Raw genomic sequence first — 72,089 nt, 5'->3', positions numbered from 1 at the left:
CCAAAATAATAGCATGAAAAATTTGACAAAGCAATGATGTCAAATGGATTTAAAATTAATGAATGTGACAAATGTGTTTATATTAAAAACACAAACAAAGGTTATGTAATAATATGTCTTTATGTGGATGATATGCTCATCATAGGTAATAATAATGACATGATTAAAACTACTAAGAAACTGTTGAATAAACATTTTGACATGAAAGACATAGGGATTGCTGATGTAATTCTTGGTATGAAAATTACCAAAACATCAGAAGGTTATGCTTTGTCACAATTTCATTCCATTGAGAAAATACTTGACAAATTCAGCAAAGATGATAATTATCTTACTAGAACACCTGTAGATGTTAATTTGTTTCTTTCTAAGAATGCACAGGAAAATATTTCTTAATTAGAGTATGCCCAAATTATTGAAAGCTTAATGTACTTGATAAACTGCACTCGCTCAGATATAGCTTATATAGTAAGTAAATTAAGTAGTTATGCGAGCAACCCAGGAGTAGAACAATAGAAAGTAATTATAAGGGTTCTAAGATACCTTAGATTTACTCATAACATTGGGCTTAACTGTACTAGATATCCAGTAGTACTTGAAGGATATTGTGATGCAAATTGAATATCGGATACTAGAGACTCAAAATCCACCAGTAGGTATGCCTTTACTCTTGGTGGGGCGACTATATCTTGGAAATCTTCCAAACAGACTTGCATAGCTAGGTCTACTATGGAATCAGAATTTATAGCTTTAGATAAAGCTGGAGAAGACGCAAAATGGCTTTGTCACTTCTTTAAAGATATTCCAATATAGCCAAAACCGATGCCTGCTATATGCATATATTGTGATAGTCAATCAGCAATAGGTAAAACACAGAGTCATATGTATAACGGTAAGTCACAACGCATTCGTCGTCGACATAACACCGTGAGACAACTACTCTTTAATGGAATTATTTCCATTGAATATGTGAAGTCTAAAAGACAACATAACGGATTCACTAACCAACGGGTTAGCAAGAGAGTTAGTTGAGAATTCATCGAGGAGAATGAGACTTAAGCCTATTATGAGTTACCAACCCAACCTAGTTGATTGGAAATCCCAAGATCTAGGTTCAAAGGGACAACCGAGTTGTGTATGACTCATAAAGATCACTGGAAAGTCAAACTCCTACCTATTTCTATGATATAATAGTGATGTCTACAGCGTTTTAGGTTTAAGTAAATACTTTTAATGATTCTTATATCTAGGAATACTTAGTGGAGTATGGCAGGATATTCTTCATAAGAATCACCTATATGAGTGTGAACGGGGCCGATTCTATGAGATTTGTGAAGGGCTACAATTCTCTAGAACACTCATGAAAGACCAGGTTGTTTAGGGCCAAAATGAACACAATAGTGAGAACTAAACTGTGTCTGGTAATACACTATGTGAGTTCTATTGTCTTGGTTTACACAAATGGCTAAACAGTTTAAGACATCATGTTTACTTATTAGCTAGTAAATCCGATAGTGTCTCGCAGAGGAAGGTTCAAAACCAAAAGCTACCTATCCTTTGCAGGAATATTTATAATTTTTGTACTCTCTGTAATTAGATCATGTTGTTACATTTTCTCTTCGTCAAAATTCCATTCATGTGGGGGATTGTTGGAAAATTATGGTTTTTATAGGCTTATTGTGGGGAAACTTTGAACCCAAAATTGAGTGGGTCCCACATGTCTTTTGGGATGGGTCCAAAAAAGTAACGTGTTCCTTACCGCGTGGCAAGTTACACGGTGAAGACGGCTCGTCAAAACTATTTATGAGTGAATGAGAAGTTAACATCATTTTCGGGTTCGTGAAATGGATAATTAAAGAATTAAATGTGGGTTTCCTTATAAGGCATGTCCTACATTGGAAACTTAAAAGAACTTATGTGTGTATGTAAGTTCTAGGTGGTAACACTTGGGTTGGGCCCCAAGAGGCATCCCAAGTTTGTAGAAGGGAGGAGTTATGGACAAAGTGAACCTTGGCTCAAACCACCACACGCGCGCCGCCGCTCGTCCGGCTGGCCGAGTCGAGCCGTGCGGGGCGTGAGTGTTGTGGGTCGGGTCGGTTCTAACTTTAATTTTAGATAAAAATTTATTTTTAATTTTTCCAAAAAAGATTTTTACAGGAAAATTAATTTTTCTGAGTGAAATTAATTCAAATTTTGTGCCAAATTTGCATTTAAATTTTCTGTCCAAATTTATGCCTTCTCCAGTCCAAAATTTCCAACAGGTTAACTGTTTGAAACTGCTCTAAACTGCTAGCAGTTACATATATTTACAATTGCAGCAGTTATCTGTTAAAAACAGTTTGTATCTGTTCAAATTTTGAATTGCACTTGTTCATTCCTTTTATATTTGTTCAGATAGTTCTGAACAATTACCATTTGTCCTATAAATAGAAGACTTTCCAGCAGGTTTTTCACAATCACAAACATCCAGAAAAATCTAAAATTCTCTTGGTTCCCTCACTGTTTTGCTCATTTGCATAAATTCTTTTCATACTAGTTTTTAGGAAAAAATTAAGAGAGTATAGAACACAGGTTTAATTCGCCGTACAAATTGTTTAGAGTGCTACTACAATTTGTGAAGATCATTGCATTCTGGGAGATAGACGCCTTTTATCCATAAGCACCGTAGTGGGGCGAATCTGTCTTAAGGATAGAGTGTCACACACTCGACTTGATATTTTAAATATTTATTCATTTCGGTAAAATAAAATTCTGTAAGTAATTTATTTTTATTTGTTTGATTTGTTTTAAGTTATTTATTTTATACAGAAAATTGTTCCAACAATGACTTTGCCCAAAAAAAATGTGTGTGTGAGAGAGAGAGAGAGAGAGAGAGAGAATGGAAATTCTCCTTTTTTTTTTTTTTTGTGTGTGTGTGTGTGTATTCTATAATTCTGCTGATCAATTTTCAGCTGGATAGTAGCATAAAATTGGATTGAAAGACTGAGGCTAGTATGTCTTGGAAAATTATTCAGTAGTTTAGAAGTAACCATTATAGCATGTACATCATGAGACCGCACGAAAGAGATGGATGGAGTTAATTTTATCTCTTAATCAATCAAGGTTAAGCCACGAGTGATTCATTCTTGAATAAAGGAGTGGGATTCAATTAAATTACTCTCAAATGAAATAATTGTATATTTGATTCAAACTTTCTAATTCAGTGATTCATTCTTGGATAAAGGAGTGGGATTCAATTAAATTACTCTCAAATGAAATAATTGTATATTTGATTCAAACTTTCTAATTCAATGATTATTTTATCCCATGAGTAGAGGGGACAACTTATTTGAGATGACAGTTTTGTTCTAAAATTTACGAAATCTTCTTTTAAGTAACTTTTCTCTAGATAGTAATTTTTGAATAATTTATTCTGCCTAATTTAACCCGAATAAAAAATTACTTTATTAATTTAAGAACATCTTAAGTCAACATGTTGAATTGGTGTTTGTGACGCCCATTGGGATCATGACGTCTTGTCCTAGGTTACAGATCGTTTAAGTTCTCTGACAAGTGGTGACAGATCGTTTGATCTCATTGTTCATATTAAAAAACATGTATATGTTCACGACATTCATGCATGGTTTCATGGATTGATGTCTTATTTAGAATTTTGAAATACAGTTATACTATAATGATATGATAATAACTTTTTTTTAGGTAAATTACGCTTTGCTCTCTTAATATTTGATCATTTTCTCATTTTAATCTCTATAATTTATTTTTTCTCACATATTTCAAATTTTTCTTACTTTACTCATAAAGTTAATTTTTATTCAAAATTAAACATAAAATGCCATAATAACTGTCACGTAACATAAAAAATATATTATTATATTAGAATTTAAATTTATGTCAGAAATGTGAGTTATATGTAATAAAATATTTATGTCACGTGAGCGTCAATGTGTCGTTTTCTATTTAATTTTGAACATAAATTAGCTTTAAAAGTAAAGTGAGAAAAACTTTAAACATGAGGAGGAAAGTGAGAAAAAACAAATTTTAAGAATCAAAGTGAAAAAAAAGCCAAATGTAAAGGGCCAAAGTGTAATTTACCCTTGTTTTTTTTCATAGAAATCACATTGATAGACTTCTGTTTTTAACACGATGATGAAAAATTCAAGACTGCCATATTATTTTGCATAAAAATTATGTATAAAATTTCTATATAAAAAATTATGTATAATTTTTGTTTGCAGAAAGTATATGTTGAGTTATTTTTAAACAGGTGATGTGTTTCTCCATGTGCACATTTTTTAACAAGAGACAAAAATAAATAAAAGAAAAAATAATCAATAAAATTTTCCCTAGCATCTTAAAAAAAAAAAAAAACCAAGAAACAAAAAATGAATAAATAAAAAGAGACTTCGTAAGTAGAAATCCCTAGTTTGAGTCATTTTCATCCTCTGCGAGGTCCTAAATTTGAGTCGTTTTGTTTGGGACCATTCCTCTCACATGTAATTTGTGGATAGAATTAAACATAATGACTTATTTTGAAATGATATTTTGCATTGGATTCGTCTACTAAAGATCTTTGTGCTATAATTTTATTATGATAATCTGTAGTCTAGGACTAAAATTGAATAAAAATGATGTTACTTTATGATGTATGGTTTAGAAAAAATGCAATATTTTATTTCAAAATCAAATCTTTTCATTATATATTTTACTGATGTCTCACAGCAAAATCACAGTAGAAAAACCATTATAGAAATACTCACCGGGTTTTTTTTTTTTTTTTGCAATACAAATCTCATCCCAAGAAACGATGTCTCACTTTTTTCCAAGACAAGATCATATTGCACATGTAAGATAAAAGAGCGTTTGAGATAGTTACCGTGGATCACAAATTCTAAATTTGTTGGTTGTCATTCTTCATAGAAGGCTTCTTAACGACTTTGCATGTAATTTATCAACAAACTCAATTTTAGGACAAATTACGTTATAAAGAATGTCTTTAAATACACCTCAAGCCTTCAAAATTATTATTTTTTTATTTCTATGTTAACAATAAGAATCAATTTCATTCTTAATTTACTCTAAAATCATATTAATCCGATCCATAAACATCCTCCGCCATGTAACCTAGTTCCATAGAGTTTGGATGACAAATGGGGTATTGAAAGACCTTAGAACATCTCCAATGGAGCTGTTATATCACTTGTCAAAGCTAAAAAATGACGGGAATGGCAAAAAGTTGTCTCCAACGGTCCACTATTTCACTTCTCAAAGATGGCAGATGCCATATGTGTTCTCAAATTTGATAAGTGAAATAGCAAATGCCAAGCTTGCTAGATCAGCAAAAATCAACAGGAATTTGGCACCAAATTCAGTTGAAAACAACAGAATTAATTCAGTAGGGAACCCATTTTTCAAAATCAAACCCAGTTTTCAGAATCAAGCAAATTTCAGAATGAAATTGACAAACCCAGATTCGGTTTCTCAATTATTATTATTATTTTTAATTCATTTATCAGCAAATCTGTCAATCCAAATCAGATGGTATGCATTTACAATAAACTACATGAAATCAGATAATCCAGCATCACAATAAAATGATCGGAAGTCTAAAAATTTGCAGAATGAAGATTGAGAGGGAAACAGATATCAAAACATATATATATATATATACATATATAGGGAGATACCAGATTTGATGGATGAATAAAAAAAATTGATGAAGACAGATATCAAAAATTGATGGATGAACAAAAATTGATCAAAAATAATAATTAAGAAAATTTGAAAAAAAAAATACCAGATTTAAATCTTTTGAAGATCCGGTTTGAATCCATCGGCAGCTTTGAGTTTCAAAAATCACGATCACCTCAGATCCACATCAACAACCAAAAAAATAAAGCAAAAATCAACACATGAAGACTGAGAGGGAGACAGATCAAAACATATATATATATATATATATATATGTATAAGGATGGAGATCGTGATATCTTTCCGATTTATCATTCTTAAAATTACAAAATCAACTCATCCTAATATCTTTCCGATTTATTTTGTCCCCGACATGACACGGGAGAAGGGTGAAGTACTATAAATTCACCGCTTTTCCATCCCATTGCCATCTCGTAACTTTTGATAAGACACACCGGTCTTTTTTGACAAGTAAGTTAAAAGTCAATTTATTAACTTTTTAACTTTTTTGAATCATATTATTTTTGTACTTTTTGTACGTTTCTTTAAAAATATCAAAAAAAAAAAATCAAAAAAATTAACTTGTAACCTACTTCTCAAAATAGGCTGCCTTCCTTTTTTTTTTTTTTTCTTCATTTTTAATAAAGTGGCCAAAAATCTCATCACATTGCATATTTAATCATAAATCAATCAAATTGAATTACAGGCAACAAATTCTAGTGCTTTAAGATAGGCGGCCCTGATGATCTATTATAATCACACAGTAGGTCACGTGTATGATCTAATTTGATTATACCAATTTGTTTGATTCTGATTTTAAAAAATAATTTTTAGAAAATTTTATTTTTTTATTTTTTATATTTTAATGTTTTCAATAATTTTCTAAATATTTTAAATAATTTTTTTTTTAATTTTTAGACACACATAACATAAATATACTTAAAAAGTATACTATTAGTGAAAAAAATCTTTAAAAATACACTAAATACCAAAAAAATATGAAAATTCAGTACATTTTTCATATTTTTTTGTGTATTTATTAATTTTTTAAAATATTTTTTCACAAATATTTTATTATTTAGATACATCTAAATAAGTTGCTTCTAAGAAAGTAAAAAAAAAAAATTGCTTAAAATTAAAAAATTATTCACTAAAAATAAAAAAATACACAAAAATAAAAAAATTAAATTTTAAAAAATTAAAATCAAACTAACTGATTAATTTTTTTTTATATCTCTAACTGGATCAGCCATTACCACCTTCAGTATTGTCACTTTACAACCACTTGCAGCTGCCCTCACCTGCCTTATCACAAGGACAACAAAAAGCACCATTAGTTTTAAAGTTACAATTAAATACAACATATTTTCTTATAATTAAAAAAAAAATCATAAAAAAAAAACAATAAATAAAACATATCAAAAAAAATCAAGAAGTAATATGTCATGTGATCAAAACAACAAAAACAATCGTACAATCAAAGGAACGATGAAGTAGGGGAGCATGGGTCCCATAGTTGCCTTTAACCTAACAAAAGGGAAAAATGCTTGGGAACACTAATTAGTGCTCCCACTAATTAGGTGGCAGTGGGTCCTGTCATTAATGATGTGATGTTTTGGTCTTGGAGTTGTGTTTTTTTTTTTTTTTTTTTATTTTTTTAATGCATTAGTGCTATTAGTGGTGATGTTTTTAGTGGGATGAATCATTGTTGAACACAAGGAGACTTTTAGCCAAGCCTGCAAGCCACCACCAGCTAAATTGCTATTATTGCACATTAAACGGCTTTGACATAATACTTGGTCACCTTTAATATTCTAGGACCCACACCAAGATTAGTCAGAAAAAAGATCTTTAATTATATTATAAAAAATAATAATAATAAATGTTACAATATCACTCGGGCTTCTCTCCTGAGAGGGTGAATTGTGATCTGGAGTTGGGCCGAGGTAACGACCGAGCAAGTTGAGGGCCCAACGGTGCATGGGTCTGAGATGATCGATTTTTTGCCCAAAGTGGGCTGCCAGAACTTGGGCCGGGTAGAGTACGGGCTGAGTGTCACCCCGGACCGGACAGAAACTGCTCGGTAAGGCAGTGCTCGGTCGGACTAGGATGCTCGGTCCGAGGATGGCCAAAGCCGGATTGGCCGAGTGACCGGCGCCCAGGAAGGCGTGGACAACCGAGGAAGTTGAGTGGCCGGTGCCCGGAAAGGCGTGGTCAGCCGAGGAGACTGTATGACCGGCAAGAAGGCCGATCAAAGTAAGTATCCGGGCTAGGCTCGGCCGGGATACCGCTTAGCCCGGTCCTCCGTGTGTTTATCCAGTTAGGCGCTTGAAGTATGAAGCATGGTATGACCGAGGTAGGCCGAGCTCCAGCTGTGATGACAGGCAGTTGAGATTAGGTGATGAATGGCATGGTTTATGCTGACAGATGGGATAGCAGAGCCACGTGTCAGGAGATGACAGGGAGTGGATATGGGGCTCAGTAGGTATATAAGCATGTTTGCGCCCCCCATACGCGAGACACGAATATATCTGTAAGGACTTCTTACACTAAAACACTCTCTCCCTTCTCTCTATCCATCCTAAGGTGTGTGCTAACTTGACCGTCGGAGGGTTTTTCCGGCCACACACCGCCGGGTAGCTCACCGTTACTTGCTCGCAGGTGATCGGACATCGACGGAGCTCGGAAGAAAGGAATACGGGCTTGCCGGAATATTTGCTCCCCGTACAATTGGCGCCGTCTGTGGGAAATTTTCAGACAAAACCTTGTCTTCCAGGCTCGTCTGATCGCCGTCCATGGCGAACAACGACGAGTTTCCGTTGTCCGCCATCGACGGAGCCACCCCGGAGTATACCCGAAGGAGAGAGGGACCTCCTGCCGTCCATCCAATGGCTGACTTGGGGACGCCCACTGGAGGACAGTCAGGAGACGCGCGGGATAAGCGCGGAAGGAGTCATGGTCATTCACGGAGTCCAGACGGTCATCGACGGAGGAGAGACTCGCACGCCAGGCGACTGGAAAACAAGTTAAGGGACCAAGACGCTGTCATCAGGCGGATGGCGGCGGAGATGGAGGATCTTAAGCGGCATGTCAAAGGGAAAGGTGTAGCTGGAGTGGGAGACCACAGTGAGCGCACCCCATCCCGCCGGTCAGGCGATCAGAGTCAGCGACGTACTCAGTCCATTTCCATCACCAGGAGTTACCAAGTTGGTGATTCCGACGTGCATGCAGAAAAGTCTAGCGCGCAAGACAACACCTACAAACCCTCACGTCCGGCGACGACGTCGAGGTACTCTTATTCTGCTCAGTCAGAGGACCTACGGGCAGTGTTAAGGGAGCGGGCTCGCCGGCGCGAAGCCCAGAGAATACCAGCTTTCCAGCGGCTCTCCTACGGGGTTCACGCCAGCGAGGAGGTCGGAATGCCTCCACCCCGCCAAGCAGTGCCAATATTTGAAGATACAGACCTGGCCAGGCTGAGTGCCACCCCTTTTTCCCTGGAAATAGAAACAACGCCGCTTCCGGCAGGCTTCCACCAGCCTAAGTTCACGCTCTGCGACGGCAAAACCGATCCTTATATGCATGTGAGCCACTTCCGACAGGTCATGGCCGGACATAGGCGAAATGACGGACTTATGTGCCTAATCTTCCCGTCCAGTTTAGGTGAGCTGGGCTTAAAGTGGTTTGAGAGGTTGCCGGAAGGGAGCATACAACGGTGGCATCAGTTGGCCGAAGCGTTTGTTACGCGCTTCAAAACCAACACAAAAACACCAAAGGAAGTCGATCACTTGCTGAGTGTCAAGATGGAACCGTGCGACACACTGAAGGCATACAATTCAAGGTATTGGGAAACCTTCAACGAGATCCTGGATTGCCCGGTCAACCTTGCAATCACGCAATATAAGCGTGGTCTCCCGGTCGGACATAGACTGCGGGACTCGCTTACCATGCACCAACCGACCTCCATGGGCCAGCTCATGCAGCGCATCAATGAGCACATCCGAGTAGAGGATGATGCGTCAGCTTCCACCGTGAAGGCCACTCCGGTCGGATCAGACAAGAAGACAGCAGGCAAAGTGCACGCAGTTGGGCAAGAGTCCAGCCGCTAAAATGACCGAGCAGAGGAATCAGACCGAGGTTCAAATCGTAAAAACCGGGGTAGAGGACGTCGGAATGACCGGGATGATTACCCCCGAGATGACGTTGAGGACGCAAACAGAAGAATGACGGCGAGGACTGGCATAACCACGGTCTTCAAGATTCCAATCTATCGCATACTTAGTGAAATCCGAGACGAGGAGTATGTCCGGTTTCCTGCTAAGTTGGGCGATGGACAAAAGGGCTACAATCCGCGGTATCGTTGTACGTTTCACCGGGAGAGGGGCCACCGGACTGAGGATTGTTTGCCTTTGCGACAACACTTGGAAGAACTGGTTGCGGCCGGGCATTTGGACCTTTACATTGATGGCGGCGTGAAACCGAATCAGGCTCCGGTCGATCCCAGGGGACAGGATGACCGAGATGCACCACCACAAGGAGTTATTAATGTCATCCACGGCATCGTGGAACCGGAGCGTGTTTGCGAACTCCGGGGCATGATCAAGAAGGCAGAGCATATGAGGGAAGTTTTGTCAGTACAACCTGCCATCAAAAGGGGGAAGACAGAAGAGAAAGACGTGATTAGTTTCACCTCAAGGGATTTAGAGCGTATCCAGACACCGCACAACGATGCTCTTGTAGTGACACTACGCGTCAAAGAATTTGATGTTAGACGGATCTTGATCGATCAGGGAAGCTCGGTCGAGATCATGTATTATGATGCGTTTAAACAGCTCAAACTCCGTGAGACAGACTTGGCTCCGGCCACTTCGCCACTGGTTGGATTTAACTCGCAGCCGGAGTGGCCATTAGGAAAGATTATCCTGCCGGTCAAAGTGGGATCCGTGGTCAAGCAAGTGGAGTTTTGGGTGCTACAAGTGCCTTCAACGTACAACCTTATCCTTGGAAGAGGATGGCTTCACGCCATGCAAGCCGTAGCATCGACCTACCACCAGGTGATGAGATTCCCCTCGGCTATGGGGGCAATCGAGGAGATTTGGGGTGATCAGGTCATGTCCAAGCAATGCTTCGTGGCGGTCAACGGGAGCCGGGCTGCCAAAGGATTCGTTCAAATGATCGAGGGACTGGAGGACCGGAGTGTCTTGGATGATGTTGGCACCAAAGCCGAAGACAAGGCTGTTGAAGAATTGGTTGAGGTGCAGATTGATGCCGAGCAGCCGGACAGATTCTTCTTGCTCGGTTCAAGTCTCTCGGCCATGGAGAGAACCGAGATGATTGAGTTTTTGATGGCGAATATCGAAGTCTTTGCATGGTCGCCCTACGACATGCCTGGCCTTGACCCAAGCTTTATCTGCCATCACCTCAATGTCTTCCCTGGAGCAAAGCCAGTCATCCAGCGAACAAGGAGATCGGCGCTGCATCACGCCGAGGTAGTAGCAGAGGAGGTAAAGAACTTGCTTGAGGCACGAGCAATACAGGAAGTGCACTACCCTCGGTGGATTTCCAACACGGTAGTGGTGCCTAAGAAGAATGGAAAGTGGCGAGTTTGTGTCGACTACAAGACAGTCAACCGAGCTTATCCAAAAGACAGCTTCCCTTTGCCGCGCATTGACCAGCTAGTGGATTTGACGGCTGGACACAATCGGCTCAGTTTCTTGGATGCGTACCGCGGCTATCACCTGATTGCCATGCATGGGCCTGACCAAGAGATCACCTCTTTCACGACTCCAAGGGGACTCTTCTGCTATCGAGTTATGCCCTTTGGTTTGAAAAACGCCGGGGCAACCTTTCAGAGGATGGTGACCAAAATGTTTGCTCCTTTGCTCGGCCGGACAATGGAGGCTTACATCGATGACATGGTGGTAAAGAGCCGACATGAGGCAAACCATTTGTCCGACTTAGCCGAGATGTTCGCCATTCTGAAGAAACACAAGCTGCGCTTGAACGCCTCGAAGTGTGCCTTTGGCGTGGGATCCGGGAAATTTTTGGGATTCTTAGTCACGAACCGAGGCATCGAAGAAGACCCTACTCAGATCAGAGCCGTACAAGAATTGAAGCAGCCCAGCTCGGCTAAGGACGTGCAGCATCTGGCCGGGATGGCCGCCGCGCTTAATCGATTTATAAGCCGGTCATCAGATTGCTGCCGCCCTTTCTTTCAAGCATTGAAGTCAAAGTTCTCATGGGATGACGAGTGTGACCGAGCTTTGGCCGAGCTCAAGGATTATTTGTCTTCTCCGCCGCTGTTGGTTACACCAGAGCCAGGTGAGGAACTCTACCTTTACCTTGCCGTCTCTCAGCACGCAGTAAGTGCGGTGTTAGTCCGGGCTGAAGGAATCAAGCACCTCCCAATTTTTTACGTAAGTAAGACCTTGCTGCCGGCTGAGACGAGGTACTTGCCGCTGGAAAAGCTTGCGTTGGCACTGATGATGGCTTCGAGGAAATTGGCACATTATTTTCACGCCCATACCATCGTCGTACTGACCGAGTTTCCCCTCAAGGCCTTGTTTGATCGCGCAGACTTTTCAGGCCGAATTTTAAAATGGGCAGTCGAGTTGGGACAGTTCGATGTGAAGTTCCAGCCGCGCACCGCAATCAAAGCCCAAACCTTGGCCGATTTTGTTGCCGAGTTCTCACCCGGCACTCATCCGGTATGCCCGGTCGACATTGCCGAGGCAGATGATGAGACGCACGCAATGCCAACCGAGGAACAACCAGTTGAAGAAGGTAGCACCGCGGAGTTAGCGCGCACCATCAAAGTTCCCTCAGTTTGCACGGTCATACCACCCGGTGATGCGATGACGAAGTTGTGTATCACCAATTCATCCACTCTGTCCGGTACCGCATCACCGAGGGGGGACGAAATTGAACCACACCGCTCAAAACTTGATGATTCGCCTACAGACTTGGGCATTCCGAACCAACTTGCTGAGTCCGGTGCCGAATCATCAAGGGGGGAAGGCATGGTTCCACATAGCTCAGAACCTGTGGCCGGCTTCACACCGCAACCTGATGATTTGCCTACGGACTTAAGCATTACAGAACAACTTGCTGAGTCCGGTGTTGAATCACCAAGGGGCACTGAATTTGAACCGGTCAACACCGAACTTGACACCGCACAGCCGAGCAGTTGTGATCCCATTGCCCTTCGCAATTCTCAGGACCCATTTGACTGCTGGAAGCTTTTTGTGGGGGACATGTGGAACCTTTTCGTTGATGGAGCGTCCAACCGCCATGGTGCCGGCCTAGGTATTGTTCTTATATCCCCGGATGGCCTAACTATTGAACATTCTATAACGCTTGGCTTCCCGGCGTGTAACAACGAGGCTGAGTACGAGGCACTTCTCGCCGGGCTCAGGAGCGCAATTCAAATGAAGGCTGCCGAGCTCCTGGTGTACAGTGATTCTCAGCTTGTGGTTAACCAAGTTTCTGGGATTTATGAAGCAAAGGATGAAAGGATGGCGAAGTACCAAGCTCTGGTCAGGGAGCATATCAAGCAGTTTGAGGCAATTAGAGTCCAACAAATTGGCCGGGAAGACAACAGCCGAGCTGATGAACTGGCCGGTCTCGCTTCTATGGTGGATAATACTTCTCTAAACCCTCTTTTGATTGACTTTCTTCCGCGGCCAAGCATTGAACCCGCCGGGCAGACAGATGTACTCTGCGCCGCGCTTGGTCCCTCTTGGATGGACCCCTTGATTTTGCTCATCAGAGACCAGACTCTTCCAACTGACAAGAAAGAAGCACACAAAATCAGGGTGAAGTCAAAGTGGTTTTGGCTCTCTTCATCTGGCGCGTTATATAAGAAGTCCTTCACTGGTCCTTATTTAAAGTGCGTGCACCCGAATAGTGTGGAGGCCTTCTTGTACGAAATTCATGAAGGCATTTGTGGCAGCCACATAGGAGGCAGGTCCTTGGCCTACCGCGCTATATCGCAGGGATACTGGTGGCCATGCATGCAGGCCGACGCACAAAAATATGTCCGCAAGTGCGAAAAATGCCAGAAATTCGCCCATCAGATCCACCAGCCTGCCAGGGAACTTCTTCCCCTCACCAGTCCTTGGCCTTTCGCCATGTGGGGGCTAGATATAGTGGGACCACTGCCAACAGCACCGGGCAACCGGAAATTCTTCATCGCGGCCACATATTACTTCACAAAGTGGGTTGAAGCTGAGCCCTTGGTAACCATCAAAGAGAAAGACGTGAAGCGATTTGTCTGGCAGAACGTGGTCACGCGGTTTGGCGTCCCCAAGATTTTGATCTCTGACAACGGCACCCAGTTTGACGGTCGCCTATTCAGAGGATTTTGTGAAGATCTGAAGATAGAATTCTACAACTCCACCCCGGCCTACCCGCAGTCCAATGGTCAAGCCGAAGCATCGAACAAGACTATACTGGATGGGTTGAAGAAACGGCTGGAAAAGGCCAAGGGAAAATGGGCTGAGGAATTGCCCAGTGTCCTTTGGGCATACCGAACAACCCCGCGACGTTCAACCGGGGAAACTCCATTTGCTTTGGCTTACGGCATGGAGGCGGTCATACCCTTGGAAGTTGAAATGCCCACCCTCAGAACCGAGAGTTTTGAGCCCGAGCTAAATGCCGAGGCTATTGCCTTGGAGCTGGACCTAGCGGAAGAGCGCCGGGAGAAAGCCCTCATCCATGTGGCCGCCTACCAACAGGAGCTCTCCAAGAAGTATAACAAAACAGTGCACCCCAGACCGCTCAAAGTTGGAGATTGGGTTTTGAGGAAGATTATGGGCAACACCCTGGTGCCAGGAGAAGGCAAACTAGGGGCAAATTGGGAAGGACCCTACAAGATCACTGGTCTGGCTGGCAAGGGGGCTTACCACTTGGAAGATCTAGAGGGAAGAGCCATACCCCGGCCATGGAATGCGGCCAACTTGAAACTGTATTATTTTTAAGCTTTTGCTTTCCTGTTTTGTGTAAAGAAATTTTTTGGCTTGCAAAGCAAAATGTAATCCTTTTGGTCAATTTATAGAAGTAATATTGCTTTAGCATTTGGACTTTCATTTAATGTTAAGAACCGAGATGATGCACTCCGGTTGGAAGAGTTGGTGTCTTGTCCAACTTAGGATCCCCAACTGAGATGATGTACTCCGGTTGGAAGAGTTGGTGTCTTGTCCAACTTAGGATCCCCAACCGAGATGATGTACTCCGGTTGGAAGAGTTGGTGTCTTGTCCAACTTAGGATTCCCAACCGAGATAATGTACTCCGGTTGGAAGAGTTGGTGTCTTGTCCAACTTTGGATTCCCAACCGAGATGATGTACTCCGGTTGGAAGAGTTGGTGTCTTGTCCAACTTTGGATTCCCAACCGAGATGATATGCTCCGGTTGGACGAGTTGGTGTCTTGTCCAACTTTGGATCCCCAACCGAGATGATGTACTCCGGTTGGAAGAGTTGGTGTCTTGTCCAACTTAGGATCCCCAACCGAGATGATGTACTCCGGTTAGAAGAGTTGGTGTCTTGTCCAACTTAGGATTCCCAACCGAGATGATATGCTCCGGTTGGACGAGTTGGTGTCTTGTCCAACTTTGGATCCGCAACCGAGATGATGTACTCCGGTTGGAAGAGTTGGTGTCTTGTCCAACTTAGGATCCCCAACCGAGATGATGTACTCCGGTTGGAAGAGTTGGTGTTTTGTCCAACTCCGGATTCCCAACCGAGATGATGTACTCCGGTTGGAAGAGTTGGGGTCTTGTCCAACTTAGGATTCCCAACCGAGATGGTGTACTCCGGTTGGAAGTGTTGATTTTTCAACTTTGTTACAACCGAGATAGTTATTTCGGTTCATGGATTTGTTTTGTTATGCTGAAATGCTTCGACCGTGTTATGGATTCCGGTCGACAAAGTGTTCAAACAATGATTTATGCCGAGATGTTTCGCTGAATATAGATTGGATGACAACCATGCAAACACTTGGCAAAATTTGGCTTTTTCATTGATAAGAAGATGGATACAAAAGGTGGGGACATAGCCCGGTTACATCAAAAAGCGCTGAGGCAAAAGTACAAAAAGAAAACTAAACTAAGGGGGATAGGTTGGTGAATTCATCCTTGCCGGCATCCAGGTTGATGGCTGGACTTGCTTCTTGGCCGCCGGGCTCCTCGTTGCCGGGTTGCTCCTACACCTCGGCCTCCTCCGCCTCGGAATCTGTCTCGCCGCCTCCCTCTTCAAGTCCCTCCTCGGCCTCAGCTTGCAAAGCGCTGAAGACGTCGTTTGCATAAGGCACGAGGTAGACCGGTAGCGAAGCTGGAGGAGGGTTGGCAAATACGTCGGTGTCAGAGCCCTGGCCGAGGTGTTCGCAGGCTGACTTCCAACCGGCCTTGAAGTAGATGTCTTGTGTTGCAAAGACCTGCTTCTTGTAACTGTGCTCGGCCTCGTTAAAGCCGGCATTGTTGGCAGCTTGGCAAGCCTTCTTCTTCGACTTCTTCAAGGCGTCCACCTCGGTCTGGAGTTCGTTTTGTTTTTTGTCGGCCGCCTCCAGCTGACCGAGCAGTCTGCTATTGTCTGCGTTGGCCATCGCAAGGGATGACTTAGCCCGGCCCAGCTCGGCCTGAAGGCTCTCCACCTGGCTGGCTGTGTCGTTGGCCTTCTGCCGGAGTCTGTGGATACGCTCCATGACCAAGTGCTGCTTTTGGATGGCCTGCAAAATTAGAATTGGATCAGAGAAGAAATCGTGCAAACACTCGCGAAAATTGAAACAGATTGAACTTCTTACCCTGGTCATGGACTTCACGGCGGATTTGACCAGCCGGGTGTCAGGGACATGGTCACTTCCAACCACATCGCTGGGAAGCAGCAAAGCCTTGGAGAGATCGAAGGCGAGTAAGTGCTCCTTGTCTCCCTTGATCGAAGCATTTGCCGGGATCTCTTTTCCCCGGTGCTTCAGCTGTGGCCGCCATGCCGGGATAGAGCTGGCCCTGTCAACCGGTTGCTCGGTTTCCAGCTCGGTGATGAGCTCGGCAGAAGGATCAGCCCTTGGTCTTTTGCCCGCCCGGCGTGTTTCTTGGCCGGACTGCCCGGCAGCTGGGGAAGCAAGAGCAACCACGGCGGCGCTCGATTGACCGGCAGCCGGTGAGCGAGCGACGACGCTTGGTATCTCGGCTGAGGTCGCGGTTAGAAGGTTTTTGATCCGAGATCTTTTGGCCATCTCTTGCTCGTCTGTTAACCGGATTAACGGGACGTCGGGAAGGATTGGATCTGGAGGTGGCGAAGGAGCTCTGAGGAAGTCAGTTACTCTACTCCGGCGCGGAGTAGAATATCTGTAAGTCGGTGTGTAGCCGAGTAAGTCGTTGCAATCTCGGTGGGGATACCGAAGCACGGTCCGAATTGCCTCAACGTTTGGAAATTGGTAGTTGGCTTGTAAGGCTTGGATTGCTGCAGAGGAAACAGGAAAACCGGTTAGTTGCAATGTATGGAGTTAGACTAACCGAGCAAGTTTGAGCGGCTTACATGAAGAACCGAAGCCTTTGTTTATAAACCAGCCCGACACCTCGGCTGTTTCGTAATTGCCGGACACCCAGAAAAAATCGTCGTCATGCATATCTTTATCCGGGGTGCCGGTTACGATTTTTTCCTTGCCCGGTCTTATTTTCAAGTAGTAAGCTAGGCCGTCACTGGTATGGCCCATTGTGTATTGCCTCAATATCTCGGCTAGGCCTAAGTTGGTGCCTAGCCGTTTGTTCAATTCGTGAACGCCGTTGATTATTCTATAAGTGTTGGTGGACACCTGTGTGGGTGCCAGCCTGGTGCGGCGGAGGAACTCGGTTATAAGAGGGTTGAGCGGGAAACGGAGGCCCCCCTCGACAATGGACAGCACGGTGAAGGGGCACTCCTCCCTACCCCAAGGTGTGGTCTCCTCTTCTGCGAGATCCAGATGGACATCGGCCGGGACGCCGTACTCCTCCCTGAACGCAGCCAGCGCAGCCGGAGTATCCACTAGGAAGCGGAATTTCCCCATTTCTGGCCGGCTTGGTATAGCCCGGTTGAGTGGTTTGGCACTGGTAATTGGTTGCTGCTCGCTTCTGAGAGACTCAGGAACGACAGCGGTCCCCTTGGACTCTGCAGGAAAAGGATGGCAAGTTTAAGTGTGAGCGCGGCCGCGCAAAAGGAGCTTGATTTTAGCTCGGTCATTAAGAGTGCCAAACCACCCCGGTTGTCTACTCTATCTAAGGAGCCCGGTCGCCCAAGCAGACCAGATGTTAGCCCGGATGAGCGACCAAGTCCTTTTGTTATCTCGGTTTTTGCTAGGGTTGAGATAAACTTGTTATTTGCTCGGTCTCGTTGGTTTTTTAGATCAAAGGAAGACCAGGAGCCCGGTTCGCCCCAGTTCTTCAATGTTCTTCAGGAAGACGAAGAACACCAAGGACAGCGGAAGGTTTGGGACAGATTCTATGGCCTTTGCCCTAAATTCCACGTTTTTGTATCCTAATGTGTGTAAAATAAAAGAAAATAGCAACGTAAGAGGGATTGAGTATCTTACCTGTGAAGGGCTGAAGGTGTTCTTCCTAAACACGAAGAATGGCAGAATGGCAGAAGAGGTGAGGTCGAGAGTGTTGGAGCTCTGAGGTTGAATATCGAAGTGGCAGTAGGAGTTGGAGTTTGGGGGAGGTCTTGTATGCATAAGCACGAGGGAGTCCGCCCAAATTCAAATTATGGCAAAAACGGTGGGTTGGCTGCCCGATGACCAATGGCAGGCCGCCACGTGTCCCCATTTATGGCTACGTCAGGACTGAAGCGACGGGTTGAAAAGACGAAGAGCCAACCGAGCTACTTTCGACGAGAACAGGTCAGCCGAGGAATATAACCGGTCAAGTCTGCAGACAATTACGTCAACTAGCCCGGTCGAGGCTTGGCGTCTTGAAGACCGGAGAAATGTTATCTCGGTCGAAGTGAGTAATCCCAGTCACGCTTCCGCGGACGGAATTAAGGGGCAATTGAGAGGGTGAATTGTGATCTGGAGTTGGGCCGAGGTAACGGCCGAGCAAGTTGAGGGCCCAACGGTGCATGGGTCCTAGATGATCGACTTTTTGCCCAAAGTGGGCTGCCAGAACTTGGGCCGGGCAGAGTACGGGCTGAGTGTCACCCCGGACCGGACAGAAACTGCTCGGTAAGGCAGTGCTCGGTCGGACTAGGATGCTCGGTCCGAGGATGGCCAAAGCCGGATTGGCCGAGTGACCGGCGCCCAGGAAGGCGTGGACAACCGAGGAAGTTGAGTGGCCGGTGCCCGGAAAGGCGTGGTCAGCCGAGGAGACTGTATGACCGGCAGGAAGGCCGATCAAAGTAAGTATCCGGGCTAGGCTCGGCCGGGATGCCGCTTAGCCCGGTCCTCCGTGTGTTTATCCGGTTAGGCGCTTGAAGTATGAAGCATGGTATGACCGAGGTAGGGCAGCTCGGCTGCCGAGCTCTAGCTGTGATGACAGGCAGTTGAGATTAGGTGATGAATGGCATGGTTTATGCTGACAGATGGGATAGCAGAGCCACGTGTCAGGAGATGACAGGGAGTGGATATGGGGCTCAGTAGGTATATAAGCATGTCTGCGCCCCCCATACGCGAGACACGAACATATCTGTAAGGACTTCTTACACTAAAACACTCTTTCCCTTCTCTCTATCCATCCTAAGGTGTGTGCTAACTTGACCGTCGGAGGGTTTTTTCGGCCACACACCGCCGGGTAGCTCACCGTTACTTGCTCGCAGGTGATCGGACATCGACGGAGCTCGGAAGAAAGGAATACGGGCTTGCCGGAATATTTGCTCCCCGTACATCTCCAATCCAATTTTAGGCAAGAGTGTATTCTTGGATTTCGTGAGCCCATCATAGAATCTACATCGATAATTCAAATTATTTAATATTTAAAACTTATCGAGTATTTCATTCTTATAAAAAATCATATTGATTGAATATCGATAGTCACTTAATCATATCAAATTTATGTTAACAATAACTATAATTTTAAAAATAAATTGTTAACACAAATATAACTGATTAAATAGTTATTGATATTCGATCAATGTGATTTTTTTTACAGAATAAAGTATTTGACGAGTCTTACATATTGAATAATTTGAATTATCGATATGCGCTCCATAATGAGCCCATAGAAACCCAACAAGACACTCTAGTTGAAAAACCCAATAAGAGACAAGCTGAATCCTTATTAGTTTCTATATTATTTACGCGCAATACAAATTAATGCTCATGTTATGGATAACATATAGATGATTCCCATGCTATGACATTTCAACACATCCAATTAAAGTTGAGCAAACTAGTCTCTCGATAATGTTATATACCTATAAAAAAAAAAAAAAAAAAAAAGTTAGTATCAGAATGCAACATGATAGCACTATATTTGTCTTAATAAAGTGTGTGTCTCGTTCAAAATGAATGTAAACATGATATTCTAAACGCATTTCTACAAAAATTTCTAGATCTTGTTTATGCTAATCTTTTGGATACGATTGGCCTATCCTACCCTAATTGAGTTTCCATTGGGTAGAATAATTCCAACCTGTGCCTCCAAGAAGAACTTGATATAAATAGTTCAAGGTCAATGCTTCCAATTAACGAACCATGGAAAGATCAAAATAAGATAAAAGAATCCAACTTGCAGTCTACCAAACATGACCTTTACACCACCTCTATATGAATAGTCCACCTAAGAGACTTAGTAGGGCAAAATTGTCATTTCACAAATGGGTTTGTTTAGGAAAAGAGGAGATCAAAAAGATGAATAAAAGAGGAAAAGCTTATTGATTTTTTGTTATAAGAAAAAAGGCTTTCAATCCTGAACTTATCCACCAAGGAAACAGAGGGAGACAGCACAGCCTGCGACACAGAGAGTGTGTATTGCTGAAGTTATAGAAGAGAGGCAACATGAAAACAGCCTTCCTAGAAGAAATTGGGGAAAGAGGCGTTTGGTGGAGCTATTGAAACGTAATTTCACACCGTCTTTTGAGTGGCGTGTTTGGTTAGTGATTTTAAAAATTGATTTTACACTCACTTTTGAAAATATGTCTATCCAGTCATCCTTCTGGAAGTCTTCCTGGACGTCCGACAGAAACAATATTTTTTATTTTATATATATATATATTTTTATATTTGAAGTAAAAAATATTTTCGGATTTTTTTAAATTTTTTTTTATGAGTCTTAAATAGAATTTTCGGTTGTGTATTTAGTAACGAATTGTAAATTTTTCAATCAAATATCATATCACAGCACTCAATTCAAACACTTTTCACAACTCATAACCAAACAAATTTTACACACTCAAATCATAATTTCAAAACTCATAAATTCAAAATATAACTCTATTCTTAAATCATAATTCTAAAACTCTACCAAACGCAACCTTAAAGTTTCTCTTTCCTCCTCATTTCCATGGCTTAAAAGTGCACCCTAAGCGCATTTTCCTCATTTCCTATATAACCACCACTCCTCCATTTTCTCCTTCCAAACACAAGAACAACAAGATTTTCAATCCAAAAACTCAACATTAACCTACCACTTCAAAAGACAAATTCCATTCCAATCTATCACCCATTTTGATTTTGATTTTGATTTTGATTTTGATCTTCCCCCAGTAAGATGGATCGCAGGCAAGATGTAGAAGGAAGCGGAAGTGTTCATTTACAAATTGATGAACTTGGCAATGGAGGTCCAACAATTTTTGAACCCCAAAGCAGTACGGAAACAAGAGATAGTAGCAATGCTAATCCTGTTTCTCCATCAGAAACCCAAACCCAAGTCCGCGCCCCAGAACAGAAGCTGACTCTCTTCGCCCTCCGCCTCGCGGTGCTTGAGAAAGCGGCGACAGGCCTAGGAAAACTAGCCTTTATTTGGGCAACAGTTGTCCTACTTGGCGGTTTCGCCATTACCCTCGGTAAGACAGACTTCTGGGTCATCACTATAATTCTGTTAATCGAGGGGACTCGGATTTTCAGCAGAAGCCATGAACTTGAATGGCAACATCAAGCTACGTGGTCAATTGCTGATGTTGGAATCAATAGTTTCCGATTGATAAGATCGAGCTCACACTGCATAATTAAAACTATAAAAGCAATCTTCAAACCCATTGACTTGGTTCGGAAGCAAAGCCAAAGGGGCAGAGAAGTTAACCAGAGTACTCACCTGGCGAGCCGCAAAAACTGGGATCAGAAAAAGATGCCGACTCGAACATGGGTGGCTTCAGATGTTCCTCTGTTTCCATATGCCCAACGGGTTTTCTCAGCAAAACATGTCAGCAGGCTAATGGATTGGCTCCAGGTTGCTTCTGCATTAACCTGCACAGGTTTGTCATTAATGAGGCTCATTAGACATAACTATGGCGAAATAGCGAAAGGAGATACCGATAAGCGGAATCGCAGGTCGGCTCTGAATATTTTTTACGCCTTGGCATTGGCAGAAGCTTTGCTGTTTTTATTGGAGAAAGCTTACTGGAAATGGAATGTGATTTACTATAAAGTGTTGGATGAGGTGAACAAGGAGTGTGAATTGGGGGCTTCGGGTATGGTTTCTGTTAGAATAAATGTATAAAAATAAATAGAGAATTGTATTATTGAATAATGTATGTTTGTTGTGTATCAGCATTTACAAGAGAATTAGGTCTCTCTATTTATAGAGAGGAGAAAGATACAATGGAGTACGAAGGCATAAGGTAAGATATTACAATAATATAAAAGTGTAATCTAAAGCTTTGCTGGTAGTGGGTGTTGGCCTCCTTTACACCTTTGCTGGTTCCTAATGCACATGTACATTACAGCTCCTAATGCACATGTACAGCTATGAAAGTATAAGGTATATTATATGTTAACAGCCCCCCTCAAACTCAAGGAGGATAGGTACTAGCCAACTTGAGTTTGGAGAGAGTAACAAAACAGAAAGATAAGCTGACAAATAAAATTAAAAATGGGATAGGAGACACTGTATGGTCGTGTCGGACCGTTGTAGCAGACAGTTTACGGGGTCATGTCGGACCGTGGTAGCAGACACTGTGTGGTCGTGTCAGACCGATGTAGAAGACAGTTTATGGGGTCATGTCGGACCGTTGTAGCAGACACTGTGTGGTCGTGTCAGACCGATGTAGAAGACAGTTTATGGGGTCATGTCGGACCGTTGGAGAAGACAGTTTATGGGGTCATGTCGGACCGTTGTAGAAGACAGTTTATGGGGTCATGTCGGACCGTTGTAGCAGATTGTGGTGGTGCACCAAGGGGGCGACTTAGGGAGTGCGCCATGAGGTGGCTTGAACATGATACTGTGTATAACCCCCCCTCAAACTCAAATAGGTGTGAAGATAGAAACCTATTTGAGGTTGAAACAAAGGGATTGATAAAGCTGACTGGTGTAGAAGACACTGTATGAGTGTGTAGATAGGCTGCCCAAAAGATATACATGGATGTAGATATCGAGCCCTCAAAAGACGTGCCCTCAAAAGGTGTGCCCGCACCCTCAAAAGGCGTGTCATCAAAAGGCGTGCCCGAATGCATCAAAAGGCGTGCCATGAAAAGGCGTGCCAGTTTGTCGGCGAGAAGAGGCGCGCGATGCGCGTGGCTGCCTCGGCTATTTAACCAAGACAGAGCTGAGGTAGAGGCGAAGACAAACAATTGGCGAAAATCCTCTGAAAAACTCTTCGTTTTGCTGAGAAGGTTTTGCTGAGAAGATACTCTGTAACACTCTCTATAACACTCTGTTGCCCAGAAAAAATGGCTTCGTCTTCCCGCGGGCTGCTTACCCTCTTTCCCGACCTCAACGAATCTACAGGAGAGAGAACTGGTGCGGTGGCCAGTGAACCTCAACCAAACACTGCTGGGTTTGCTCCGCTGAACTTTCCGATGCGGTCTGTGGAGCAAAAAATGGCGGTGCAGTCGGATGTGGAGGCCAATCAGTATACGTTGAAGGCATGTGTGGAGTCCATGACGGCGGTCACAAATCTGTCGCACCGGCTACAGAGTAAGACAAATGAGGTGCAGCAGTTAAATTCCCAGCTGGCTCTGCTCCAACGCATGTATAAGGATGCGCGAGCAGAGATGAGCGTGCTAAGGGCAGAAAACAAGGAGCTGAAGCGGAAGGCCACCGTGATGTTCCGATTTGGAGGGCCGCCATATGCTGCAGTGGAGGAGCAGGGAGTAGTGATCATGCCCAGTGGAGGAGAAAGCACAGAGGCAGCACGGTCAAGGGCCGTCCAGGACGGAGGCAAGAAGAAAAGACCGGCAGCAGAGTAGAGAAGAAAAATCTTGCCTGTGGAGGTGGTTGTTTTGTGTGTTGGTTTTTTTTTTTTTTTTTTTTTTTTTTTTTTTTTTTTTTCGGTGTAAAATGCTGATCGGGGTTGATCCCGGCATGAAAAAAAAAAAATGACAAATTTGTGGAATGAAAACCGAGTTGGGTGTGAATGGATTTTTTTTTTTTTTTTTTTTTGTTGAAAATAATAATAATAATAAGAATAATAAATAAAATGAAGTGGTGGATCAGCAAGAGTTGAGAATCAGCAAGACTTTTTTTTTTTTTTTTTTTTTTTTTTTTTTTTGAAAATAAGAATAATAATAATAAATAAAAGAAAGTGGTGGATATAAAAAGAGGTGTCAGGAAGAAAACAAAATAAAGGTGATGAAAAGTTTGAAAGAAATGATGGTGAAAATAAAGGAGGGACAAGGAAAGTGGTTCACGTTTGTGTGTGTTTTTTTTTTTTTTTTTTTTTTTTTTTTGGAAATGAAAAAGGAAAAGTGGGGTGCAAAATGATGATGATAAAATGAATATAAAAAAAAAAATGAGTGTGTGTAATGCGGTGCCTTTAGTCAAAAAAAGTGAATAGATTAAAAATTAAAAGGACTAGTGGGAACCAAGTGGTGTTTGGTCGGTGGAATAGATTATAGGGTTTTGGATGAGTGGGTGAAATATGATGGGAACAAAGAGAATAAAAAAATAGAGGGTGAGGAACAGGAGGATATGGGGGTAAAGACCAGAAAAAGTAAAAATAAATAAATAAAAGAAAAAGTAGATCGGATGGGTGAAGGATAGGATCGATCTCAGGAACAATGATGGTGGAGGGACAAAAAGCGGCTCAGTGGGAGAGAGGAAATAGAATATATGGATAAACTTTTACAGGTTGTATCAGAGAGAGAGATGTGTGTGGTTATGCTTTAAAACCATGCTGTGTGTCCCTTTTTTTTTTTTTTTTTTTTTTTTTTTTTTTTTTTTTCTGGTTGCTATTCTAACCGAGAGTCAGAGAGAGAGAGATTTGTGTCGGGCATGGAGAGAGATGTGCACCGTGTGTGTGTGTTGAAGCAGCTTGTGTGTCTTCCTCTCCCTAACCGAGACTGCCGAGAGAGAGAGAGAGAGCTCTGTGAGAGAGAGAGAGAGCTGGGTTTGGTCCTCTGTGTGTATGGGTTTGCCGTGTGTGAGAAGACGAAGTTGGTGGCGTGTGTGTGTATGTCTCTTGTGTGTGTTGTGTATGCCTCTGCTGGGTGTGAAGGTGCTACCCGTGGGTGTGATTCATTTCAAAGCTCAAAGCTGCAGAGGGAAAGAGCCTAGAGAGAGGGAGATAAGAGACCAAGAGAGAGAGAGAAAAGGTGCCATGCATGTGTGATGTGTGTTCCATGCGAGAGAAAGAGAAAGCCCCATGTGTTTTTGTGTGTGTGTGCGCTGTGCCGTGTGTTTGGGTGTGAATGGTGTGTTGGGTGGTGTGGGTGTTTGCTGTGAGAGAGAGAAGTTCTGCATGTGTGCATGGTCACGGTTTGGAGATGGTGGTGCATGGTCACGGTTTGGAGATGGTGGTGATGGTGGCTCGGTTGTGGAGTTGCAGCGGTAACGGCTCGGCAGTGGTGTAGTTGGTAGTGCCGCTGGTGGTGGCTCGGTATTGGCCAGATCACGGCGTCGGTGGCTGTCGTGTGGGCCGACGGAGTGCTCGACGACGTGGGTAAGATCATGTTGTAACAAAGCTGCAGCAAGAAATAGTGATGGTTCACGGCAGTGAAGGTATGTGTAAAGGTCCGGCGGGCGGCCAAGGCGAGACTGCCGCCCGCCGGTGAAGCAGAATGACTAGGTTGTTAACCTAGCTCTGATACCATGTTAGAATAAATGTATAAAAATAAATAGAGAATTGTATTATTGAATAATGTATGCTTGTTGTGTATCAGCATTTACAAGAGAATTAGGTCTCTCTATTTATAGAGAGGAGAAAGATACAATGGAGTACGAAGGCATAAGGTAAGATATTACAATAATATAAAAGTGTAATCTAAAGCTTTGCTGGTAGTGGGTGTTGGCCTCCTTTACACCTTTGCTGGTTCCTAATGCACATGTACATTACAGCTCCTAATGCACATGTACAGCTATGAAAGTATAAGGTATATTATATGTTAACAGTTTCGATTAAACGATTCTTCTACGATTCCTATTCGAGGTGTGTTAATGGAAGCATTTTTGACGGCCTAAAGATGGATATGGTTTCATTCGCTATTGATCTCTTGGATTCGAATTCGCTGGATGAACAGCTAATCGGAGTTAGGATTTTACACAAATTCTCAATGAATCAGCGGTTTTCGGATGATACACTGCAAAAGATTGGAATAACGTTTCCGGTGATTGAACGGTTAGTTGAGATGTTGAATTGGAAAGATCCACAAGAAGAAGAGATCAGGAAATCAGCAGCAGAGATATTGACAAAGCTAGCAGGTAAAAAACAGAACTCTCTACGGGTTGCTGGAATAGCTGGTGCGATGGAATCAATATCGTCTCTGCTCCAGAACCAAAGGACTCATAGTATAGCCAATGAAATCTCCGAGAAAAGAATCGTCCACGACCATGAAAATTACAGTTTCTCGACATTCAATCATTTGGGACTTCTCATTCTAAAGAAACTTGCTCGAGACCATGATAATTGCGGAAAGATAGGGAACGCGAGAGGACTCTTACCGAAAATAATAGATTTTACTCACGCAGAAGAGAGGTTATTGAAGGACGAAACTGCTACACAGTCACAGATCTTGACGGTGAGACGATCTCTTCAAGTGCTGAAGATGCTTGCTAGAACAACAGGCACCAACGGTGAGCAGCTCAGAAGAGAGATTTCGGAGGTTGTTTTCACAATCAGCAACATCAGAGATATACTACGGTATGGTGAGAAACACCCGATGCTGCAACAACTAGGGATAGAGATTTTAACCAGTCTGGCAATGGAAGAGGACGCGACAGCGAGGATCGGGAGCACAGGCGGAGTCATCAAAGAATTGTTCAACATTTTCTTCAAAACGGAGATGCCTGAAAATCAGAATCATGTAAGAATCGCAGCTGGAGAAGCACTAGCAATGCTGGCATTAGAGTGCAAGATTAATTGTCATCAGCTATTGAAATTGAAGGTAATTGAAAAGCTCATTGAAGCATTGGAAGTTCCGTTGCTACGCATCAATGCAGCACGAATCTTAACAAATTTGTGTGCCTATGTTGGAGCAGACTGTTTCATGAAGTTAAAGGGGGTCACTGCTGCAGCACCCACGGTAAGTTCTCATTTAACATCAAAGAATATGTGATTTTATATTATAACAAATATCATATAGATCATAATCATTATCATATTAATTTTATAACTTAGTTATATTTAGTTATTCATACATACCAAATTATCTCATAACTACCACATAATTAAATTATTTTAATAATTTAATTTTGAATTAACAAGTGGTGTAACCGGTTACCAAAAAGATGGCAAAGGAAATCAGAGGAGTCCAAGGGTCACACATCACATATCTCATAACCAGCATTACATATCTCATAACCACTAGTAACATATCTCATTTTGCTCATAATCACATTTTATTCATAACTAATATCACATATCTCATAACCATTGATTACATATCTCACAATTATTACCCACATGAATCATAACCATATCTCAAAATCAACCCCTTCGAGTTATAACCAACATCACATATCTCATAACCACTCGTCACATATTTCATAACTAACAATCCTTTTGCTTATAACTGCACCACTTTGCTCATAACCAATATCTCATATCTCATAACCACTAACACACATAATATAACCAAATACCCTTTGACACCACTTTGCTCATAATCAAAATCACATATCTTATAATCACTAATCAAATATCTCATAACCATTATCCATATATCTCATAACCAACATCACACATATCATAACTACTAATCACATATCTCATAACTACACCAGTTTGATCATAACCAACATTACATATCTCATAACCACTAATCACATATCTCATAACCAAACACCCTTTGACTTAAAACTACATCACTCTGCTCATAACCAAAATCACATATCTAATAATCACCAATCATATATCTCATAACCTTTACCCACGTATCTCATAACCACATCTCATAACTAACACCATTTGTCTCATAACTACCATTACATCTAGGAAGCATAGATATGGATACAAGATACGGATACGACACGATACGGATACGGCGATATGACAAAACCTAAAAAAATAGGATATCGGTACGGTTAGGATACGTTTGTGAAAAATATATTTTTTTAAAATTATTAATAGTAAGTTATGCAAAAGCTAAAGAACTTTGAGAAATCACAATATAATTTTATAATGTAAAATATTAACCTTTAAGAATTTTGAATTAATTTAAGCTAGTAGCTTGTTTATTTTTTAAATTTTTAATAAGTCTTGCAAATATTTCATTTCAATATCAAGTTTAATATATTTATATTACAATAATAGAACAATTCACAACTTGTCCCTATACTTTTTCCTTTGACACTAGTGAAAAATATTGTATTCAAAGTTTACTTGCTTATTTATTTATTGGTATTTAATTTTACCATTGTTATATTCTCTTGTTAATTTTTACTTTCTATATAGTTATAGGGGACATGCATGAAATAATTAGGATACATCAATTTGATAAATTTTATTATTTAACTCACTATGCTCTTCTTATCGAAGAACTTGACAAAATATTAGAAAAATATTCTTATATTTATACTTGCAATTATATTATATTATATTACTATGCAAGAAATATTAAAATTCTAATTTCATAAAACAAATAAACATGACTTGGAGTATCTGATACTTCAAAATTAAATATCTGATACTCCAAAATTAATGAAAAAATAATTAAGAAGTATCCGAAACTTTTAATAAGTATCCGATACGTATTCATGAGTATCCAAGGAGTATCGGTATCCGATATGGATACGTCACCTTATTTGAAGTATCCATGTTTCATAGCATCACATATATCATAACCACTACTCACATATAGGGTATACATTTGGCCCACAAGCTGGCGGCACACCCCAAGTCCATAAATTACTCTCTCTCTCTCTCTCTCTCTCTCTCTCTCTCTCTCTCTCGTTTGGGCTAAAGAAAGGGTCTAGGGATTTGTCAAAAATAATTAATGAGGGAATTTTGATTTTGACAAAATTTGGATGTTTGTTCAAATTCTTGGAGAAAATGGGGTCGAAATTATGTAAATCATTATAAAAAATAAAATTAATACAAAATTTATGAATAGAGTCTTATAATAAAATAAATTGTTAATTTATAACTTTGTCAATTTATACTTAAATTTTTTTTTATTTATTTTCAAGGAGGAAGGTTGTGTGTTAGGTAGCTGACAGCCAACACGTAAAAAAGTCGCACAGATCTCTTATGACAATGAATCCTACTTTGAATCGTTTAAATGCTAGGTCGTTACCCTCAAGTGATGTATTGTGCCTGCCTCCGGCTGTTTCGAAAAATAAGTAAGGGGTGCCGCATCGACGCTTGGGTACGGTGAAAAATGGGCAAAGGTTCCCGCGTTTCCCTGGACGAGCGTGGGTAAAGAAACTAGTCCAAGACTATAGGTTTTGGATAGCCACTTGGAATATAAGAACATTAACTAGTAAGATGATATAGTTCGTAGATGTTATGATTAGGAGGAGAGTTAGTATAGCTTGTATATAAGAAACTAAGTGGATGGGTGAGAATGCTAGGGAAATTAATGATACCGGTTTTAAACTGTATTATAGTGGTAAGGATAGACGCAGGAATATGGTAGGAATCTTAATTGCCAAGGGTCTTGTGAAGAATGTAATAGCGGTCATTAGAAAAGGGATAGGATTATGTTAGTTAAACTAGCTATTGGACGGAATATAGTCAACGTTATTAGTGCATACTCCCCTCAAGTAAGATTAGATGATCAGACTAAGAGAGATTTTTGGGAGCAAATGGATAAGATCTTACAGGAGATATCCGTAGGAGAGAACCTGGTTATAGGTGAAGATTTTAATGGCCATATAGGCATAGATAAACTAAGCTATGAAAGGGTGCATGGTGGATACGGTTTTGGTGATAGAAATGAGGTTGGAGAGAGTATTTTAGATTTTGCATTGGCTTCTGACCTGGTGGTGGCCAATACTATGCATAAGAAGAGAGAGGAGCATTTGATAACCTTTAAGAGTGAGTCAGTTAAAAGCCAAATAGATTACTTCTTAGTGAGAAAGTGGACTGCCTAAAATGCAATGATTGTAAGGTGATTCCTGGAAAGAGCCTGACCTCTCAACATAGGATTTTGGTACTAGATTTATGTTTTAGAGGGCAATACCAAGCTAGGAAGGATGGTGGGCATTGTAGGACGAGACGGTAGGACCTAAAAGGGAATAAATTAGAAATATTTAAGAATATAATGGATAAGGAAGGTACTTGGGCCTTGAAAGATAATGCTAACACTATGTGGAACTCAATGACCAATTGTATGAGGAGAATCTCAAGGGAAGTGCTTGGAGGGTCGAAAGGAACGGGACCCAGCTCTAGGGAAACTTGGTGGTGAAAGGAAGAGGTTCAAACGGTAGTTAAAGCAAAAAAAAGAGTGCTTTAAAAAGTGACAAAAGGATAAAACTGAGGAAAATCTTAAGAGTTATAGATTGGCTAATAAGGAGGTCAAGAAAGTAGTGAGCGAGGCTAAGTTAAAAGCTTATGATAATCTATACACTATACTGGATAGTAAGGAGTGAGAGAAGAGGGTATACAATCTTACTAAGATACGGGAGAGGAAAACAAGAGATTTTAATCAAGTTAAGTGCATTAAAAGTGAGGATTCTAAGGTATTGGTGAGGGATGAAGAAATAAAGGAAAGATGGAATAACTATTTTGAGAAACTATTAAATGAGGAACATTGAGGTACGGCAATATGGGAAAAATAGCCAGTAAAACGATAAACTAAGACTATAGGTTCTATCGCAGGATTAGAAACTTTGAAGTGGAGATTACACTTTAGAATATAAAATCAAATAAGGCTTTAGGATCAGATGATATCTGTAGGCACCCCATTTTTGACTGCCCTTAAGACTTGGGTGCTGCTGATGGTTTCTTTGGTGATGAAAGATGTGCAGGGCAAAGGTTTGATTTATTCGGCAAGAGGAGAGTCAAATCCTAACCTCACACCCCATTTTGGACCAAAGCTATTTTGAATGGTTTTTAGACCTTAAAACCCTCTTTTTCAAAATATTTTTGAAAAAAAATTTCTACGATGTTCTGAGGCTCGCATTTTGTCAAATATTGCGCTTTTCGGTAAACCGAGCAAGGACAAAGTGGAAATGAATGAAAGAGAGCTGAAATCTTTGAAAAATCTTTCAAAACACCTTGTTTAAGGGTTTGGAGTTGAATAAAAGAGGAGAAGAGGGAAGAAACCTAGTTGAGGAAGAAGATGGGCATGAACCATTAAGAGAGAGTCGGGCAGCCCTCGCCAAATCAGGCCTATCCTTTTTTATACTTGGATTTAAGCTATCAGGCCACCACCATTGGAAATCTTACTTCCGGGGCTTCATTTTGCACTGAAGAATCTCTTAAAGCCGAGTCCGGATGGGGGAGATATGATTGGTTGAAGTTGGCCATCATTCCGATTGGACCCAAACTGAGAAGCCTTCACTAAAAGAGGGATATCTCTTATCACACATGAAATTTTGAGGTGAGGTTTCCAAATTTGGAAAAACGACTTCCGGGGCTGCAGTTTGGGCTCAAGAATGACCTGAAAAGGAGTCCAGATAAAGGAATTAGGCTTGCTTCAAGTCAGGGACCAGGACTGATTTTTTCCATCGGCCTCTATGGGACTTCATCGGCCACAATTGGACCTCATCGGCCATAGGTCGGCCAAAAGTGAACCTTAGCGGCCAAAAATGTTGGCCGATCGGCCAAAAATATCCAGAAAGCCCAGAATTGGCAGATATTTCTCCTCCAGCTGTTTCCAGCTTGTGCCACCTGTCCCAAATCATATATTTTCGACCAAAAGCTTTTGAATTGCTATATATGAAGCCAGATATCTCATATTCAAGGACTTAGAACATTTTCTTAAAGGCTTACAAGTTTGAGAGCTTCTCACTCTAGAATTCTCTCTCTCTAGAAGTTTTGTGAGCAAAACTCTCTCCTTGCCTAGAATTCTCTCATTTTCCTCTTGTTTTAGGCTTAGAAGTGAGAATTTCCTACACTTTTGCAAAGAGACCCTTAACCAAAGTTGATCATCTTTGGGTTGAGGTAGATTGGGACTTTGTTTGAGCTCCAAAAGGCTGATTTTGGCTCAGATTTTGGGTTGGTTTTGCAGCTGTGCATCAAGGGTAAGATCTCTCTCTCTTTATGCTTGTTTTATACACTTGCTTGGCCATCTTTTCACACTACTTTGGGGCTGTTTTTGGGGTGGTGTTGAACTACAAAAACCTCTATTTTTCCTCTGTTTTTCAGTCCTAAAAGTGTTGGTTTGTGCCTTGGTTGGCTAGGGGGTTGTCCTCCCTTTTGCTCATTGGCTTGAAAGGCCTTGTGAGCTAACTTTCAAACTTTTCAAACAACCTCTTTTTGGCCTTTTAACCACTGAAATTCAGGGGATTTTCAGTAAAAAAAATCTTGTTTTGAGGTCCCAAATGGGAGGGGATAGCCTCCCCTCCTTGTCTCTCCATGCCATGCCTTGTTAGCACTATAAAGTAACATATTTTTGTGGCTTATGTTAGCTCCTTTCAAGCATGTTTTTGTGACTTTTAGGACCTTCGATAACTCTGTTTTAGGCTAGTTTGGTCACCTCTTACATGCTCTATACACTTGTAGTGTAAACTTGCACACTAGCCTAACATGCATCATGTTTTAAACCATCATTCTAGTGTGATTTTGGCTCAACTTTAGGAAGATTTTACTCATGTTTTACCATGATTTAGGTCTGATTTATGTTGTTTTGATCATGCATGCCATGCTTTGTATAGCCATAGTGTATTCTAGCTCACTAGCTTTGAATTTCCAAGCATCTAGCATGCATTACTTGGACCATTTGCACAATTTGGAATCATTTGTTATGTGATTTCAGAGTATGTTTCATTTCCATGCACTCACATCTTTCACTCCTTCAATGCTTTGAAGGGTTCACGCTTTATACCTTAAAAAGAGCCCATGTGTATGCCATCTTGCCTAGGCTTTTGGACCACCATTTCAGTGTGTTTTGGGTCTTATTTTGCCATGATATAACTCTATTTTTGGTTGGTTAGGGCATCCCTCATTTTCTTCTTACACTTGTAGTGTAAGTCCTCTTTACTAGTCTTGCATGCCTAATGAGTGAGCTTGCTATTCTAGCATGTGTTGACTTGGTATCAGCCCATTTTTAGTGTTAATTTGACATGCCATAACTCTGATTTTTATTGGTAAAGTCATCTCATGCTTGGTCTTGGTAGGTGTAGTGTAATCCTCCCTATTGCCCTTGCATGCTCTATGTTTTGGCCCTTTATGCTAATTTGTTTTGGCTTTGCTCCATGCATGATTTTTATTGGACTGTTTTGGGTTGCATTGGCCATATGTTTCATGTATTGCATAGCTATAGTTCAAGTGTCTATGCTAGTTTTAACCTTTGAGCCTCCTAGCATGCTTCATTTGTGACATGTACATGATTTGGCATCATTTACCATGTTATTTCAGAGCATATAGCACTGCCATGCTCCCACTTCTTTCACCCTTTGAGTGCCTTTAAGGGTCGGTCCATTATTGCCTTGTTTGTGGCCTAGCTTGTATGCATGCACACCTAGACCTTTGAGCTCCCATCTCAGCATATTTTGATCTTCGTTTTGACCTAATTAAGCTCTGTTTGTGGTTGGTTCATCCATTTGTGTCACGCAGTGCATGCCCCTTATGTAGTCCCTTTAATGGCCTTGTGCCTTAAGCACTCTTGCATGCCATACTTGTGTTGTTTGAGTGGTTTGGCACCATTTCATACATTATTTCAGAGCATTTAGTGTTGTCACACTTCTATGTTTGTCACTTCTTCATCATGTTTGAAAGTTGTGCTCTTATGCCTAGTTAATGGGTCAATGCATGTGCATGCATTTTCTTACTTTTCATGCCATCATTTCATCATTTTGGCCACTATTTTGGACATGATTGAGGTCTGTCCATATCTGGTTTAAGTCCATCTTGCATGTTGTTCGCATGGTTGTTGGCATGCTCATGTTGCATTAGCTTTGTTTGTATGCTTGGGTTGCATTGCATTGAGTTGGCATGCCATTGGCTTTGATAAGTTAATCATGTTGCATTACATTATTCACATGCCATTAGTATTACTAAGTTAATCATGTTGCATGGCATGGTGTTTGTATGCTCATGTTGCATGACATTGTTTGCATGCCATTAACTATGTTAAGTTGTGCATGCATTGCATTGTGTTTGGTTTGGGTGTTAAGCCAAACGCGAGAAACGGGGGACGTTTCATACTTGAAGTGATGAAACGTGCCTCAATTCTCGGTCGCCGACCCTCTTGATCATGCATGATAGAGGTTAAGGCATTTATGTGTTTTTGTGCATTCATTTGGCATTGATTTGTGCAACTCGGCCTCTTTGGCCATCATGCATCGACATGCATGATTGATGGCTCGAGAACCGAGCATTACACACCTTTGAGCCTTAGACATGATAAAGGGTGTAGTTGCACACGCATTTTCTTGCCATGTCTCTGTTTTTGCTCTGTTGCAGCAAAAAGGAGAGTTTGCAGGAAGCAGTGGTCGATCGGCTATGCAGTGTGCCGATCGGCTATCAACAATTGGCCGATAGCCTCAAAATTGGTCGATGACCTTTAGTCTTTGGCCGATGGCCACCCCTCTTGGCCAATGACCTCTCAGAATGTCCATGAGGTGCATAAGAAGTGTTTTGGAGATTGGCACAATTTTCAAGAGTCTAAAACAGTGCAAACAGAGGCAACATGAGGCATGGCAACAGATTTCCAAGCGAAGCTGACCGAGCATGCATCATTCATCATTCCGAGGCAGGGCTGTGGTAGCTTGTTTTAGCTTCTTTCTTTTCTTACTTAGTTGGTTTTGTAACTTAATTAATTTGCTTAATTAGTTAATGTTTTTTTTGTAATAATTAATTAGCGTAGCGTAGCTAGCTAATTGATTTATTCAGACCCTCCGTCGAGAGGGCAAATTTTGTAATAAGTGTGCGTGTGTGTGATGCATATCTTCCAACTCCACGTCTTTCTCCCTTTTACTTAACTGCTTACGATGGTTAGTTCTAGGTCATGTTTTGATTAGCATCCTTATGCTTGCATGTTTGCATCCATTCATTCGTATTGCATGCACCAGGCTCGGCGCATCATACTAACTGCATTGTATTTCAATTCCTACTTGAATACATGATTATCAAGTTGCATCTCATATGCCATTTTAGAATAGCTGAGTCTATTTCTAGTCGCATTTTGCATGTGTTGCATTAGCCATCTTAACATAAGCTAGGATCATGCATTGATTACTAACTAGCTTTTGTTTTGGCTCGAAGTACTAGGTAAGCTTTTATGCTTTAGCATCTTGCATGTGTGTAAGTGATTGCCATGATAGCATGCTTGCCATGAGGCTAATTGCTTATATGATTAACTACCTGATTGCCTATGGGTGAAGGTTAGATTACTTGAATTGGAACAATTCATCGAAATGCGAGTTTTAAGCCCACTTTGCGAAGTGACAAAATCATGTTTTCTAAGCCCACTTAAGGGTGGCAAATCCATGTCTTAGTCTACTTGCGAGTAGCACCTTCAAACCTTTTTCAAATAAACATGAGATGTTTTTTTCCAACTTAGGCGATCTTGTCTACACTTGTGTGTTGTGCGCATCACATACTAATTCTAGGTTAACAACCGGAATAAGAACGCATGTGTTTTCAAAAATAAAATATCATGTTAGTAAAGGCCGATCTTTGATCGGGCGAGCGGGGGTGCTCATTGCATGACCTTCCTCTCTCGTACCCAGGTTCCCGAGCCGAGACAACTTTGGTGATGACGGACACGTGGCCTTAGGCACGAGTCAGGATTTTCTAAATTTTCCAAAACAAAAACATTTAGGTGCTGACTCTGTATCTGGCAAAGCAGTCCATGTTTGACACTTCTTTATAAAAATCAGTTTTCCAAAACGATTTGCCGAATTTGGACTCTTTGGTAATTTATCGGTCTTGCATTGCACTTTGCGATATTAGATTCAAAACCGTGACATTTGAGTCCGAACTGTAGTAGCTAATGAACAAAATGGATTTCGCGCCTTCGCACGCGGAGCCGTGACGTTCGGGCACGTCTACAGTTTCTGGTGACTTTGCTGGGGACTTAGAGAATTTGACTCGAACTCATGATATCTTGTTTTTACTACACTTATGTGTTTCTTTGCATTGCATTTGCATTGGTGCGCCTAGGACACCGTGTTTGCCGTATGCTATTCCTGAATGGTTTGTCGGAGGCTTGCTTTGAGAAGTGTGCCGTAAGGCTGACCGGTTGCGAGCTCTGCCACGACGGGAACACTAACCTCGGTTTTTACCGGGGCACCCTTTTAGACCATTCGACCTAGTGCATATCGGAATCCGTAGTGACCATTCCAAACTAAGACAGGTTGCTTACCCGATTGTAGGTTGTTTGAAACCGCTGTGTGCGTAGTGAAACCCTAGCTCCTGACAAGATAGGATAGGGAAATCCTACCCCTCCATAGGGGTGTTTTGGCTCTCACTTGCTTGCTATGTGCTTTTAGAATGTGCTTCTACAGGAATGCATGTATCTGTTTGTAAGTCTGAGTATCGGCCTGAGGGTATCAATTTACAGGCAGAATTTTAGGAAGAATTCAGTAGAGAGTATAGTCATTCAGCTATGCTCATATCCGTTATTGTGAAATCCGGCTGAGATGCTGTCTGTTTTCTCTTTTTCAAGGTAGTCTTGGAACCATAGCTTCAGAAGGCTCCAATATCCCCCGGGTACACTGATCTTGTATTAATAGACTTTGTCAGGTCAAAATTGGTTCAAAAGCAACCTGTGTTTGCCTCACCCCTACCGGTTACAAGACAAAGGAGGTTCTAGCAGAATTCACCAGTACAGTTTCTACAGCAGTCACACCTCAGTTCACTCGGGTCTAGTTTGGTCTAGGAACAGTTGTCTGCATTCTGCTCAGCACGAGATCAATCACCCATTCCCATGGCTCAGTATCCCCCAGCCAGTATGGAAGAGCAGATGCGATACCTGCAACAAACAATCAAGGCACTGCAGCAGGACACAGCCCGTCAGGCTGAAGTCACGGCTCGTCAGGCCGAAGTGATAATCCAGCTACAACAACAACAGCCACAGCAGGCTGTGGCTTCTACATCTCATGCACCTACCACTGGTAACCCGACACCCGGAGCCAATGCCTATACTGCTAATGTCCAAGAGACTCAGTGCAATCCGGCAGTGCCAATCCCAGAACAGGTCTCTAAAGCTCTTGTCCATCAAAGCGAAGCTCTCTTTGAATGTGAGGTTGACCCAACTGCACTTAATATCAATAAACTAGAGAAGTTATTCAAACGAGCACAAGGAGTGAACTCCATCCCGGATTTAGAGGACGGGTATACTGAATTTGCAGTTACCTTACCGGAGCGGTTTAAAATACCGCGTATCGACTGCTTCGATGGCTCGGGAGACCCAATGGTGCACCTCTACCTGTTTTCTGATATCTTGAGGCCAATGGGTTTGACCACAGCCCAAAAGTTGTCACTATTCGGCCGAACTATGTCTGGGATAGCCGCAATCTGGTATGCTAAATTGGAGGACTCTTTGAAACAAAATTGGGAAGAGCTGGCTGATGCCTTTATTGCTCAATACTCCTATAACACATAGATCGAGGTCATAACTCGTGATCTCGAAGTCACCCGCCAAGAGCCAAAGGAGGGTTTCTCAGAGTTTGTAACGAGATGGAGAGCAAAGGCCTCGATGATGACTACAAGGCCTTCTGACAAAGATCAGATCAGGATGATTGTTCGGAATCTACATGGCAAGTTGCTGCAGAAGATGATCGTTCTACCAATATTTACCTTTCCAAACCTTCATGGAATGGGGGTTCAAATCGAGGATGCCATCTGACAAGGGATCTTTACAGAAGATAATGAGCCTTTGAAGAGGAATGTTGCTCATAGTTCCAATGCTATTACTGAAGTTAGCACAGCTGTGAAATGCTCAGAAGTAGACACTATCACAAATTCCTTCAATGGCCGAAAACCAACCACCTCAAATCAGCCCTAAGCTCGAAACTTTCATCCTCTTTACATGAGTCTCTCCCAAGCTTTGAAAATGCTGCGAAAGGAAGGGCACCTAGAGCTCCTAGAACCTCAACCCCTTCCAAATCCTCTTCCACCAAGGTATGACCCAGCTAAATACTGTGCCTATCATCAACAACACGGTCATGATACGAACCGTTGCATCCGCCTCCGTCATAAGATTCAAGATTTTATTGACGAAAAGACCATACCTCCACCTAAAGGACCTCGGGCCAGTACTGACCCGTCATCTCTGCATCTCAATCAGATCCATATATTGCCATCCGACTACAACCCCAACATATACATCACCTCAGCCCATCTACCCAAGCCTGAGGTGTTCATTCTAGAAAGCACGGACTTATGCATGGTGGATGCACCTAAATCCCAATTATCTCAAACCCATGAGCCCATTACTTCTGAGCTGATGAGGATGATCGAAGATCTACAGAGAACTGTGGCAGATTTAGCCTTTGGAATTTTGGATCCATTGTTGACTACATCACAGGCTAGAAGTTTCAATCCAAAAGGCTCCTCTATCTGCAACTGAAAAGGTCCAACCTAAAGCCATCTCAAATCTGGGTGTTGGCGTGTTGACAACAACTGGGCTCCGTACTGATATAGCGACCTGATCCTTTGATAAGGTGGAGACAAGTAGTGAAAACAAGGTAGGGGCAGGCATTGGTCCCCATGAACACTTTTAGTGGGCTATTGAGGCTTTGAAAGCCGAAGGGCTGAACAAACAGCAAGTACTCGCAATTGTTGCAAAAACTATGGATGACACTTTCGCCACTCAAGTTGGGGGCAGTTTGAATCAAGGGGCAAGCCGGGAGAAGGGTCGTTGTACCAGAAACATTCCTTTAAGCTCTAATCCTGTACTCGGAAGAGATCAGCAAATCCAGTCAGTGCCTACCAATCCCTTTGCTGGTGCATCCAGCAAAACTCCACAAACCTCGAAGTACCCACCCCGAGGCCAGAGGGTCTTCAATCCCCTCTACATGACTTTGTCCAAAACTTTCCAAATCCTTATAGGACAAGGGCATCTGAAGCCCCTAGAGTCGCGGCCATTACCGAATAAACTTCCTCTCTCCCATGATCTGGCCAAGTACTGTGCCTTCCATCAACAAGCCGGCCATGACACTGACATGTGTTTTCGTCTTCGCCACAAAATACAAGATCTGATTGATAAAGAGGTCATCGCCGCACCAAGTCCTGCAAAGTCTATTGGTACTGGATCGATGAATGTGGGGGACAATGTGATTATGTGATCGAGGGATGAACCGCCTGCTAATGGTGCTCAGTTTACTCCAGATATGGGGATGGCATGCACTGTTTTGAGCAATGTGCAAATGTTTTTTATCTTACATTCTGACTTGGGTATTGAGTCAGTTTTGTTGTGTTGTATTGAGTCAGTCTTTTTGCGCTGCGTCAGTTGGGTCTGTCTTGTTGTATCGAGTCAGTCCTGTTGTGTTAGAGTTGGGTGATTTCAGGGGCGTTACCTCGGACATCACTATCTTGTTTTATGTTTGTCTTTTTCACTCTTTTGAGTTTGTTCCTGCCTTGGAGCCGGTTGTGCCAATAGATTTGAATAAAACAGCAGTGGTTTTTCACGCTTTTGTGTTTATTTCTGCCTTACGCCAGTTGTGCCAGGAGTTCTGAATAAGATGGCAGTATTTGACGAAAAAAAAAATTGTGTCTTTTCTGTGCCTTAAAGTCATTGCATTGACCTAAGTTTTTCAAAACTTTTTGAACATTGTAGTGAAAACAAAGAGGAAGGAATTCCTCAAGTTTTGTAAAAATTTGATCAACTGAGAGAAAGAGAGGCATGCTAAGCCCTTAATGAATGAGACCATGTTTGTTAACGTGAGTACTAAGAAGGATCCTAGCCTGATCCAGATTGGTTCTATATTGTCTTCCGCTCGAGCGATTAGTCGTTTTCTTAAAAGATTTCAAAAATATTTTGCGCCGTCCTGTGAAGACCTGTGTGGAATCGCTCTTGAGATTATGCAGCTTAGTATCGCTTTCAGCTTCGAGACTCGACCCCCCTTCACTTTCAAACCTTGAACCTTAATTCAGAATGTTCAACGGTCAACCACAATGTGAGGCCTGTGTGGCCAGATTTGAAGCAGCCCACGAACTAGGGGCAAGAAGATCAGATGTTATCCAAAGAAGCTGGTAAAGCTAGAAGAGAAGCATCCCTTGAACTAGGGACAAAAAATGTTAGATGTGCCCGAAGAGTCAAAAATTGGGACATTGCTCAAGCTAACGAAGATCGACAAGAATGTCAAATCCCAGAAGGGAGGAAAGAAGAAAGTTTTTGTTGAAAGACAATCGAGCTCCTATCCGCAACACTAGGGGCAAATTCAGCCCCCCATTGGATGGACTCCTACATCATCAGCAAACAGCAGCCATTCTCCTGGATACAGATGGATTCGAGATCCTATGACCATTCAACATGGACTTGTTACACCTTTTACCCTTGAGAGCAATGTTTTCAAACCCGGACCGGGCCGGCCGGTCGGAGCGGGAACTGGGCCTTGTTTCGGTCCGGTCAACCCCCTAAACCCAGAGTGGGGCCAAAACTGGGGAAAACCGGTGACCCAGTGGTCGAATCGGCAAAACCGGTGACCCGGACTAGGTCGGGAGTGTCAGACCGGTCCCTTTTTTTTCGATTTTACTTTATTTTATTTTATTTTATTTCTTTTCTTTCTTTCTTTCTCATATATTTATATATTTATATTTTCAAAATTTTGACTAAAAATTCTTATTTCAAGAGTCTCCTCTCATAAGGAAGAGTCTCATTGAAAGCTTGAGAAGATTATGAAAGTCTATTCTTATTTATAGGAAAAGATTTTTCAAAGAGAACCTACAAAATTTTATGTGGGATTCAATCAAATTATTTGAAACATATTGATTGGAGGGAGAGTTGAAAATTTCTTTTCCCTCCAAAATTAAATCTAGTATTCAACCAATTTATTTGGAGGGAATGTCTAAAAAATTTAATTTCTTTAAAATAAGTGACTTTTTTTTTTATCAATTATGACTTTATTAAATATTATTAATAAATACTATGCAACAATTTTTATTTTTATTTGATTATTTATATATATTTTTATTTATTTATAATTTATAATTATATTTTTTAATTATATAATATTAATTATGACGTCACGGTTCGACCGCTTTGACCCGGCGGTTGAACCGGTGACTCGTCCACCTGGTCTCTTTTCCGGTTCGCTCACCGGTCCGGTTTTGAAAACATTGCTTGAGAGGCTCGCTGGGCCGAAAACCCGGAAATGCGACTCAGGCAAAAGTTAGAGCAAGAAAAAAAAAATGAAAAGAAATGAAAATGAAAACAAAGAAAGAAAAGAAAGATGAAAATGAAAAAAAGAAAAGAAATGAAATGAAATGAAAACAAAGAAAGAAAAGAAAAGAAGAAAGAAGAAAAAAAAAGAAAAACAAAGCTCGTAATGTTAAAAACCCGGAAGGGCGGCCTTGGCAAAAGTTAGAGCGCAAAAGGAGATGTTAATACTCGAGGGTACCTTAACCCGGAACTACGTCAGGCTTGATTCCCATCTTTGGGATACGTAGACAACTTTGTTCTGAAGTCCAGCCATAAACACTTCCAAATCGACTGTATCCATGTAATGGTTCTGATTATCTTTGTCTTCCCTGTATCTGAGAGTTCGGTTGTGATTGTCACTATGAGGACTGGTTACAGTGTGTTGCGGCGCTATTTAGACAAGGGCCAACTTTCCGTTGCCGTCGGTCGCCATTCAAACAAGGGGCAACTTTTCGTTGCTAGATTTGGTGTCGTGCAGTGTCATTCATGCAAGGGGAAATTTTCCATGGTTTTTGGATCTGAGGTTGTGCATCTCAAGAGTAAATTCTACGTTGGTCGAGTAGTGGCCATTTGTAAAAATACTTTTGAGAATTTTTAATGAGGTTGACTAGTTTTCTCTCGAAAATTATTCCATTTTTCCAAAACTGGATCATTTCTTGGACCCGAAAAAGGAAAATTTTTAGTGCTCATAGCCTGACTTACATGATTTCAAATCAAAAAGTTGAACAAGTATGTTAATCTAACTCTCATATTGGTCAAAATTGTTTTAGTAGAAAGCCAAAATAAAAAATGGTCAAAATGATAAACTAAGCGGCACAGTTGAGTCTGGTTTTCTGTCTTTTCCCCTTTATCAACATATTTGCCAGAAAGGGTACCATACTTGCCGGGAAGGGCACTCTACTTGCCAGGAAAGGGCACAATTGAAGCTAACAACAAAAGGCTGAAAGCTCTCTCATCCTCCAAACAACGAGGTATCAAGCCAAGTGCGAAGCACAAACTGGAATGGATCAAGATATTCCACTCTCTCATCTGGACAGGTCTGATCACATCCAAACTGGCCAAGAGCATTGTCAACCAATGTCAGCTGCGGATCTACTGCACATCCTGTCGTAACCCCTCTGTGGAAAAGCTCACTGTTGTGAGCGGAAGAAAGAGAATCCAGCAGAATGCTAGGGGCAAGAGCCCGCAACTTCTTGTTTATCCATCAACCACCCAGGGGAGGGATAAAAAAATTAGAGAGATTGAAAAATAGAGAGATGTGTACTGAGAGAAAAAGTGAGAAAAGAGCTTTTTCAGAAAACAATAGATAGAGTGCTAGAGTGATGTGAGAATGACAAAAAAAAAAAGGGTGGAAAAAAATACCCGGAGATGCTGTGGGCTCCCCGTGGACTGAGAGGTCTCTCGTCTTTGTAACACATCTGAGTGTTGTGTGTGTGTTTTGTTTGTCTCGGTTCTTGTTTTGAGTCGTTTCGAGTGTCAATAGATATGTCTAGGTTGTTTTACCTTTGTTTTCCATTGATTGAGTCATTTTTTACGGTGGTTAGTCGTAGGCTCAATACTCGGTTAAGAACTTGTTCCTCAATTTCAATTTCAAAAAAAAAAAAAAAAATCGTTTTGTGCTCAAAGTGCTGTGTCGTTCTCCATATTTGTGCAAAACATGATTTGTTCTTTCATAAAACTGCAGGGTTCAACCCAGGTCATGTCAGAACAGTAAAACCAGGACCAGGACCTATCTGAAGCTATATGGGTTCCAGACTGCAAAGCAAAAGAAAAGAGGGAAAATTTAGAGCATCTGAGTGTGTTTCAACTTCAGAAAATTCCGTGATTGTATTCTGAATGTACCTCTTCAGAATGCATGAAACACATTGTATTCTGAATGTACCTCTTCCGTGATTGTGTTTCAACTAGAGCATCTGGGCGTGTTTATCTTAGGACGCATGAAACGTGGCCCTGGGTGGGTTTTATCTCAGGACGCGTGATGCGCGAGCCTGGGCGTGTTTTATCTCGGGACGCGTGAAGCGCGAGCCCGAGCAGTTTCTGATCTCTTCTCACTATTTCAGCGTGGTTAGAGTGTGCCCTTCCTCATACGATTTTGGCATGTTTGGAATTTGATTTCCTCTTCTCACAATTTCAGTATGGTTAGAGTGTTCCTTTCCTCACACGATTTCAGAGTGTTTGGAATTTATCTCAGGACGCGTGATGCATGAGCCTGGGTGTGTTTTATCTCGGAACGCGTGAAGTGCGAGCCTGAGCGATTTCTGACCTCTTCTCACGATTTCAGCGTGGTTAGAGTGTGCCCTTCCTTACACGATTTCGGCATGTTTGGAATTTGTTTTCCTCTTCTCACGATTTCAGCGTGATTAGAGTATCTTAGGACGCGTGAAACGTGATCTTGTACGGTTTTTGATTCTTAGTTTACCCTGAGCGGTTGTTTTCGGGCCTCTTCTCACGATTTCAGCGTGGTTTGAGTGTTCCTTTCCTCACACGATTTCGGCGTGTTTGGGATTTGTTTTTCTTCCTCTCACGACTCCAGCATGGTTGGAGTATGTCACCCTTTGCATCTACTTTACTATCTGTTACATCACACTATTATCTATTGCATCACATCTGTTATGTCTATTGCATTGTAAATAGCATCTATTGCATGCATCTACTGCATTGTCCATCATATCTGTTTTATCGCATTGCATCATTTCCATGTTAAGCTTAGTCTGGTATGTGCCCATACTTTTCTCGTTGAAGCATGGTTCTGTGGTTATGTGTGCGCGCCTATTCCACTAAGAGAATTGTGGTCTGAGGGTATCGGCACCATTTCTGTATTAGATGTGGTCTGTTTTGTGTCTATGCATTTTCTAGGTAGAAATGTGGTTTGGTCGCGTGCCTTATCCACTGCATCCATTACATCGTAGTTTGTTGTTGTATTCAGCATGGAGGATCATGATCTTTCCTCAGTAGATCATTCCACACTTATATCATGCCACCCAGTTACTTGTATTCTTGCTGCGAAACACATAGCTCTGCCTGTGCACACACCTATCCCACTAAGAGAATTGTGGTTTGAGGGTTTCGGCACCTTTTCTATGTTAAACGTAGGTTGATTCTGCATCTACATCCCTTTATGATATTTGTGTGGTTTTGCACTGCTTGTGGTTTGATTATTTCGTTATATTGCATGTCATTTGCATTGTTTCATTACATTATATATTATTACATTGTTTTGTTGCATTGTGTATCATTTTGCATTATGCTCCTGAACTACGCTTGTTTGATTCCTTACAAAGGGATATGTAGGTAGCCCGCGGGCACAACCATTTATTTATCTGTATTTTGTTTGTTTGTCCAAGTCTTCGGCCTTGTCAAAAATGGATCGCCTCTGGGCTTTGACATTCACTCATGTCACTTTATGACTTCCGAGTTCTGTCAAAGAGGGGCAACTGTAGACACCCCATTTTTGACCGCTCTTAAGACTTGGGCGCTGCTGATGGTTTCTTTGGTGATGAAAGATGTGTAAGGAAAATGTTCGATTTCTTCGGCAAGAGGAGAGTCAAATCCTAACCTCACACCCCATTTTGGACCAAAGCTATTTTGAATGATTTTTAGACCTTAAAACCCTCTCTTTCAAAATATTTTTGAAAAGAAATTTCTACGATGTTCCGAGGCTCGCATTTTGTCAAATGTTGCGCTTTTCGGTAAACCGAGCAAGGACAAAGTGGAAATGAATAAAAGAGAGTTGAACACTTTGAAACATCTTTCAAAACACCTTGTTTAAGGGTTTGGATTTGAATAAAAGAGGAGAAGAGGGAAGAAACCTAGTTGAGGAAGAAGATGGGCATAAACCGTTAAGAGAGAGTCGGACAACCCTCGCCAAATCAGGCCTATCCTTTTTTATACTTGGATTTAAGCTATGAGGCCACTACATTGGAAATTTTACTTCCGGGGCTTCATTTTGCACTCAAGAATCTCCTAAAGCCGAGTTCGGATGGGGGAGATATGATTGGTTGAAGTTGGCCATCATTCTGGTTGGACCCAAACTGAGAAGCCTTCACTAAAAGAGGGATATCTCTTATCACACATGGAATTTTGAGGTGAGGTTTCCAAATTTGGAAAAAAGACTTCCGGGGCTATAGTTTGGGCTTAAGAATGACCTAAAAAGGAGTCTAGATGAAGGAATTAGGCTTGCTTCAAGTCAGGGACCAGGACTGATTTTTTCCATCGGCCTCTATGGGACTTCATCGGCCACAATTGGACCTCATCGGCCATAGGTCGGCCAAAAGTGAACCTTACCGGCCAAAAATGTTGGCCGATCGGCCAAAAATGTCCAGAAAGCCCAGAATTGGCAGATATTTCTCCTCCAGCTGTTTCCAGCTTGTGCCACCTGTCCCAAATTAGATATTTTCGACTAAAAGCTTTTGAATTGCTATATATGAAGCTAAATATCTCATATTCAAGGACTTAGAACATTTTCTTGAAGGCTTAGAAGTTTGAGAGCTTCTCACTCTAGAATCCTCTCTCTCTAGAAGTTTTGTGAGCAAAACTCTCTCCCTCCCTAGAATTCTCTCATTTTCCTCTTGTTTTAGGCTTAGAAGTGAGAATTTCCTACACTTTTGCAAAGAGACCCTTAACCAAAGTTGATCATCTTTGGGTTGAGGTAGATTGGGACTTTGTTTGAGCTCCAAAAGGCTGATTTTGGCTCAAATTTTGGGCTGGTTTTGCAGCTGTGCATCAAGGGTAAGATCTCTCTTCCTTTAAGCTTGTTTTACACACTTGCTTGGCCATCTTTTCACACTACTTTGGGGCTATTTTGGGGTGGTGTTGAACTACAAAAACCTCTATTTTTCCTCTGTTTTTCAGTCCTAAAAGTGTTGGTTTGTGCCTTGGTTGGCTAAGGGGTTGTCCTCCCTTTTGCTCCTTGGCTTGAAAGGCCTTGTGAACTAACTTTCGAACTTTTCAAACAACCTCTTTTTAGCCTTTTAACCACTGAAATCCAAGGGATTTTCAGTAACAAAAATCTTGTTTTGAGGTCCCAAATGGGAGGGGATAGCCTCCCCTTCTTGTCTCTCCAAGCCATGCCTTGTTAGCACTATAAAGTAGCATATTTTTGTGGCTTATGTTAGCTTTTTTCAAGCATGTTTTTGTGACTTTTAGGACCTTCCATAACTCTGTTTTAGGCTGGTTTGGTCACCTCTTACTTGCTCTATACACTTGTAATGTAAACTTGCACACTAGCCTAACATGCGTCATGTTTTAGACCATCATTCTAGTGTGATTTTGGCTCAACTTCAGAAAGATTTTACTCATGTTTTACCATGATTTAGGTCTGATTTATGTTGTTTTGGTCATGCATGCCATGTTTTGTATAGCCATAGTGCATTCTAGCTCACTATCTTTGAATTTCCAAGCATCTAGCATGCATTACTTGGACCATTTGCACGATTTGGCATCCTTTGTTATGTGATTTCAGAGCATGTTTCATTGCCATGTACTCACATCTTTCACTCCTTCAATACTTTGAAGGGTTCACGCTTTATGCCTTAAAAAGAGCCCATGTGTATGCCATCTTGCCTAGGTTTTTGGACCACCATTTCAGTGTGTTTTGGGTCTTATTTTGCCATGATATAACTCTATTTTTGGTTGGTTAGGGCATCCCTCATTTTCTTCTTACACTTGTAGTGTAAGTCCTCTTTACTAGTCTTGCATGCCTAATGAGTGAGCTTGTTATTCTAGCATGTGTTGACTTGGTATCAGCCCATTTTTGGTGTTAATTTGACATGCCATAACTAGGATTTTTATTGGTAAAGTCATCTCATACTTGGTCTTGGTAGGTGTAGTGTAATCCTCCCTATTGCCCTTACATGCTCTATGTTTTGGCCCTTCATGCTAATTTGTTTTGGCTTTGCTCCATGCATGTTTTAGCATCATTTTGAGATGCTCTAGGACTGTTTTGGGTTGCATTGGCCATATGTTTCATGTATTGCATAGCTATAGTTCAAGTGTCTATGCAAGTTTCTAGCTTTGAGCCTCCTAGCATGCTTCATTTGTGACATGTACATGATTTGGCATCATTTACCATGTTGTTTTAGAGCATATAGTACTGCCATGCTCCCACTTCTTTTTCCCTTTGAGTGCCTTTAAGGGTTAGTCCATTATTGCCTTGTTTGTGGCCTAGCTTGTATGCGTGCATGCCTAGACCTTTGAGCTCCCATCTCAACATATTTTGGTCTTCATTTTGACCTAATTAAGCTCTGTTTGTGGCTGGTTCATCCATTTGTGCCACGCATTGCATGCCCCTTGTGTAGTCCCTTTAATGGCCTTGTGCCTTAGGCACTCTTGCATGCCATACTTGTGTTGTTTGAGTGGTTTGGTACCATTTCATACATTATTTCAGATCATTTAGTGTTGTCACACTTCTATGTTTGTCACTTCTTCATCATGTTTGAAAGTTGTGCTCTTATGCCTAGTTAATGGGCCAATGCATGTGCATGCATTTTCTTACTTTTCATGCCATCATTTCATCATTTTGGCCACTGTTTTGGACATGATTGAGGTCTGTCCATATCCGGTTTAAGTCCATCTTGCATGTTGTTCGCTTGGTTGTTGGCATGCTCATGTTGCATTAGCTTTGTTTGTATGCTTGGGTTGCATTACATTGAGTTGGCATGCCATTGGCTTTGATAAGTTAATCATGTGGCATTACATTGTTCACATGCCATTAGTATTACTAAGTTAATCATGTTGCATGGCATGGTGCTTGTATGCTCATGTTGCACCACATTTTTTGCATGCCATTAGCTTTGTTAAGTTGTGCATGCATTGCATTGTGTTTGGTTTGGGTGTTAAGCCAAACACGAGAAACGGGGGACGTTTCATACTTGAAGTGATGAAATGTGCCTCAATTCTCGGTCGCCGACCCTCTTGATCATGCATGATAGAGGTTAAGGCATTTATGTGTTTTTGTGCATTCATTTGGCATTGATTTTTGCAACTCGGTCTCTTTGGCCATCATGCATCGAAATACGTGATTGATGGCTCGAGAACCGAGCACTACACACCTTTGAGACTTAGACATGATAAGGGGTGTAGTTGAACACACATTTTCTTGCAAAAACATTGCCATGCCTCTGTTTTTGCTTTGTTGAAGCAAAAAGGAGAGTTTGCAGGAAGCAGTGGTCGATCGGCTATACAGTGTGCCGATCGGCTATCAACAATTGGCCGATAGCCTCAAAATTGGTTGATGACCTTTATTCTTTGGCCGATGGCCACCCCTCTTGGCCGATGACCTCTCAGAATGTCCATGAGGTGAATAAGAAGTGTTTTGGAGATTGGCACAATTTTTGGAGTCTAAAACAGTGCAAACAGAGGCAACATGAGGCATGGCAACAGGTTTCCGAGCGAAGCCCACCGAGCATGCATCATTCATCATTCTGAGGCAGGGCTGTGGCAGCTTGTTTTAGCTTCTTCTTTTCTTACTTAGTTGGTTTTGTAACTTAATTAATTTGCTTAATTAGTTAATTTTTTTTTTGTAATAATTAATTAGCGTAGCGTAGCTAGCTAGTTGATTTTTTCAGACCCTCCATCGAGAGGGCGAATTTTGTAATAAGTGTGCGTGTGTGTGATGCATGTCTTCCAACTCTACGTCTTTCTCCCTTTTACTTAACCGCTTACGATGGTTAGTTCTAGGTCATGTTTTGATTAGCATCCTTATGCTTGCATGTTTGCATCCATTCATTCGTATTGCATGCACTGGGCTCGGCGCATCATACTAACTGCATTGTATTTCAATTCCTACTTGAATACATGATTATCAAGTTGCATCTCATATGCCATTTTAGAATAGCCGAGCCTATTTCTAGTCGCATTTTGCATGTGTTGCATTAGCCATCTTAACATAAGCTAGGATCATGCATTGATTACTAACTAGCTTTTGTTTTGGCTCGGAGTACTAGGTAAGCTTTTATACTTTAGTATCTTGCATGTGTGTGAGTGATTGCAATGATAGCATGCTTGCCATGAGGCTAACTGCTTATATGATTAACTGCCTGAATGCCTGTGGGTGAAGATTAGATTACTTGAATTGGAACAACTCATCGAAATGCAAGTTTTAATCCCACTTTGCGAAATGGCAAAATCATGTTTTCTAAGCCCACTTGGAGGTGGCAAATCCACGTCTTAGCCTACTTGCGAGTAGCACCTTCAAACCTTTTTCAAATAAACATGAGATGTTTTGTTCCAACTTAGGCGATTTAGTCTATACTTGTGTGTTGTGCGCATCACATAGTAATTCTAGGCTAATAACCGGAATAAGAACGCATGTGTTTTCAAAAACAAAATATCATGTTAGTAAAAGCCGATCTTTGATCGGGCGAGCAGGGGTGCTCATTGCATGACCTTCCCCTCTCGTACCCAAGTTCCCGAGCTGAGGCAACTTTGGTGATGACGGACACGTGGCCTTAAGCAACGAGTCAGGATTTTCTAAATTTCTCAAAAAATAAAACATTTAGGTGGCGACTCTGTATCTGGCAAAGCAATCCAAGTTTGGCACTTCTTTATAAAAATCATTTTTCCAAAACGATTTGCCAGATTTGGACTGTTTGAGTCCGAACTGTAGTAGCTAATGAGGAAAACGGATTTCACGCCATTTCACACGGGGAGCTGTAACGTTGGGGCGGTCTACAATATCCCTATTGAAGCTTGAAAATGTTTGGATAAAAAGGGGGTTACTTGGTTGACTAGGTTGTTTAGCAATATTTTGTTGATTAGGAACATGCCAGATGAGTAGAGGAAGAATATTTTAGTGCCAATCTATAAGAATAAAGGTGATGTCCAGAATTACAACAACTATAGAGGAATCAAGCTAATGTGTCATATAATGAAAGTGTGGGAGAAGGTGATAGAACGCAGTTTGCGAGATATAATGGAGGTGTCAGAGAATCAATTTGAATTTATGTCTGGCTGGTCAATAATGGAAGTGATCTATCTTTTGAGGAGAGTAATAGAAAAATATAGAGAAAGAAAAGAAAAGAGACATTCATATGGTGTTTATCGACCTTGAGAAAGCATATGATAGAGTTCCATGGGATATAATATGGTAAGTGTTAGCAAAGAAAATGGTGACAAAATGTTATATTGATGTGATTAGGAACATGTATGAAGGGGTGATGACCACTATTAGATCGTCTGCAGGAGAGACAAATGAATTTCCTATCACTGTAGGGTTATACCAAGGATCTACCTTAAGTCCTTATCTTTTTGCTTTAGTTATGGATGAGTTGACAAAAAATATCCACGATGACGTGCCATGGTATATGCTTTTTGCAGACGATATAGTGCTAGTGGATGAGACTAGAGAAGGAGTTAATACAAAGTTGGTGATTTGGAGAAAAGCTCTTGAATCTAAAGGATTCCGAGTAAATAGAACTAAGATAGAGGACATGGAGTGTAAATTTAGTAACAATAACAATGAAAGCAGAGAAGAAGTGAAGATTGAGAATCAAAAATTGCCTAAGAGTGAACATTTTCATTATTTAGGGCCGATTATCACAACAGCGGGGGAGATTGATGCAAATGTGGCCCATAAGATTAAGGCGGGATGGCGTAAGTGGAGAAGTGTGTCTGAGGTACTGTGCGATAAATGAATACCCACTAGACTTAAAGGTAAGTTCTATAGAACGACTATTAGAGCAGCGACGTTGTATGAGACGGGGTGTTAAGCAACCAAGAAACAACATATAGACAAGATGAGTGTGGCTGAGATGAGAATGCTTAGGTGGATGTGTGGCAAGACTAGACAAGACAGAATTAGGAATGAATGTATTCGGGAATGGATAGGAGTAGCACTAATAGAAGATAAGTTGAGAGAAAATCGATTGAGATGGTTTGGTCATATTCAATGGAGACCAACAGATGCAGTAGTGAAAAGATGCGATGCTGTAACGGTAGATGGAAGTGTTAGGGGATGAGGTAGGCCTAGATTAACGTTGGTTAGCATTGTAAATAAAGATATGGATCTACTTAATTTGACTAACGAAATGGCCTTTGCTAGGGCCGTGTGGAGAAGAAGGATTCATGTAGCCGACCCTATTTGATAGGACTTAAGGCTTGGTTTGATTTGGTTTATTTTTAATATAAATCCTTCATCTATTTTTATTAAGTAAAATTAATAAAAAGGACTATTTTACTCATCAACTACGAAATGTCTAATCACACCATTAATTGGTGTAATAAAAATATTTAAAATTTTAGAAACCACAAATATCATAATCAAATCATAAAGTTTTGTAATATAAAACACAAAATGCATAACGCCATCACTAATTGGCGTAACAAAATTGTTTAAAATTATAGAAAATCACAAATGTCGTAACTAATTTCCAAAATTTTGTAACATTAACAAAAAAATTATGTAACTATCCACTAATTGGTGTAACAAAAACATTTAAAAATTTTAAAAACCACAAATGTCATAACCAACTCACAAAATTTAATAACATCAACTACAAAATGCGTAACTGCACCACTAATTGCCATAATAAAAATAATCAAAATTTTTACAAATCACAAATGTCATAACCAACCTAAAAAATTTCATAACATCAATCACAAAATGCATAACAACACAACTAATTGATGTAGCAAAAATATCTAATTTTTTTATAAACCACAAATATTGTAATCAAGCAACAAAGTTTCATAACAATTATCATAAAATGACTAAACAAATCACTAAAAATTTTAGAATCACCAATAAGGATATCTCATAATACAGAGAAAATAAAATGTAATGACAATCATTAAATAATTTAATCAACGATTTAAAGCCATGGAACAGAAAATGAGAGTTAGAAAAGATTAGCTAGTAGAGCGAGAGGAAGGGGGATATGAGAAAGAGAGACTGAATGGGCTTATCGCCTGTGAAAATGACGTCAAATGTGCTGTCATTTTCGATAAGGAACATCAGAGATATCTACAATGACATTAAAAATGAGAGAGATGCTTGAGGGATGAAGAGGACTAAGATAGCAGAACAATATAACAAAATGTGTAATATTCATTTTTCAACAGTTTTATAACACATGTATAAATTGATGATAACAAAACCTTTCAAATCATAACTACGACCAAAGGTTTGTGTATGTATGACATATTAATGTGAAAGAACTAGAATTTAGAGATAGATGCATTTACTAGATAGAGAAATATCACCAGAATGAATAGTGTTGAAATAGACAAATAGAGTAGTGACGAGTTCAAGGATCTATTGTAGAGACACAGGAGTAGAGAGAGAAAGAATCCAGTGAGAACTATCAACAATGGTCGTTCGATAATTTGAGCGAAATCGAGAAGTTTGAGTAAGAAATAGAGAGAACTTAGGCACAACTAAGACAAATCAAGGGAAAAAAAATAGAGCAGAAACAAAAAAACAAAGAAAAGTTGGGGAAAAAAATTTAGGAGAAAACTTATTTAGTAAAACAAAATAAAATCACGTCATAGATAATTTTTTTCAACATATTTTTTATTAAAATTTAGTTAAATTATATATATATATATATACATATATGTCTATAAGTGTATATAGATATTTTAAAAAGTATATCGTTTGTATTCTACTATTTCTATTATGGTTAACAAAGATACTATGACTAAAAATAAATTTAAAATAGAGATAGATGATCAATTGCAATTGTCACTTAGGGATTATACTTCAAAATTAATTGAGAGAGTTAAGAGCTCAGAGATAATGAGAGTTTGAAAGACAGATTTGTTTGTGAGAAATAAAATGAGAGAGGGGTGGTACTTATAGGACTTGGGAGGGAGGGGTTAATTTATATATATAAAAATAAAAAATAAATAAAATTGACTGTTGGTGAAATTAACGGTTATATGACTGTTTCAATTTTTTTTAAAATAAATTTTTGACCATTGCACTAACAGGGGGCAGGGAGCCGTTGGGCTTGGGTCGGGCTAAATGGGGAAAAAAATTTCGGATCGAACTCACGAGATGGGTCACACTCCATAACACCAGAGTTAGGCCGGACTCTACAACACATAGCCCAGGGTCTTAGGTTGAGCTTAGGCTCAAGCCTAGTTGGGCCCACCCAGGGGGCAACTAGACTTAGGGTGTGTCGTGAGCTCGTGGGCCAAATTTACACCCCCATATGTAGGTAGTGGTTATGAGATATGTGATTAGTAGTTGTGATATATGTGATGCTGGTTATGAGGCAAATGGTGTTAGTTATGAGATGTCGTTATGACATAAGTGGGTGAAGGTCATGAGATGTATGATTAGTGATTATTAGATATGTGATTTTGGTTATGAGGAGAGTGGTGTAGTTATAAGTCGAAGGGTGTTTGGTTATGAGATATGTGATTAGTGGTTAAGAGATATGTAATGTTGGTTATGATCAAAGTGGTGTGGTTATGAGATATATGATTAGTAGTTATGATATATGTGATGTTGGTTATGAGATATGTGGGTAATGGTTATGCGATATGTGATTAGTGGCTATGAGATATGTGATGTTGGTTATGAATCAAAGGGTTGGTTAAGAGATGTGGTTATGAGATATGTGATTATGGTTATGAAATATGTGATATTAGTTTTGAACAAAATGGTGTTGGTTATGAGATGTGGTGATATTAGTTATAAACAAAATGGTGTTAGTTAAGAGATGTGGTTATGACTAAGTTATGATCAATTTGATTATAGTTATGAAGAAATATGATTTTGGCTTATAATTATAAAAAGTGACCTGTTTAGCAGGTCGTTTTTAATGATGTAGCTCAATCTTAGCCAATAATTTTTTATGTACCGTACATTTTTTTAACAAAATATACTATAGACTTTCCTTTCAAGTAGTATTGACACGGACACACGACAAACATTCAATTTCAGAGTAATGCAGAAGATAGGGTACCTTTAGTCCTGTGTAAACTACAGAATGTAATGGGGATAATAATCTATAAATTCAACTCCATTGCAGGTGCTTAAAGCAATAACGTCAGAAGAAAGCAAATTGCAAGAAGTGATGATCGGACTGGCAGCACATGTTTTCAAATTTATGACTACTGAAGCATCGAGCATTGTGTTCGAGAGAGCTGGAATTGAAGTGGCTGAATTAGCTAGTGTACTAGTCCAGATTCTGAAGAAACACAAGTATCCAGCAACCAAGACTCCGAGAATTAGGAGGTTTGTCATAGAGTTGGCGATTTGGATGATGAGAGACAAGGAAACAAATGTTCAAATTTTCAAGGGCCTGGGAATGGAGAAGGAGCTGGAGTCTGTAACAGATACCACATCAGAGATTGAAAACTTCAATGTTTTCTCTGGTACCATTGGATTGAGCCGGCATATCACAACAATTCACTCGCTAGTCGAAACTGCGATGAAGTTACTGAAAGATAAGTAATTTATGGTAATGCAAAACAGATTTTTCAAATACAGTATTTCACGTTGGCGTGTCAGAAAAATGCAATAATTTTGTAAAGTTGGATGCATGAAAGGATATACTTTTTTTATAATGTAGCAAGTACCAGAAATTCTATTATCTCAATAATCAAGCTATTTCTATTGAGAATGTCATAGTTGCAGGTTACATGTATAAAACAATCTCCATATTAGATTGTTAATAACTAGAATGTGCACCACAAAAGTAGGACATATGAATTTGATTCATTCATGGATAAAGGAGTGGGATTCAATTAAATTACCCTCAAATGAAATAATTGAATATTTGATTCAAACTTTCTAATCCAAAGATTATATTATCCCATGAGCAGAGGGGACAACTTATTTGAGGTAACAGTTTAGTTGTATTATTTACAAAATCTTCTTTCAAGTAACTTATTCTGCCTAATTTAACACAAATAAAAAATAATTTTATTAATTTAAGAACATCTTAAGTCAACATGTTGAATTGGTGTTTGTGATGCCCATTGGGATCATCACGTCTTGCCCTGGGTTACAGATCTTTTAAGCTTCTTGACAAGTGGTGACAGATCATTTGATCCATTGCTCATATTAAAAAACATATATATATATATATATATATATATATATATTCATGACATTCATGCATGGCTTCATGGATTGCATGTCGTATTTAGAATTTTGAAATACAGTTATACTAGAATATGATAATAATTTTTTTTTAGGTAAATTACTCTTTGCTCCCTTTATGTTTGACCATTTTTTCACTTTAGTCTTTAAAATTTATTTTTTTCTCACTTTAGCCCTTCGTATTTCAAATTTTTCTCACTTTATTCATAAAGTTAATTTTTATTCAAAATTAAACAGAAAATGTCATAATAACTGTCACATAACATAAAAAATATATTATTATATTTGAATTTAAGTTTATGTCAGAAATGTGAGTTATATATAATAAAATATTTGTATATCACGTGACTGTCAATGTGTTATTTTCTATTTAATTTTTAACATAAATTAACTTTAAGAGTAAAGTGCGAAAAACTTGAAACATGAGGGGGGCAAAGTGAGAAAAAATAAATTTTAAGAGTCAAAGTAAGAAAATAGTCAAATATAAAGGGCCAAAGTATAATTTACCCCTCTTTTTTTTTTAGTAGAAATCACATTGATAGACTTCTGTTTTTAAAATGATACTGTAAAATTCAAGACTACCATATTATTTTAGATAAAAATTATGTATAAAATTTCTACATAAAAAGAAAGTATATGATGAGCTATTTTTAAACAGGTGATGTGTTGCTCTGTGTGCACATTTTTAAGAAGAGACAAAAATAAATAAATAAATAAATAAAAGAAAAAATAATCAATATATTTTTCCCTAGCATCTAAAAAAAGAAAAAATGATCAAGAAACAAAAAATAAATAAATAAAAAGAGACTTTGTTAGTAGAAATCCCTAGTTTGATTCATTTTCATTCTCTGCGAGGTCCTAAATTTGAGTCATTTTGTTTGAGACCATTCCAATCACATGTAACTAGTGGTCACCCGTGCGGTACACTGAATTTTAGAAAGTCAATGATTATTAAAAAAAAATTCCTATTTGATTGTATTTTATAATATTTTTATTTAATTTGTGTATGTAAATCTTACTTTACATCATTAAAAATATTTAACATTTCACATTATTGAAATTTTTTAAAAACTATCATACATGAAGTAAATCATCACATATATAATAGCTAATTTATCTAAGAATTACTTCAGACAACCAAAGTAGAGTAACAAAGACATTATAATTAATCAAAATGACTAATATTAAATAAAAGTAACACTAATTTTGTTTAATCAATAGTAGATATTATATTAATCATCCCATTTTAGTGGTTAAACTTTTTTTACATGCTATTTGTTTTTCGGTTATATTGATCCATTAAACATAAATAGGTTTGGAATGATTATTAAAAAAAAAAAAATTAAAAAAAGGTTTGGAAATGCATTAAAATTGAATTGACAAACATAAAGAATATAAATATTTAAATTATTCAAAAAAAATTAACATTTTTAATATGAGACTTCTTCCATTTGCTCAAACTTTGAATCTAAATAAAAAAAATTAAAAAAAAAGAAAAAAGAAATGTGTGGTTTAGTTCTCAAAGGAAATAAGTTTTTAAAAATAAATTTAATCATGAGTTATTTCAACAGGATAATCAGTAATAAAAAATCAACTGATGAATACATTCAAAGTATAAATCCATATCCAATCAATTTTGACGTGTTCTTCGTTTTCAATCTAACATCTGCGACAAAAAAAAAAAATAATAATAATAATTAAACACAATCAATAAATGAGAGGGTTACAAATTGATAATAGTAGCGCTTTTAAAAGAAAAAAATAGAATAAAATCTCAATTAAATGACACATTATTAACAAAAAGAAAGAAATAAAGAAAAATACAGATTGTAACAAAAAAAATTAAAAATTAAATAATAATATCCATTTACATAAACTCACTTTCTCAGAAATGCAAAAACTCATGCAAGTTCACATTTCAAATGTAAAGCAAATATTTAAGATTTTTAGGTACCGAAAAGAGATAAAAAAAAAAAAAAAAGACTCAATGTTGATTGTTTCCCCCCTCTCCCCCACACCCCAATGTTTCTGTTCATGGTTTTATTTGCAGGAATTTGTTTTTATATTGAAAAGATTATGCTTAGACAAAAGATATATGTGGAATTCTATCATATTTAAAATTTGTATAGATAATTAATTGATGATTTCAAAAGAAAAAATATTAAATTTAACTTGAAGATAAACTTTAAAAAGATTAAGTTGAAATATATGGGAATTCTATAACAAACTAACAAAAGATAAATATAGATCATTAAAAAAATTATTATCTTTTTGGGATATTTATATCCCAATATTAATCTTTTTTTTATTTAAATATTTTGTTATCTTTTATTTGAATTTTCATTTTGCAATTCAAATCTAAATAGCTATATTTTTATTTTTGTATATTTTTTCATATCTATATCTATATATATATATTTTTGTTAGTCATACTGTAATGACCCCAAAATGCGTATAAGAAGTCATCTTTATTTAACTTTGAGATGATGTGTTTTAATTTAATTATATCTATTGGAATTGAAGCATTATCTGTTGAGTTACGAATTTAAAATTGAAATTACCGACCTTTATGGGTTCAGAAATTAAAATTGAGCACTTGGGTATGTTAATGGGAATTTTTAAAACTATTTGAAAAAATTAATTGGAATTCTAAATTGTCTGATTAGTTAATGCACGCTTGGGTGGTTAATTTCATACTGCAAATTGAAGGCCTTAGAGGCTTCAGAAACAGGAACAGAGGACATATTCATGATCAGCGTAATTTTTAGGGTCATCTGAAAAGCTTAATTGAAATTTAATTTCATACGATTCATAAGGCCACGTTTGACTCTCCCTTGTGTTAATCTTGTGTGTGTATATTTATATAAATAGAAGCCTTATGAGTTGTTGAACTCATCTCTTTGAACCAAAAATATCTAGAGAAAGGGGAAGCCACGTGAGAGAGAGAGTTCTTGAGAGAACTCAAAGAGAAAAGGAAGGAAAGCTTGGAGATTGAAGAGCTTTAAAGGGGAAATTCAAGGATTTGGGTTAAGGTATGTGGTTTTAACTATTATCTTTGTAAATAATTCAATTACTACATGAAATCAAGGATTAACTTGGAAGTTTAAAATGTAAATGAACTAGTGTTTTGGGAGTTTGGATGAAATGGATTGAATTCAAGGAATTGAACTTTGCTTTCCTTAAATTTGTTTGATTTGGGTCCAATCTTAAGAATGATTCGGGTCCAATCTTAAGAATGATTCGTGGAATAACAAGCTTTGGTGTGAAAATCAACCATATGTAAGATGTATCTTTATGATTTTGGAGTATATATTTTGGAAGTTTGATTATATAGAAAAATGGGACTTGAATTTTTAATTTGAGGCAAAGATTGATTTGTTTGAGATGGGGTTACACTTGAATGTTGATAGTTTATCACCTTGTGGGTCAATTTTACATGTTTTTGAGTGATTTATGTTTAGAACCAAGCTTAAAAATGGAAAGAACCAAGTGTTGGAGCAAAAGAGATATTTTCGGACTGTTATTTTTTGCCCAGACCGCACGAGCGGCCACGGGCACCGCACGAGCGGACATGAAGAAAAAAAAGTGATTTTCATTCTGCTTTTGGGTGCTCGAGCGGCCGGGTTCTTCCGCTCGAGCGGAATTGGAGCGCATGAGCGGCCAATCCTGTTTCGGCTTATACCTTGTAACTTCGAACAAGCATATCTTTTGCATCCGGACTCCGTTTTGAGTGATTCTTAAGCCTAAAATCAAGCCCCAAAAGTCTAGTTTCTGATGGTGGAAATCTCACTCCAAAATTCTAAGTACAAAAATAGTTATGCTCAAATTAGTGACGACTGTTCACTTTCTGTTTACTGAGTTTGTACTGTTTTTTCGCCTGAACCTTTCTCCTATCAATTCCGCCTATTTTATGAGGCATGGATTATAACCAATGGAGGACTAATGAGTCTAGAACCACCATAGCTATTGAGTAAGGAATAAAAAGATATTGGTTTTATTCTCATAATCTGCTATGTGCGTTATGTTTGTAGGTCAAGACGGGGACATCGTTCCACCGCTATCAGAGACCTACCATTGTGAGTAGTAGTACTGTAGTTGTACATTTACCTACCGTTAATAATTCTTATTATTAACACTCTGTTCTTCGCATGTTAATTACGTTAACTGTTATAAATGATTGGAAACTGGAGATTTCCTATGTCCCTACATGAATTAATACTATACAAAATGTCGACAGGAAGAAATTGTGAATATAAGCCCCACCTACGAAGAACATGATGTTTTGAATATCTTACAATGGATCATCGAAATGGCTAATTGGATAGAATTATGAGTTGCTTTATATGTTAATAGTTATTGTTAATGATTTGTTATATGTAAGACAACTACGTCAACTTGTGATAAACCATGGGGAAATTTATGTGCACTATTGTGAACGGTATTCCTATGAGTCTGGGATTATTCTGTTCGGTTTATTCGTTCCGTTTATGCTATGGCATGATATGAATTGTTCGGTCTTTAAGACCTAAATGTTTTCTGGTATGGAACAAAGTGCTGTACGGAACTAAGTGCTGCAGTGCGAGTCACCTCTAGAATCCGTGCGAGACACCTCTTAAGTCCATACATATATGAACTAGGCCTATGGCCAATCTGTGACATCTGGGCCTATGGCCGTTCTGTATCTGTTGGGCCTATGGCCGTTCTGTATCTGTTAGGCCTATGGTCGTTCTGTATTATTTGTGGGCCAGAGTCCCTTCTGTAAGATTTGTGGGCTTAAAGCCGTTTTGTATCACATTTGGGCTTAAAGCCGATTTGTATCACATCTGTGGGCTTAAAGCCATTCTGTATTATATATGGGCTCGAGGCCGTTCTGTATTATATGTGAACCTGAGACCGTATTGAAATATAATTATGGATAAGACCTGTATATGGTTGGTATCTGTCTATTTATTTTATCCAAGGTTTTTCTTATTCAATTAACCTTCTTAAGTTGTTATTATCCACTGAGCCTTGCTCATTCTGTTTTATGTATATTTCTGTAGGTGAGCCATCAGGGATTGACACTAGAGTTGTACTGAGGTTCGCTTGTCTGCCAAGTCACCTGGGGTATGTCTCCACGTGGAGGCCTTAATTTATTGTTGGGAGTCTTATAAATTATTAAGTCTTATGTAAGAGTGTGTGAGATCTATATAAAATCTGTGATTGTGTAGGTATATTTGGAATGGATTTAAATGCTCAAATCCAATTAAACCATCATGTATGCACAAGCTCAATGGATGTTGTCTTTTATTGATATTGCTTCCGCCTAAGGCCCTATATATGGTTAAATATTATTTTAAAATTCTGTTTTGAGACCTATGTACAGGCCGGTCATGGACCAAACTTTTAGGGGCGGGTTTGGGTCATGACAGGTGGTATCAGAGCATGAGTTCAGATCTCACACACGTGTCCATTGAGTATTAGAGTGTCTAGAATGCATTTAAGTTGCACGTATCTAGTAACAAAAGGATATGATGTGCGTTTTAAAAGATGTATGTGAGCTGTACAATACGTCGAGTATCGAGATTAAGGATGAGAATTCTCATGGACTCTGAGGTAACAAAAGAAGATTCATATGTTTTGTTTCATAGACTGAGATTTGTGACTAAGGAAAATTAGATAATTGTTATGAAGTGAGAATGGGTTATATAAGGTTAACGTTTTGAAAGATGTGGAATATCGGTGTTCTTCGGCTATTCAAATTGATATGTATAAGCATGTTTATGGAAACGTAATGTGAAAAGAGATTAAACTTAGCTTTTATCTGTGTTATATGCGGAAGTAGACCAGGAGGAGTTTTTGGGAAACTGAGGTTGTTGTGCATCAATGAAGTGTATGGAAATTGAGAAATACAATGATTAAGAACGAGTATGAGACTTGAGAATCGCCTGATATAAGAAGTAAAGATAAAGGGATTGCCCCACTCATATCCTTGTATGCTTGTGTGTTATGACTAAGTATGCGAAACTATGTGTTATGGAGTAATTAATGAGTGAATTTAGTGATGCAGGGAAATTGAAATTTTGACTAGAATATGGGCGGTGTTGAGTACGTTCATTGTAGAGATAGAGTGTATGTTGAGGGAATTGAGATGTGTATGCTGGCGAAGGAAATGTTATCTGAAATCTTGAACCATGGAGTTAAATGACTTGCTATGATCTTATGTATTAAGCTAATTTGTATTTAGTGGCTGGAGGAAAAGGTAGTAAGAATGAGGTGATACTTAAGTTGTCTTACCACATGTAAGAATACGAATGGGCATTGTTAACGTAGTGAGATGATATGTTTGTTAATCAAATTATTTGGGTTATTGAAGTGGATCATTGGTGAAAAGGAGGGCATGTTGTGAATCTTTTTATGGAATGATAAGTGAAGTTTTGTTCCTCCTTTCAGTACGAACATATATTCTTGTGAATGAATGTGAATAAAAGGAAAATTGTCTTCCTTTTTGTGGATTGCCATTTGTCTGAAAGCCATAATGTTGTTTTGATATGTTTTGTTCTGAATCGAACATATTGCTATCATAAACTTACTGTTACTAATGAAGGATGAAATATTTGTATGAGAATTAACTTAAGGCATGTTCCTTCATTGTGATCTGGAAATGAATGCTCATTGGAACGAAACTTGTGTGATCTGTGTTATTTAGAGAGGTTATACCACCAATTACATTCGGTACTTCTAACATAGATGAATAGTGTGTGATCCTGTGTGAGTTGACTATAGACCTAAGTAAGTAATGTCCTTGTATAGATACTTTCGTATAAATGATTTTGAAAATGGCTATGCTGTACGATGTTTAATGAAATCTATATTTTGGTTACGAACTGTTCTACATGATAAGTATTTTCGGAAATGATAAAATATGTTATGAACCTCCGACATGTTTATGATATGATGAGTTTTCCGAGTAATTTCCCCAAAATGACTAGATATGCTACGAAATCCCTATTGTTCAGGATATGACAAGTTTCTGGAAAAGATATTTTGCTATACATGAATGAGTTTTCCATTTAATAAATTATTGTGGCATGCTTGATGAATGCCTTATGATGAACTTGAAATCATTCTGCCTTATCTGTTATAAGTTGGACCGGAGGTTGTTCTGTCAAAGTTTAAGTATGTTTAATGTTATTGGAAATTATCCCATCATCTGATAATCTTTGAAAGGTCTGATCAGTTTCTAAATAATGTCTCTGAACGACGTATTGTGTGTAATTATGAAGGGTTTGATGAACTTTATGTATTACATACTTTTGGAAATGTTCTTGTCCATGATAAGAACGTTTTACTAAATATGGAACAAGAATATAATAGCTTTATGGGAAATGTATTCTGTGCTTGATGTCATGATGTTGACTTCAAGATCTTCCAAGCAAACATGGATTTTAAATGATTATACTTTACTGTAATTTGGGAATTGTGTCCACTAAGGTTTGATCCGTATTTGATTTTACTAATAACTTACTCTGAACATGTAATTCCTTGTTATGGGATCTGAGTTGCTATTTGGAGTCTGTTAGAAATCTGATCCGAACTGATAAGTCTAATTCTGATTACTTAAGCATTATTATCGATTGGGTTACCGATTAGCCAGTAATAGCGAATTAATTGTGATCCTTGGAACAAACTTCATTGAAATTGATTGTTTAGGAATTATGAACTGTTCAACGATTGAGGAATATTGAACCTCTAGGACGAGACTGAACTATGATAGGAAACCGAAATTTGTGAACCGAACTCGTGTTAAGGTAAATCAAGTTTGGAGGACCAAACTTCTTAAGGTGGGGAGAATGTAATGACCCAAAAATGCGTATAAGAAGTCATCTTTATTTAACTATGAGATGATGTATTTTAATTTAATTATATCTATTGGAATTGAAGCATTATCTGTTAAGTTACGGATTTAAAATTGAAATTACCGACTTTTATGGGTTCAGAAATTAAAATTGAGTACTTGGGTATGTTAATGGGAATTTTTAGAACTATTTGGGAAAATTAATTGGAATTCTAAATTGTCTGATTCGTTAATGCACGTTTGGGTGATTAATTTCATACTGCAAATTGAAGGCCTTAGAAGCTTCAGAAACCGGAACAGAGGACATATTCATGATCAACGTAATTTCTAGAGTCATCTGAAAAGTTTAATTGAAATTTAATTTCGTACGATTTATAAGGCCACGTTTGGCTCTCCCTTGTGTTAATCTTGTGTGTGTATATTTATATAAATAGCACCCTTATGAGTTGTTGAACTCATCTCTTTGAGCCAAAAATATCTAGAGAAAGGGGAAACCACGTGAGAGAGAGAGTTCTTGAGAGAACTTAAAGAGAAAAAGAAGGAAAGCTTGGAGATTGAAGAGCTTTAAAGGGGAAATTCAAGGATTTGGGTTAGGGTATGTGGTTTTAACTATTATCTTTGTAAATAATTCAATTACTACATGAAATCAAGGATTAACTTGGAAGTTTAAAATGTAAATGAACTAGTGTTTTGGGAGTTTGGATGAAATGGATTGAATTCAAGGAATTGAACTTTTCTTTCCTTAAATTTGTTTGATTTGGGTCCAATCTTAAGAATGATTCGTGGAATAACAAGCTTTGGTGTGAAAATCAACCATATGTAAGATGTATCTTTATGATTTTGGAGTATATATTTTGGAAGTTTGATTATATAGAAAAATGGGGCTTGAATTTTTAATTTGAGGCAAAGACTGATTTGTTTGAGATGAGGTTACACTTGAATGTTGATAGTTTATCACCTTGTGGGTCAATTTTACAAGTTTTTGAGTGATTTATGTTTAGAACCAAGCTTAAAAATGAAAAGAACCAAGTGTTGGAGTAAAAGAGCTATTTTCGGACTGTTGTTTTTTGCCCAGACCGCACGAGCGGCCACGGGCACCGCACGAGCGGACATGAAGAAAAAACAAGAGGTTTTCATCCTGCTTTTGGGCGCTCGAGCGGCTGGGTTCTTTCGCTCGAGCGGAATTGGGCCGCACGAGCGGCCAAAGTGGGCGCACGTGCGGCCAACCCTGTTTCAGCTTATACCTTGTAACTTCGAATAAGCATATCTTTTGCATCCGGACTCCGTTTTGAGTGATTCTTGAGCCTAAAATTAAGCCCCAGAAGTCTAGTTTCCGATGGTGGAAATCTCACTCCCAAATTATAAGTACAGAAATAGTTATACTCAAATTAGTGATGATTGTTCACTTTCTGTTTACTGAGTTTGTACTGTTTTTTCGCCTGAACCTTTCTCCTATCGATTCCTCCTATTTTATGAGGCATGGATTATAACCTATGGCGGACTAATGAGTCTAGAACCACCATAGCTTTTGAGTAAGGAATAAAAAGAGATTGATTTTATTCTCATAATCTGCTATGTGCATTATATTTGTAGGTCAAGACGGGGACATCGTTCCACCACTATCAGAGACCTACCATTGTGAGTAATAGTACTGTAGTTGTACATTTACCTACCGTTAATAATTCTTATTATTAACGTTCTGTTCTTCGCATGTTAATTACGTTAACTGTTGTAAATTATTGGAAACTGTAGATTGCCTATGTCTCTGCATGAATTAATACTGTACAAAATGTCGACAGGAAGAAATTGTGAATATAAGCCCCACCTACGAAGAACATGATGTTTTGAATATCTTACAATGGATCATCGAAATGGCTAATCGGATAGAATTATGAGTTGCTTTGTATGTTAATAGTTATTGTTAATGATTTGTTATATGTAAGACAACTACGTCAACTTGTGATAAACCATGGGGAAATTTTTGTGCACTATTGTGAACGGTATTCCTATGAGTCTGGGGTTATTCTGTTCGGTTTATTCGTTCCGTTATGCTATGACATGATATGAATTGTTCGGTCTTTAAGACCTAAATGTTTTCTGGTATGAAACAAAGTGTTGTACGGAACTAAGTGCTGCAGTGCGAGTCACCTCTAGAATCCGTGCGAGACACCTCTTGAGTCCATACATATGTGAACTGGGCGTATGGCCAATCTGTGACATCTGGGCCTCTAACCGTTCTGTATCTGTTAGGCCTATGGCCGTTCTGTATCTGTTGGGCCTATGGCTGTTCTATATCTGTTAGGCCTATGGCTGTTCTGTAAGATTTGTGGGCCAGAGGCCCTTCTGTAAGATTTGTGGGCTTAAAGCCGTTCTGTATCACATTTGGGCTTAAAGCCGATCTGTATCATATCTGTGGGCTTAAAGCCGTTCTGTATTATATATGGGCCCGAGGCCGTTCTGTATTGCATATGGGCCCGAGGCCGTTCTGTATTATATGTGAACCTAAGACCGTATTGAAATATAGTTATGGATAAGACCTGTATATGGTTGGTATCTGTCTATTTATTTCATCCAAGGTTTTGCTTATTCAATTAACCTTCTTAAGTTGCTATTATTCACTGAGCCTTGCTCATTCTGTTTTATGTATATTTCTGTAGGTGAGCCATCAAGGATTGACACTAGAGTTGTACTGAGGTTCGCTTGTCTGCCAAGGCACTTGGGGTATGTCTTCACGTGGAGGCCTTAATTTATTGTTGAGAGTCTTATAAATTATTAAGTCTTATGTAAGAGTGTGTGAGATCTATATAAAATCTGTGATTGTATAGGTATATTTGGAATGTATTTAAATGCTTAAATCCAATTAAATCATCATGTATGCACAAGTTCAATGGATGTTGTCTTTTATTGATATTGCTTCCGCCTAAGGCCCCATATATGGTTAAATATTATTTTAAAATTCTATTTTGAGGCCTATGTCCAGGCCGGTCATGGACCAAACTTTTAAGGGCGGGTTTGGGTCGTGACACATACATAAGTAGTTATTTATTTTAAAAAGTATTTAACTCCTAGTCTTTTTTATTTGAATATTAATCTTGTATTTGAAGTTTTATCAATTCAAAATATGGAATTGTATTAAATTTAAACTTTATATGGATAATTAATTGATAATTTTAAAAGGTAAAATAATAAGTTAAACTTGAAGATAAAATTTAAAAAGATTAAGCTGAAATATATGGAAATTCTACAACAAACTCACAGAATATAAATATAGATCATTAAAACATTTATTATCTTTCTGGGATTTATATCTCAAACTTAATATTTTTAATTTAATTTTTTTAATCTTTTATTTGCATTTTTATTTATGTAATTTTATTATATTTAAAATTTATATGGATAATTAATTAATGATTTTAAAAAATACAATATTAAGTTCAACCTGAAGATAAACTTTAAAAAGATTTAGCCAAAATATATGGAAATTCTACAACAAACTCACATAAAGTAAATTTAGATTTTTAAAAACTTTATCATGTTTTTGAAATTTATATCTTAATCTTAATCTTTTTTAATTTAAATATTTTTTTTATCTTTTATTTGAATTTTTATTTTTCAGTTCAAATCTAAATAGTTATATATATATTGTATATATTTTTATCTTTGTTTTTTTTTTTGTTCATATATAAATAATTATCTTTTTATTTAAAAATTTATTTGACTCATAATATTTTTTATTTTATTATTTTTTAATCTTTTATTTGACTCATTATATTATTTTGTGATTGAAATTTGAATAGGTATCTTTTTATTTTATTTTTAATAGTTTTATCTCTACCTTTTTGTTGTTCATATCTAAATATTTATCATTTTATTTAAATCTATCTATCTATCTATCTATTTATCTATATAAGCAAATGTAGTAGAGTATGAGAATTCTCCAAACTCTTAATATTAAACTCTTATGGATTATCTCTCTTACGTGTTACCTCTCAAGTCTTTCCTCCGACTTTTCTAATTTTTAATCATTTGTTAATTACATAATGACTTATTTTGAAAATGATTTTTTGCATTGGATTCATCTATTAAAGATCTTTCTTATTTTTATTTTGAAAATGATATTTTGTATTGGATTCAACTACTAAATAAAGATCTTTGTGCTATAATTTTATTATGATAATCTAGTAGTCTAGGACTAAAATTGAATAAAAATGATGTTACTTTATGATGTATGGTTTAGAAAAAAAATGCAGTATTTTGTTTACAATTTAATTCTGTTTCAAAATCAAATCTTTTCATTATATATTTTACTGGTGTCTCACAGCAAAATCACAATAGAAAAACTGTTGGAAAATTTATAAATTTATAAAGAGGTAGTTGTGAATTGAAATAGACTCTATTTTGAATGAAAGGGTGTAACCTTTCATGGTGTTTTTTTGTTTTAAAAGAAGGGTCTCTATTTTGAATGAAAGGGTGCAAACCTTTCATGGTGTCTCTTTATTTTAAATGAAGGGGTATGTCCCTTCTTCATACCTTTTCAATTCAATTTGAATAGGTGCCAACAAAGCCTATATAAAGGCAGCCCCATTCCAATTTTGAGTATTCCGAAAATTCATTTTCCTTGCCTTCATTTTGCTCTCTTGCGTCCTTTATTCTTCATATTTAGTTTTAGAATAAATTAAAGAGAGTATAGATCACAGGTTTGGTTCGCCGAACAAATTTATTTGAAGTGCTTCTATAAATTTGTGAAGATCATTGTATCCTGGGAGATAGACGCCATTCAACCGTAAGTACCATAGCGGGGCGAATCTGTCTTAAGGACAGAGTGTCACACACTCGACTTGGTCTTGTAATTTTATTTGGTTCGACAAAATAAATCCGGTATGTTATTTATTTATTTTGTTTGAATTTATTTCTAGTTATTTTATTTACACAAAAGATTGTTCCATCAATCTTAAGACAGATTCGAATTATTCTGTTTACAGAATTTTTCGTTTGTTTTCCTTTTTCTTTCTTCGTAAATAATTTCGGAAGAAAAATTATTTTCTGTGAATTTACGAAATAATATTCTGGTTGGAAAAACAAATAGTGATTATATGCTATTTGACAGATAGTAGTAATATACTGTCTCTTTTCTTTGACAACTAGTAGTACGATACTGGTGTCATTAACAATTCAGAATATATTTTTGTGAAATTTTGTCAGAAAACTAATTTTGGTTTTTAGAAATTATTTTCTGAGTTTTCTTTAATTAAAATTCTGTTTCAGTATTTTAATTATTGAAGTGTTACTGAAATTAATTTTCTTGTGTGGAATTAATTTGGTTAAATAAAATTTTATTTTATTTCCAAATTAATTGAAAAATAAAAGTTATAGTTATTATTTCTTTTATTTTTATAGAATTTAATTTCCTTGTGTGGAATTAATTTGGTTAAATAAAATTTTATTTTATTTCCAAATTAATTGAAAAATAAAAGTTATAGTTTTTATTTCTTTTATTTTACAGAATTTAATTTTCTGTGTGGAATTAATTTGTTTAAATAAAATTTTATTTTATTTTCAAATTAATTGAAAAATAAAAGTTACATTCTTGTTTCTTTTATTTTTACAGAATTTAATTCTGTGAATTTGGTTTAATTTTCTGTGTAGTATAAATTCTAATTATAATTTTGTTTTTATAATTTAGAATTTATGGCTACTAAAACTGGTCAAACTTATGTTCAAAGCAGTACTGGTATGGTAATTGCCATTACGCCAATTTCTCCTTTTGTTGGGACTGTGCCAGTGAATAATAGTGAAAAGGCAGAGAAGTTCTTAAGAACTAATTTTTGCAAAGGCAAAGGAAGAACAAGTAAGAAGGTTACTAAAGCCGATATAACCAAAATGGATATAATTTCCAATGGTGTAGATGTCATAAATCTTTCTGTAGTTGTTTCCGAGGCAAATCTTGTCGGAAATCCTAAAGAATGGTGGGTGGACACTGGTGCTACTCGCCATATTTGTGCCGACAAAAAGATGTTCACATCTTATTCTTTAGTGGACAATGGTGAACAACTTTTTATGGGCAACTCCTCAACTTCCAAAGTTGAAGGACAAGGAAAGATTGTACTCAAGATGACATCTGGAAAGGAACTCACTCTCAACAATGTGTTGCATGTACCGGACATTCGCAAGAATTTAGTTTCCGGATCTTTGTTGAGTAAGAATGGGTTTAGGCTAGTTTTTGAAAGTGACAAGTTTGTACTTACCAAAAACGGGATGTATGTAGGAAAAGGTTATATGTCTGATGGCCTTTTCAAGTTAAATGTAATGACCGTTGTACCCTCAGTTATTAATAATACTACATCTTCTTCTTACTTGCTTGAGTCTTCAAATTTATGGCATGGTAGACTAGGACATGTTAATTATGGATCTTTGCGTAGATTAATTAATATGGAATGTTTACCTAAATTTAACATTGATTCAAATCATAAATGTGAAATTTGCGTTGAGGCAAAATTATCTAAAACTCCTTTTCATTCAATTGAAAGAAGTACGGAACCACTTGAATTAATTCATAGTGACATTTGTGATTTTAAATCAATTCAAACCAGAGGTGGAAAAAAGTATGTAAACACTTTTATAGATGACTATACTAGATATAGTTATATTTATTTAATTCGAACCAAGGATGAAGCTTTGGAAACTTTCATTCAATATAAGAATGAAGTAGAAAATCAACTTGGTAAGAAAATCAAGAAACTTAGAAGTGATAGAGGTGGTGAATATGAATCACCTTTTGGTGAGTTTTGTAAAGAACATGGAATAATTCATCAAACCACTGCTCCTTACTCACCTCAGCAAAATGGAATTGCTGAAAGGAAAAATAGGACTTTAAAAGAAATGATGAATGCCATGTTAATTAGTTCTGGATTACCTCAGAACTTGTGGGGGGAAGCAATACTTTCTGCTAATTATATTTTAAATAAAGTACCCCGAAAGAAAATAAATCAAACACCTTATGAATTATGGCATGGAAGAGTACCATCCTACAAATACTTAAAAGTGTGGGGGTGTTTGGCTAAAGTGGCTATTCCTAGTCCTAAAAAGACTAAGATAGGTCCTAAGACCATTGATTGCATTTTCATTGGTTATGCCAAGAATAGTAGTGCATATCGGTTTTTGATTCATAAATCAAAACATTCCGAAATGCATGTAAATACTATTATTGAATCTCGGAATGCATCGTTCTTTGAACATGTATTTCCGAATAAGATTGGACAAGAGACTAGTAATAAGAAAAGATCTTTTGATGCTATTACTAGTAATGATCAAGAACATGATCAAGAACAAGAGTTAGATCAAAATGAAGAAGAGGAACCTAGGCGTAGTAAACGTGCTAGAACTTCAAAATCTTTTGGTCCAGATTTTCTAACATATATGGTAGAAAATGAGCCTTTAGCTTTTAAAGAGGCTATGTCCAGTCCGGAAGCTCCTTTATGGAAAGAAGCTGTCAACAGTGAAGTTGAATCCATCTTGCAAAATCACACTTGGGAACTAGTGGACTTACCACCAGGTTGTAAACCTCTTGGATATAAGTGGATTTTCAAAAGGAAAATGAAAGCGGATGGATCAATTGACAAATACAAGGCAAGACTTGTAGTCAAAGGATTTAGACAAAAAGAAGGTCTTGATTACTTTGACACGTACTCACCGGTTACTAGAATAACATCCATTAGAATGCTAATTGCCATTGCATCTCTATACAATCTAGAAATTCATCAAATGGATGTTAAAACCGCTTTCTTAAATGGTGAGTTAAATGAAGAAATTTACATGGAACAACCAGAAGGGTTTTCTGTTCCAGGGAAAGAAAAGAAAGTGTGTAAATTGGTTAAATCATTATATGGTTTAAAACAAGCGCCAAAGCAATGGCATGAGAAATTTGACAAGGCAATGATGTCAAATGGTTTTAAAATTAATGAGTGTGACAAATGTGTTTATATTAAAAACACAGATAAAGGTTATGTCATTGTATGTCTTTATGTAGATGATATGCTCATCATTGGTAGTAATAATGACATGATTAAAACTACCAAGAAAATGTTGAATAAACATTTTGACATGAAGGACATGGGCATTGCTGATGTAATACTTGGTATGAAAATTACCAAAACATCAGAAGGATATGCTTTGTCACAATCTCATTACATTGAGAAAATACTTGACAAATTCAGCAAAGATGATGATCATCTTGCTAGAACTCCTGTAGATGTTAATTTGTATCTTTCTAAGAATATACAGGAAAGTATTTCTCAATTAGAGTATGCCCAAATTATTGGAAGCTTAATGTACTTGATGAACTGCACTCGCCCAGATATAGCTTATGCAGTAAGTAAATTAAGTAGATATACGAGTAATCCGGGAGTAGAACACTGGAAAGCAATTATAAGGGTTCTAAGATATCTCCGATTTACTCGTAACATTGGGCTGAATTATACTAGATATCCAGCAGTACTTGAAGGATACTGTGATGCAAATTGGATATCGGATACAAGAGACTCGAAG

The 72,089-nt window shown here is 38.7% G+C and overlaps 1 protein-coding gene across 1 annotated transcript; it reads left to right on the top strand.

Annotated features, from left to right (window-relative positions):
- The first annotated feature begins 21,226 nt into the window (after window positions 1–21,226).
- LOC114286870 (uncharacterized) lies at window positions 21,227–55,226 on the top strand. Its single transcript, XM_082877428.1, has 4 exons — window positions 21,227–22,282; window position 24,643; window positions 26,135–27,264; window positions 54,633–55,226. Exons 1-4 carry the CDS (start codon window positions 21,359–21,361, stop codon window positions 55,056–55,058), a joined length of 2,481 nt encoding a protein of 826 aa, XP_082733554.1. The 5' UTR covers window positions 21,227–21,358; the 3' UTR covers window positions 55,059–55,226.
- The last annotated feature ends 16,863 nt before the right edge of the window (window positions 55,227–72,089 follow it).

Source organism: Camellia sinensis, chromosome 7 (assembly GCF_055761805.1).
Source record: "Camellia sinensis isolate YWXY chromosome 7, ASM5576180v1, whole genome shotgun sequence".
NCBI lineage: Eukaryota > Viridiplantae > Streptophyta > Magnoliopsida > Ericales > Theaceae > Camellia > Camellia sinensis.
Note: the sequence above shows the minus strand (reverse complement) of the source record. Positions and strands in the feature narration are given on the sequence as shown.

Bases quoted from the DNA above. Each gene is read 5' to 3' on its own strand.
- LOC114286870 (XM_082877428.1), top strand. From the start codon at position 21,359: ATGGATCGCAGGCAAGATGTAGAAGGAAGCGGAAGTGTTCATTTACAA. The intron at 27,265-54,632 runs GTAAGTTCTCAT...ACTCCATTGCAG, and splicing joins TCACTGCTGCAGCACCCACG to GTGCTTAAAGCAATAACGTC.